Here is a 72,089-nt window from a genome sequence, read left to right as displayed (position 1 = left end):
AAGAAAATGAAACAAAGTGTGAAAAATAACGTCACCTATTTTCACAGAAATAAATTAATTTTGCATAAGGAAAAAATGAGTTTTATACCCTGTGACTTAATCCTGTGTTTATAATTTGTGAAATTATCATTCAAACACCAATTAGCCAGTGACCAAAAACCAAACCAAGATCCCAGAAGGCTTGAAGGTTATTTATAGTAGAGACAGAAATGAAGTCAAATAAAGGAATATATCTTTCCCTGGTATGGTCAATGCACTCATGGGTACTCAGTAAATCACTATTTAGCACAGTCCTTTCTGTAATCATTTAAACCACATACAATGTCTTAGTGGTAAATCAGACACATGTAGTCACACCTAACTTGAAATTAGGTGATTAATCAATCAATAAATAAAACTACCTGCCTAACAGTAAAAGTTTTAACTGCAAACAATTAAAATAGCAGCAAAAGAAGCTGAGAACTGACAAGGTACAGAATTCTGCATACTGTAAAATTAAAAGAAGAAGAGGGATTATTTCATAAAGTAGCTATAAACATCAAAAGAAGTTGGGACAATCTTTCCAAAATGTCTTCAGCCTGAATATAATAGTTCACATGAAAATAAACACATGTAAATCTCTAAGTGTCTAAGAATTTGCCTTAGTTAGCATATTTTCCCAGACTGACTCATATACTGTCACTCCAGAGGCAAATAAAAATTTATCTGTTCAGTGAGTTCCTGGATTTTCTCAAGTTTATCTAGAGACACTTATTCAGATGAAATAAAGTTAATTCCTCCAAATAAGTTAAATTCAAATTTAGTTTTCTAAATTTCTCCAGTTCCAAAGGTTTCCTTTTGTACTACATTTAGCAGAAATTTTACCTTACAAAGTCATCTCATCATCCCTTTAAAAAGATTAACACCGAGAAAAATTGGTCAGACCCAATGGCTCAAAGAGTTAGAAAGATTTGGAAATTGTGGTTTTAGATTTTGCAACATCCTTGCTCTTCCTGTTTCCTATGAATTCTTAAGCATTCAAATTGAAATAAAGTAATTTAATTTTTTTTTCAATTTTGTGAGTGCTTTTAGGGTAATTGAACAGCCATACCTCTGATCAGGGCTTCCCAGTTGGCGTTATTGGTAGAGAACCTGCCTGCCAATATAGGAGATGTAAGAGACGTGGGTTCAATCCCTGGGTTGGGAAGATCCCCTGGAGGAGGGCATGCAACCCACTCCTGAATTCTTGCCTGGAGAATTCAATGGTGAGAGGAGCCTGGCAGGCTACAGTCCATAGGGTCTCAAAGAGTCGGACATGACTGAAAGTGACAGCATGCACGCACATCTTCTGATCAAGAGATAAACAAGTATAGGAGGCCTCTCAGAACACCCTATCTGTACTTTCACAGAGATGTACACACTGTCTTGGTCTTGAGGCCAAGTTCTGCCTGATTGAAGGCCCAATACCCTGAGATTTGACTAATGTCAAAATATGAGAGCAGAAAGTAATTATCTCAGGTCTTTAAAAGATACTTAATTTATTTAGACTAAGTACAAAGGATTATGGAATATTAGACAAAAATGTAAGTGGCTCTTTAAATGTCTCACAAATTTACAGTCCATAAAAAAACATACGTGACACTAACCACTTAAGATTTGAGATGGCAATGAAAATGGGGTATTGGGAAAAGGCAAAGCAAAAACGCTCCCAAAATGCTGTAAGCACTTAAAGGGAAAAAATATGCTAATCTACAAAAATAATATTTTATAAATAAGCTTTCCAACTTAAAATAAAATGGAAATGCAATGAAGAATAAATTTGGAGGCTGAGAGTCAGTTCGAATAAAGATATTTTTAAACACCTATATTCCTTGAGTAGTTTGTTCCATGAAATAAAACTCATAAATGAAATTTTCTTTTCTGGAAAATAGTAATAGCTAATTAAAGCTCCCAATTCACACAGCTGGGGCATGAATTATTAATGAGCTCAAGGACTGACAATAAGAGAGCCCTAACAGGCAGATTAACACCATAAAATACCCTAGAAACAGGAGATTCAAGGAGGTGAAAACAAGTTCTCTCCAGAAAGAAAAATTTAGCACTTTCTACAATTTTATTTTGAATACTCATAAAGCAGGAAAACTAGAGATTTCTGGTAAAAGTAAAAATAATATAAAAATTCTATTAATGAACATTATTGTTGGAGTTAGCTACTAAACAGAGTAATAACTATTCTACAGTCAGCACAGCAGATACAGTATAGGTTTTTCTTTAAACTGGTATGGTCAACTAACTCATTATAAATATATGTTTGAAGGACGGTCTTGAAAGCACCATATGAAGATAAGCAGCAAGTGAACCAAAAATATTAAAGCTAGCTCTGGGTTACAATTTCTTAAGCCTTAAATTCCCACTTGGAACATTTGTTTAGAGATTAGCACTCCCAAAAAGAAATCAACCATTAGCAGTGCAGGAATGTGTATCCACCAAGGACAGCCAAAAGTGTAGTAAAACAGGACAACGTGGAACCACCAGGCAAAACCAAAAACAGCTGTCTTTCATCTCTGCCCCGCCTTCCAGAAAGTTCTCATTTGTATAGATTTATCAGCAGTTCCCATTCATTGACTCAGGGCTGCTATCCAAAAGACGACAAGCAATAAATGCTGGAGAGGATGTGGAAAAAAGGGAACCCTCTTACACTGTTGGTGGGAATGCAAACTAGTACAGCCACTATGGAGAATAGCGTGGAGATTCCTTAAAAAACTGGAAATAGAACTGCCATATGACCCAGCAATCCCACTCCTGGGCATACACACTGAGGAAAGCAGAACTGAAAGAGACACGTGCACCCCAATGTTCATCACAACACTATTTATAATAGCCAGGACATGGAAGCAACCTAGATGCCCATCAGCAGACGAATGAATAAGAAAGCTGTGGTACATATACACCATGGAATATTATTCAGCCATTAAAAAGAATATATTTGAATCAGTTCTAATGAGGTGGATGAAACTGGAGCCCATTATACAGAGTGAAGTAAGCCAGAAAGAAAAACACCAATACAGTATATTAACGCATATATATGGAATTTAGAAAGATGGTAATGATAACCCTATATGCAAGACAGAAAAAGAGACACAGATGTATAGAACAGGCTTTTGGACTCTGTGGAAGAAAGTGAGGGGGGGATGATCTGAGAGAACAGCATCAAAACATGTATATTATCAAGTGTGAAACAGATCACCAGTCCAGGTTGGATGCATGAGACGGGTGCTCAGGGCTGGTGCACTGGGAAGACCCAGAGGGATGGGATGGGGAGGGAGGGGGGTTCAGGATGGGGAACATATGTAAATCCATGGTTGATTCATATCAATGTATGGCAAAAACCACTACAATATTGTAAAGTAATTAGCCTCCAACTAATATAAATCAATGAAAAAAAAGAAAAAGAAGAAACCAAATTCATCAACCAGATTTGACATCTACTGTTCAAGCAGAGTGTGCCTCCATGGTTCTCTTAGTTGAAATATCTCAGAGGAGAAAACTGGAACAGTTAACAATGGTTCGAAATTCTGAGTAGTTAATTCATAGAGGTACTAGCATAAAAGAACCAGAGTTTAATACTATTGTATCTCCATGCTAAATTAGTCTTCTTGAAGAGTCTAGTATGAAAGCCCTAAACCAGTAAGTTGTTGCCCTCTGTAGCCCTATTTTTTTATCTCAACCATTCCAGGAGTGTTAGAATAAGGGATGTGCCTTTCCCTTGATTTGTGGGGTTTTGTTTACTGCTCTAATTATTGTAAGTCTTCAAACTTCATGATCTGTGGAACTGAAAAGTTCAGTTATGCTTAAAAGCAAAAGTATGTGCCCCTGTAGGAGAATTGATATTTAACTCATTTTTTAATCAGTTAACATTAAACTAATGCTTATAATGTGCCACACTCTATGTTAACAGAAAACATAATACATGAGAACACAGAAAAGTCTAATCACCGATAATTCCAAAACTTTATCATAGCCAAAGTTGCAAACTAATCACTGATGACCCAGGTCTTTTGTTGATGTTGTTGGGAGTTCTCATCTTCCCCGACCTCTTTCCCTTCTGGTCTTATTGACTGTATCAGAACTGAAAGTCAGACAAAAGAAGGGCAGCAAAACTACAAGATTCTACAGCTCACCACCTGTCATCTCTCTTTGGAAAAATCTTGTCTTGAACTTTATCCATTGGTGATAAATATTGTATTGGAGAAGACCAACCTAGCCTGAGGCAAAACTCCCAAGGTAATGGGTTGATTTTCGGAGCCCGCCACACTCCTTTCAGCATGCCATTTCACTCACAGTTGAAGGCTGGCTCTAGATTCCAGCACATAGCACAATGTTGAGCCCAGTGGAGGTGTCAATAAATATTTGTAGGATCAAAAAATTGATTAATTAATATGTATTTTCTATGCCTAGATTCCTTAGCCACCATCAGCCAAGCTAGACAGCACCAATAAAACATGGCCCCTATCATACCTCATTACAGAAAGTCATCTGAGAAAGTCATCTTAGATTCAATTAAAATGCTCACAACATGGGGAGGCACTCTAATTTGAATATTCCAGCATAGATAAATCAATTAGCAGCTTTTTACCTGACAGCTTCCATAAATACAATGAATCTCCAGAGTTAAATTTTCATATTTTATCAAAAGCTGAGGCTAGGAGGTCCCTCAGATAACACAACACCATGCCCTAACCCACAAGGCTATGCCTAGAGCAAAACATTGTGGCCTCTGCTAGAGAAAAAGAGAGGAGAATTTTTTTTCTCTATCTCTGTGTATATTTTATTATGCTTTTCATTACCACCATGTGAATCTAAAATAGATTATGACAAAATCATGTTAAAATCTATCACAAGGCTAACTCAAGAACAATGAAAATAGTCTCTCTTGTTTATCACACAGGTTATTAACAGAGAAGCACAATAGTACACTGGTTAGCAACACAGACTCCAAAAGCCTTACTAGTTGTGGCTTTGGACAACTTGTGTTAACTGCTCAATTTTCTCTTCTCTTAGGAGACAGTAATTGAAGACCTGATGTTTTTGAACTGTGGTGCTGGAGAAGACTCTTGAGAGTCCCTTGGACAGCAAGGAAATCAATCAGTCAATACTAAAGGAAATCAACCCTGAATACTCATTGGAAGGACTGATGCTGAAGTTGAAGCTCCAGTACTCTGGCCATCTGATGCAAAGAGCCGACTCACTGGAAAAAGACCCTAATGCTGGGAAAGACTGAGGGCAAGAGGAGAAGGGGGTGACAGAGGATGAGATGGTTGAATGGCATCATCAACTCAATGGACATGAGTTTGACCAAACTCCAGGAGATAGTGAGGATAGGGAAGTCTTTCAGGCTGGGGTCACAAAGAGTTGAACACAACTGAGTGACTGAACAAAAAAGGAGACAGTAAAACACCTTCCTCCTAGAGTTGCTATGAGGAAGAACACCTGCATAGCACCAAATGAACAGTTAGTAAGGGACAACTTGTATAATTTAAAGTCAAAAAAAACTGGACAATAATCAGTCAAGCTACTGGCCACTTTGGTTTTTACAACATAATTACAAACTGAGAAATGATACAAGCACTAGATTTTTGAACAAATGATCAGAGATGATAGTTGGGGTCTCAGATTAAAACATAGCTGAGGAATTCATGTTTCAGCAGTACTCAGATTTTAAGTTAGTGTGATGAGTGACTGAAAATATAAATTTTGGTATCAACCAACAAATGGGAATTATAAGAGAGAATGGTCTTCCCAATAGCCCTAAAATATGCTGCAGAGTAAGTCAGTCTCTCAACTCAGGGATGATAATTAACTAGAAAATATATTAAAATTCTTCCCTACTAATTGGTAAACGGCCGCTGCCTCACACCTGTATCCAGGCACCCTGCCAGCTTCCCAAACACCACAGTCCTGCACCAAAGGGCTAAGTCTTGACACAAGTTCAGCCATGGGCCTCTAAGACCTGACTCCAGAGCCACACCCAGCATGCACACCAATACATACCACTTATTATGGGTTGAATTAGGTTCCCAAAACAGTATGTTGAAGCCCTAACCCCCTAGTACCTCAAAATGTGACCTAATTTGGAAGTAGAGTCTTTCCAGAAGTCATCACAATGAGGTTTTTACGGCAGGCCCTAATCCAATATTAGTGTCCTCATAAGAAGAAGAAATACGGAGATTGACACAGATACTCACAGAAGAAGAATGCACGTGAAGATAAAGGCAGAGATGCGAATGATGAATCTACAGGCTAAGAACTCCAAAGATTGCCTGTAAATCACCAGAAGCTGGGAGAGAGGTATGGCCTTCAGAAAGGACCAACACCACTGACCCCTTGATCTCAGATTCCAGGCCCCCAGAACTGTAAGACAATAAACATATGTTCTTTAAGCCACTGAGCTTGTGGTATTTGGTTACAACAGCCCTAGCAAACTAATATACCACTTCAAATAATACCTTTACATGATGTGGTATCCACCTCCTGGACTTTTCATAAAACCTAAGCACAGCTTCTCAACTCTTGGGAAAGTAAAAGCAAGATTATTCTGCAGTCGCCTGAGTACATTCTCAAAACTCAATCAGAAGTCCAGAGACTTTTAGGAGCTAGAGGTGATCTGAGAATGAAGATTAAAGAAAAAAAAGCTGGATAAATATGGCCTTTCAAAGCCTGTGGCAAGTTAGATTCTCATGTTCCTCAACAGACGCCAGGTTTTACTAACAAGGGTTACTTGTAGCCCCACCTGCTCCTTAAACTTGGCCAACGGTGTTTGTGGTATGTGAAAGAGCAAGTCTCCTGAGAAACCCAGAAAACTGGATAAGGTTAAAATAGAGTCCCGTGGAATTGTTTTACCAGGCATGCCTAGAAAAAAATGATAAAAATGGCTGCTCTGAAACTTAAGTAACCTGCACATTCTTCATTTTAAAACCTCATGAGAACAACATTGCTCACTATTCAGTTCAGTTCAGTCACTCAGTCGTGTCCGACTCTTTGCGACCCCATGAATCACAGCACACCAAGCCTCCCTGTCCATCACCAACTCCCGGAGTTTACTCAAACTCACGCCCATCGAGTCGGTGATGCCATCCAGCCATCTCATCCTCTGTCATCCCCTTCTCCTCCTGCCCTCAATCCCTCCCAGCATCGGGTCTTTTCCAATGAGTCAACTCTTCACATGAGGTGGCCAAAGTCACTATTAGAGAAATATAAATCAAAACTACAATGATATTATCACCTCACACCAGTCAGAATGGCCCTCATCAAAAAGTCTACAAACAATAAATGCTGGAGAGGGTGTGGAGAAAAGGGAACGCTCTTGCACTGTTGGTGGGAATGCAAATTGATACAGCTACTATGGAAGATGGTATGGAGATTCCTTAAAAAACTAGGAATAAAACCACCATATGACCCAGCAATTCCACTCCTAGGCATATACCCTGAGGAAACCAAAATTGAAAGAGACACATGTATCCCATTGTTCACTACAGCACTATTTACAATAGCTAGAACATGGAAGCAACCTAGATGTCCATCGACAGAGGAATGGATAAAGAAGTTGTTGTATATATACATAATGGAATATTACTCAGCCATAAAAAGGAATGCATTTGAGCCAGTTCTAATGAGGTGGATGAACCTAGAACCTATTATACATAGTGGAGCGAGTCAGAAAGAGAAAGATAAATACCATATTCTAACACATATATATGGAATTTAGAAAAATGGTACTGAAGAATTCATTTACAGGGCAACAATGGAGAAACAGACATAGAGAATAGACTTATGGACATGCGGAGAAGGGAGGAGAGGGTGAGATGTATGGAAAGAGTAACATGGAAACTTACATTACCATATGTAAAAAGGACAACCAATGAGAATTTGCTGTCTGGCTCAGGAAACTCAAACAGGAACTGTGTATCAACCTAGAAAGATGAGATGGGGAGGCAGATGGGAAGGAGTTTCAAAAGGGAGGGGATATACATATACCTCTGTCTGATTCATGTTGAGGTTTGACAGAAAACAGCAAAATTCTGCAAAGCAGTTATCCTTCAATGAAAAATAAATTAATTTAAAAAACTCATAGGTAAATTAAGAACACTTGTGGTAGCCATCTTATGCTACCATGAGTTGATCTGATGTACTTGAATTCCCTCCCATTTTATAGGCAAAGAGGCCCAGAGATGCACAACCATGGGAGAGGCTACAACTAGATCCTCACCAGATTTTCCATGAAACCACTCCATTATTAAATACTAATTATATGCCAAGGATCCAGAGATGAGAGTAGTCAGGAGGGGCAAGGAGTAGGGATTCTTTTAATTTAAAGAATAAAAGTACAAAGGGCTAATATGGTGAGAACACTTGGAGTAGGAACAGATAAGAGTCTAAGGCACACAAAAAAGATGCCCTCTGAGCTGAACTTTTGAAAATAAGTCAGTGTTCACTAAGCCAATGCAGAGGCCAGGGAGAAAGGCTTTTCCAATCAGAAGAGTAAGAGAAAAGTGACAAAGCACAAAGTGGGAGGTCCCCAATGGGAAGTATCTGGAGGAGGGCAGGCTGGGTCTCAGATGTCAGAAGTTTGGGGCTTTATTTTTATTTTATAGGCAACATAGAGCTGCTGATGGGTTTATATGGGATTCAATCAACTGTTTCAGAAAATTGCTTAGTGACAATGTTTAAAATTAACTAGCGCTGAAGATAGGCTGGACGCAGGGAGACTTATTAAAAGGTTATTTCAAGAGTTCAGGAAAAATAAGAGTGGAAAATGATAAGCCATTTCAGAAAGGGAACTAACAAATCCGGGTGGCCAGCTGAACAAAGGGAAGGAAAGTGAAGCCAAAGACGACCGTGAAGGCCTCTGGTCCAAAAACGACAGTGACGATTTCACCAAGTAAGAAAGTAAATCCTGGGAAAGCTAGTAATTCCTGAAGAAATTTTGGATTGTCTCTCACAGCTTCTTTCTGACACTAACAGGATCATAAAGTTGTGTGGAGCAGACATAAACTTTGTGATTAAAAACCCTATCCACTGATTTAAGGTAAAGACAAGACACTTTTTCTTTAAGTATTCAGCATTGACAACATATTCATTTCAGATAATGCCCTAGGAAGTATCTACACTTAACCTAATTGAACAGGGGTAATGATTGTAACTTTGAAAAACAATTGACAGAGAAAACCAAATATTTCCCTTGTAAGTTATACTATAAAATACATCAATAAACCAAAGACAAAGAATTGGTTTTAATTACTTGGGATTTGCATTTTAGCACAAAGTCCAACATAACTCCAAACTAAATTTATGCTTGAGTGTGGACAGATACTCATTCAATCAATAGGAAGACACAAAATGAGATTCAGATATATAAAGACTTAGCCCCATCCTCAAAGAACCTCCACTCTTAATTTATCATGAGTTTGAACAAAATACGGAACATGCATTAGTTTATGTCCAATAGCACTTGTAAAAGTATATCAGCTTTGTAAAACCAGTCAATAATATAGACCTTGAAATTATTCACAGAAGTTGCCTCAAGTCGTCTCAATTTATCCTATCCTTAAGCTACCTCTTTTATTTCCATGGAAGGGTCGTCTTTTTATTCCAAATACAGTCCTCTCTCCTAGGCTGCAGATCTTTTTCAACTGGGTACCATGCCAGCTTAAACTCAGAACAACCAAGACTGAAGTCAAATCTTTCATCTCCCCAGATAAGTTGGCACTTCCTTCTTTATTGTCTATCTCAGCTGAGGGAATTGTCATCTATCTAGGTTCCCTAAAGCTGGAACTTCAGCATCATCCAGGATGACTCATTGAAAATACCTCAATCAGTTCCTATGTCCATTTTCTAAGTCTGCCCTCTCCCCTTCCAACCACATTGTTACCTGCCATGTTTCAGGATCCCAAAATTCTTGCATGGAAAACTGCAGTATCCTTTTTCACCTTGCCTCAAATATCTATACTTCCAACTAAGTGATCCTTGTGAAGCATGAATCTCTAAAGCACCACCATATTCTTTGGATAAATATGTCAATAGCTTCTCCTTGCATTCAGGATTAATTCAAACACCTTATGTGGTAAGCAAAATAACAACCCTCCAAAGATATCCATGTCTCACGTCCAGAGCTTGTGATGTAGCCCTGAGCCATGGACCGCAGGCAGCCTCTAGAAGCTGGGAAAGGCCAGGAATGGAGTCTCCCCTAGAACGTCCAGAAGGAATGTAGTTCTTCCAGCACCTTCATGTCAGCCTCATAGGACATCTGACAGCTGGAGATAAATTTGTGTTGTTTCAAACTCCCACACAATTGCACTCATCTCACACGCTAGTAAAGTAATACTCAAAATTCTCCAAGCCAGGCTTCAGCAATACATGAACCATGAACTTCCAGATGTTCAAGCTGGTTTTAGAAAAGGCAGAGGAACCAGAGATCAAATTGCCAACATCTGCTGGATCATTGAAAAAGCAAGAGAATTGCAGAAAAACATCTATTTCTGCTCTATTAACTATACCAAAGCCTTTGACTGTGTGGATTATAATAAACTGTGGAAAATTCTAAAAGAGATGGCCTACCAGACCTGCCTCTTGAGAAACCTGTATGCAGGTCAGGAAGCAACAGTTAGAACTGAAAATGGAACAACAGACTGGTTCCAAATAGGAAAAGGAGTACGTCAAAGCTGTATATTGTCACCCTGCTTATTTAACTTATGTGCAGAGTACATCATGAGAAATGCTGGGCTGGAAGAAGCACAAGCTGGAGTCAAGATTGCCAGGAGAAATATCAATAACCTCAGATATGCAGATGACACCACCCTTACGGCAGAAAGTGAAGAACAAAAAGCCTCTTGATGAAAGTGAAAGAGGAGAGTGAAAAAGTTGGCTGAAAGCTCAACATTCAGAAAACAAAGATCATGGCATCTGGTCCCATCACTTCATGGCAGATAGATGGTGAAACAGTGGAAACAGTGGCTGACTTTATTTTGGGGGGCTCCAAAATCACTGCAGATGGTGATTGCAGCCATGAAATTAAAAGACGCTTACTCCTTGGAAGGAAAGTTATGACCAACCTAGACAGCATATTAAAAAGCAGAGACATTACTTTGTCAACAGAGGTCCGTCTAGTCGACTATAGTTTTTCCATTGGTCATGTATGGATGTGAGAGTTGGACTGTGAAGAAAGCTCAGCACTGAAGAATTGATGCTTTTGAACTGTGGTGTTGGAGAAGACTGTTGAGAGTCCCTTGGACTGCAAGGAGATGCAACCAGTCCATCCTAAAGGAGATCAGTCCTGGGTGTTCATTGGAAGGACTGATGCTGAAGCTGCCACTCCAGTAATTTGGCCACCACATGGGAAGAGTTGACTTATTTGAAAAGATCCTGATGCTGGGACATATTGGGGGCAGGAGGAGAAGGGGATGACAGAGGATGAGATGGCTGGATGGCATCACTGACTCGATGGACATGAGTTTGAGTAAACTCCGGGAGTTGGTGATGGACAGGGAGGCCTGGCGTGCCGCAATTCATGGGATCACAAAGAGTCGGACACGACTGAGCAACTGAACTGAAACCTCTAAGTCTCTGTTAATTTGTTATGAAATAATTGGAAACTGACACTCCTCCATATGGCATGTAGGGCCATTAACAAACTAGGCCCAACCTACCACTGGTACATCTCTCCACTCAAATTCAGCACAACCAAAACTGAAGTAAAATCTCTTTTCATCCCAAACCTGCTGGTTTCCACTTCCTTATTTTCGATCTTGGCGATTAGAATCATTTTCTGTGAGTGTACCTTCCAAAGTCCCTGCTCTTCAACCAAATCAAATATCTATTTTCTCATGTTTCTATGTTTCTGTGCATGCAGGCCTTTCTACCTTCTTTGCTCATCCTTGATGAGTCCATTAAAGCAGCGCCTACTTTGAGAAAGCTTCCTGCTCATTCGGATGGAGTCACATGGCCCCACCTCCTTAGGTTCAGTCTCCTAACCTGGCTTTGTATTTATCACAATCCACTACATTGGCTCCTTTGTCAGAATCTTCCATTTGACCATCAGCTACTTGAAAACAGACACTCCATATTCATCTCTGCCTCCCCAGTGTCTAACTCATAAAGGTGAAATGAATAGCACTATTGATGATGAGAATAAAAATAGAACAGCAGACCAAAAGTAAGGGAAGGTTAACAGAAGGGGATTCTAGGAGATGAGAAAATCTTAATTTATTGTAGATAAATTGCAAAGGAGCCACTGGAGACAGGGATTAAATATGCAAATGAAAAAAAGGGAGAGAAATTTATTTTACTAGCCTGAAAGTAGTCCAAATAAATGAGATCACTGACAATAATGGAGGGACTATCCTTGAAAAGGAGGAAAGATTTTTTCCTCCAAATAAAAAAAATACAGAAGATTAATACAGATATTAATTCACTAAGAGATTAATATACAGATGGGAAAATACAAAATGCATCATTTTACAAGGTTAAAGACAATTTTAAGGCATTATGTTTATGTAGTTCCTCCATATTGTCTTTCTCCAAAATCCCTCAGCATAATTTTAACAACAGACCAAATAGCTACTGGCTCTTGGGAATTTGTTCTTCTGCATCAGGTTCTTTTCCAAATCAGGAAAGCATCTAAATATTCCCAGGTGCTTCTTTTCATATATATATTCATATATATTCATTCATATTCCTATATATTCACTTCTATTCATATATATAGCAGAACCCATAACAAATCTCTGCTAGGTCCAAGTCAAAACCAGTTTCTGTGCTTTGATCTCTAGACCACAGCGCCTCAGTTATATTCTCTTAAACGTATTTTTCACAAGCAAAGCACACCCAGGTATACTAGAAAACCCCATCCCTACTGAAGTCAGTGGTGATGAGATGACAACCAAATGCCACAGAAACAAAAGAATACCAAGAGACTTTTAGAGATACTACCTCAGATGGTGGTGCCAGACACCACTGACCCTGTACTTGACTTGAGTCAAAAAAACCCTCCAATACTGACAGACTTCCATGGTAAGATAATCTTACAGAAAAACGTGCTCCAAGGGGGTAACACGGCTCACCTGGCAAGGTACAAGTTCACGCAGAAGACTGAAGTCCATATTTCTAAGAGAGCAGTTCCTCCCTCACAACTTATGCTGCTGAATCAGCAGCTTTAGGTTCATCTGTTCAGTTTTTCTTTCCAGTCACTTTCTCCAACAATACTGACAAAGGTTTGTTTTTATTCCAAAAGATCAGACTTTAACAACTGATTTAAAAAACGTTTCTTCTCTTTTTTCCCCTTTCTCTTCTTCCCTCCCCCCACGACCCATTTATTTTTATTAGTTGGAGGCTAATTACTTTACAATATTGTAGTGGTTTCTGCCATACATTGACATGAATCAGCCATGGAGTTACATGTATTCCCCATCCCGATCCTCCCTCCCACCTCACTCTCCACCCGAGTCCTCTGGGTCTTCCCAGTGCACCAGCCCTGAGCACTTGTCTCATGCATCCCACCTGGGCTGGTGATCTGTTTCACCCTTGATAACATACATGTTTCGATGCTGTTCTCTCGAAACATCCCACCCTCACCTTCTCCCACAGAGTTCAAAAGTCTGTTCTGTACATCTGTGTCTCTTTTCCTGTTTTGCATATAGCGTTATCATTACCATCTTTCTAAATTCCATATATATGTGTTAGTATACTGTATTGGTCTTTATCTTACTGGCTTACTTCACTCTGTATAATGGGCTCCAGTTTCATCCATCTCATTAGAACTGATTCAAATGAATTCTTTTTAATGGCTGAGTAATATTTCATGGTGTGTATGTACCACAGCTTCCTTGTCCATTTGTCTGCTGATGGGCATCTAGGTTGCTCCCATGTCCTGGCTATTATAAACAGTGCTGTGATGAACATTGGGATGTACGTGTCTCCTTCAGATCTGGTTTCCTCAGTGTGTATGCCCAGAAGTGGGATTGCTGGGTCACATGGCAGTTCTATTTCCAGTTTTTTTAAGAAATCTCCACACTGCTCTCCATAACGGCTGTACTAGTTTGCATTCCCACCAACAGTGTAAGAGGGTTCCCTTTTCTCCACACCCTCTCCAGCATTTATTGCTTGTAGACTTTTGGATAGCAGCCATCCTGACTGGCGTGTAATGGTACCTCATTGTGGTTTTGATTTGCATTTTCTGATAATGAGTGATGTTGAGCATCTTTTCATGTGTTTGTTAGCCATCTGTATGTCTTCTTTGGAGAAATGTCTGTTTAGTTCTTTGGCCCATTTTTTGATTGGGTCATTTAATAAAAGCTATATATGACAAACCCACAGCAAGCATTACCCTCAATGGTGAAAAATTGAAAGCATTTCCCCTGAAATCAGGAACAAGACAAGGGTGCCCACTCTCACCACTACTATTCAACATAGTGTTGGAAGTTTTGGCCACAGCAATCAGAGCAGAAAAAGAAGTAAAAGGAATCCAGATAGGAAAAGAATAAGTGAAACTCTCTCTGTTTGCAAATGATATGATCCTCTACATAGAAAACCCTAAAGACTCTACCAGAAAATTACTAGAGCTAATCAGCAAATATAGTAAAGTTGCAGGATATAAAATTAACACACAGAAATCCCTTGCATTCCTATACATTAACAATGAGAAAACAGAAAGAGAAATTAAGGAAACAATACCATTCACCATTGCAACAAAAAGAATAAAATACTTAGGAGTATATCTACCTAAAGAAACAAAAGACCTATACATAGAAAACTATAAAACACTGATGAAAAAAATCAAAGAGGACACAAACAGATGGAGAAATACACCGTGTTCATGGATTGGAAGAATCAATATTGTCAAAATGACTATACTACCTGAAGCAATCTATAGATTCAATACAATCCCTATCAAGCTACCAACAGTATTTTTCACAGAACTAGAACAAATAATTTCACAATTTGTATGGAAATACAAAAAACCTTGAATAGCCAAAGTAATCTTGAGAAAGAAGAATGGAACTGGAGGAATCAACCTGCCTGACTTCAGACTCTACTACAAAGCCACAGTCATCAAGACAGTATGGTACTGGCACAAAGACAGAAATATAAATCAGTGGAACAGAATAGAAAGCCCAGAGATAAATCCACGAACCTATGGACACCTTATCTTCGACAAAGGAGGCAAGAATATACAATGGAAAAAAGATAGCCTCTTTAACAAGTGGTGCTGGGAAAACTGGTCAACCACTTGTAAAAGAATGAAACTAGAACACTTTCTAACACCATACACAAAAATAAACTCAAAATGGATTAAAGATCTAAATGTAAGACCAGAAACTATAAAACTCCTAGAGGAGAACATAGGCAAAACACTCTCCGACATGAATCACAGCAGGATCCTCTATGACCCACCTCCCAGAATATTGGAAACAAAAGCAAAAATAAACAAATGGGACCTAATGAAACTTAAAAGCTTTTGCACAACAAAGGAAACTATAAGCAAGGTGAAAAGACAGCCCTCAGATTGGGAGAAAATAATAACAAATGAAGCAACAGACAAAGGATTAATCTCAAAAATATACAAGCAACTCCTGAAGCTCAATTCCAGAAAAATAAATGACCCAATCAAAGAATGGGCCAAAGAACTAAACAGACATTTCTTCAAAGAAGACATACAGATGGCTAACAAACACATGAAAAGATGCTCAACATCACTCATTATCAGAGAAATGCAAATCAAAACCACAATGAGGTACCATTACACACCAGTCAGGATGGCTGCTATCCAAAAGTCTACAAGCAATAAATGCTGGAGAGGGTGTGGAGAAAAGGGAACCCTCTTACACTGTTGGTGGGAATGCAAACTAGTACAACCACTATGGAGAACAGTGTGGAGATTTCTTAAAAAACTGGAAATAGAACTGCCATATGACTCAGCAATACCACTTCTGGGCATGCACACTGAGGAAACCAGATCGGAAAGAGACACGTGCACCCCAATGTTCATCACAGCACTGTTTATAATAGCCAGGACATGGAAGCAACCTAGATGCCCATCAGCAGACGAATGGATAAGGAAGCTGTGGTACATACACACCATGGAATATTTACTCAGCCGTTAAAAAGAATTCATTTGAATCAGTTCTAATGAGATGGATGAAACTGGAGCCCATTATACGGAGTGAAGTAAGCCAGAAAGATAAAGAACATTACAGCATATTAACACATATATATGGAATTTAGAAAGATGGTAATGATAACCCTATATGCAAAACAGAAAAAGAGACACAGATGTACAGAACAGACTTTTGAACTCTGTGGGAGAAGGTGAGGGTGGGATGTTTCGAGAGAACAGCATCGAAACATGTATGTTATCAAGGGTGAAACAGATCACCAGCCCAGGTGGGATGCATGAGACAAGTGCTCGGGCCTGGTGCACTGGGAAGACCCAGAGGACTCGGGTGGAGAGGGAGGTGGGAGGGGGGATCGGGATGGGGAATACGTGTAACTCCATGGCTGATTCATGTCAATGTATGACAAAACCCACTGTAATGTTGTGAAGTAATTAGCCTCCAACTAATAAAAAAAAAAAAAAGAATGAAACTAGAACACTTTCTAACACCATACACAAAAATAAACTCAAATGGATTAAAGATCTAAATGTAAGACCAGAAACTATAAAACTCCTAGAGGAGAACATAGGCAAAACACTCTCCGACATGAATCACAGCAGGATCCTCTATGACCCACATCCCAGAATATTGGAAATAAAAGCAAAAATAAACAAATGGGACCTAATGAAACTTAAAAGCTTTTCACAACAAAGGAAACTATAAGCAAGGTGAAAAGACAGCCCTCAGATTGAGAGAAAATAATAGCAAACGAAGCAACAGACAAAGGATTAATCTCAAAAATATACAAGCAACTCTTGCAGCTCAATTCCAGAAAAATAAAAAATGTTTTTTCTAATGGTCAAGCTTCAGGTATGGGCCCAGAAAACTAAGATTCTTTTTTTTTTTAAACAGGATTTTTTTTAATGTACTTGAGTATACTTGCTTTACAATGTCATGTTAAGTTTCTACTGTGAATCAGCTGTAAGTATACATACATCCCCTTCCTCTTGAGGCCCCCTCCCACCCCACCCACCACCCACCATTCTAGATCATCTCAGAGCACCAAGCTGAGCTCCCTGAGCTATACAGCAGCTTACCTCCAACTATTTATTTTACACATGGTAGTGTATATATGTCAGTGCCATTCTCTCAGTTCATATCACCCTCTCCTTCCCCTTTTGGGCCCACAAGTACATACGTTGTCTATGTCTGCGACTCTATTCTTGACCTGTGAATTTAAGTACATCGCTACCATTTTTCTAGATTCCATAGAAAGCTGAGATTCTTAATCAGAGTGTGTATTTCCCACAGGGTATGGGTCCAAACAAGTTAGCTTATCCCTTTAAGCAGAAACTTGCTGCCATCTCACTGTTTTTCTAGTTTCCAGTGCCCTATACTGGTTGTCATCACACTTGACATGCCCCTCTGTAAGCTATTTCCAATGGAAGGTTCTATGCCATTTCTTCACCCTTCTTTAAGAGATTGTTTCACCTAATTCAACAAATTGCATCCTATTCATTGCCTCATTCATTTGTGGAATTAATACATTTTAACCTCCTTCTGCATACAGGCACTGGATCTTTTCAGAAAGGAAGTTGTCACAGACTTGAATGTTTTTATTCCCCTAAAACTTGTATGTTGGAACGTAATCCCCAATATGATGATATTTTGAAGTAGGGCATTTAGAAAGTAATTAAGTCATGAGACTGGAGCCCTCTGAATGGAATGAGTGCCCTTATAAAAAAGACTTCAATGAGATCCTTGCCCTTTCTACTATGTGTTCAGTTCAGTCACTCAGTCGTGTCTGACTCTTTGCGACCCCATGAATCGCAGCACGCCAGGCCTCCCTGTCCATCACCAACTCCCGGAGTCCACCCAAACCCATGTCCATCGAGTTGATGATGCTATCCAACCATCTCATCCTCTGTCGTCCCCTTCTCCTCCTGCCCTCAATCTCTCCCAGCATCAGGGTCTTTTCAAAGGAGTCAGTTCTTCACATCAGGTGGCCAAAGTATTGGGGTTACAGCTTCAACATCAGTCCTTCCAATGAACACCCAGGACTGATCACCTTTAGGATGGACTGGTTGCATCTCCTTGCAGTCCGAGGGACTCTCAACAGTCTTCTCCAACATCACAGTTCAAAAGCATCAACTCTTCGGCGCTCAGCTTTCTGCACAGTCCAACTCTCATATCCATACATGACTACTGGAAAAACAATAGCCTTGACTAGATGGACATTTGTTGACAAAGTAATGTCTCTGCTTTTTAATAAGCTGTCTAAGTTGGTCTAACTTTCCTTCCAAGGAGTAAGCGTCTTTTAATTTCATGGCTGCAATCACCATCTGCAGTGATTTTGGAGCCCCCCAAAATAAAGTCAGCCACTGTTTCCACTGTTTCACCATCTATCTGCCATGAAGTGATGGGACCAGATGCCATGATCTTCGTTTTCTGAATGTTGAGCTTTCAGCCAACTTTTTCACTCTCCTCTTTCACTTTCATCAAGAGGCTCTTTAGTTCTTCTTCGCTTTCTGCCATAAGGGTGGTGTCATCTGCATATCTGAGGTTATTGATATTTCTCCCAGCAATCTTGATTCCAGCTTGTACTTCAGCCAGCCCAGCATTTTGCATGATGTACCCTGCATACAAGTTAAATAAGCAGGGTGACAATATACAGCCTTGACATTCTCTTTTTCCTATTTGGAATCGGTCTGTTGTTCCATGTCCAGTTCTAACTGTTACTTCCTGACCTGCACACAAGGACACAGCAAAAAGATGAATCTATGAACCAGGAAGCAGGTCCTCACAAGAGAGAAGATTTTGGCCTTTCCAGTCTCCAAAACTATTAGAAATAAATTTCTATTCTTTATAAAGCACCCATCCACAGTATTTTTGTTGCAGCAGCCAAACTGACTAAGATAGAAGCCAAACATAGAGGACCTGATATACCACTCATACTGGGGTCCCAAATGTCACTCAGTCAAGAAAGATAATTTTCTGAATAGCTACTCTGTTCCAAGCATCACAGAGTTACAGAGGGCTTATAAAACATGGCTCTGGCTCTCACAGGGTTTACACAGCAGTCAGAAAATCAAAACACATAAACATGAAAGGACAAGAGAATGAACCAAACCAATAGCTTCTTTCAAGGTAAGTAAGGGTTAACATGAGGGGAGGGGGTACTTCAGTGTGGACTAAGATAAGATGCAGGAGATCCAGAAGGCCTGTCACTTGAGCTGAGGGTACTGTCTGGTGTGGTGAAGTGTTGGACTGCATTACTCCAGGAAAAGGAAACACAGAGCCAGTGCTGAGCTGAGAGCCTGCACGGCATTTTGAAGACCACTCAGGATAGTTCCCACTTTAATCAAAGCAGCTGTTAAACTATTCCTCTCAAACTAAGAAAATATAAAAATATCCTGGGGAGATAGGGTCTATGAGAAACTACTCATGTGGTAACACTTTGAAAGGAAATACTACTTTCCCTTTTAATGGGGGAAATATTAACATTTTCAACTCCCATCTCATTCCATTATTTCAGTAACAGAAGTGCTTTGAACTTTTAATCTACTATCCTTTTACAAACTATCATCAAGATAGAACATTTTCCCCCCATATGAAAAAAAATAAATACGCACACACTACTTTTACTGGTGTTTAAAAATTACATTGTGTAGAAACAACAATAGAAATACAGATAAGATACCCTGGTTTCTATTAGTTTGGGCCAATAAGAGGCAACAGAGACCTCAAAACTCCATTCCTCCAATTCTATAAGGCTCATTTTCATGATTTTACAAAATGTACCATTTCTAGGAACATTATATAACCTTAATAATTCAGAATATAAAAGCATCCTTGTTAGCTTGTGGTGGATATCAAACTAACAACAAAATCACTGCTATTTTCATAAATGTGTGTCAAATTTATACTTCTAATATTATCAAATAGTTTAGAAAATTCATATCAACAATCAACATCACAAAGAAAAAGAGAGGCAGGATTCATAATGTTCAAATGGTATCACATGACCAGGTGAGAAAAAGTCCAATCTCAAATCACAGCACTTTACTAGCCCAGTGAGAATTAAAGGGGAAGATAGAACATTGAAGATAAAGTCAATGGTTCTAACATTTTGTTGAAACAAGAACCACCCTTCTTTTTAGAAATGGTTTTTTCCTTTAAGGTCATTTTGGTGACCTTTTATTAATCTTCTAAACTGATCTTTACTAATCTGGAAATAGTGAATGAATACCTCTTCAGGAAGATATTATATAATAGCCAAAACAAACTGCATTTTGACAATGATCTGTTGAAAAAGAAAAATTATCTTATTCAAGGTTTGGATTCAATATACTGAAAATAAATCTGTACCACTGCAACACAGAAAGCTTGAGCTTTTTTCCCTCTGCTGAATAGAGAGGTTGGCAAGAGTTGCTAGGTTTTTAAAAGAAAACAATTATATTGCTTAGCTGACAGTGCTTTGTATATAGAAGGTGCTCAAAAATATACTTTGTAAAAGAACTAATTATTTTTTAACTGTGAAAAATTTAAACTAAAAAGCTGATTTATTGGATTAGCCCAGCCTATACAAAAAGGACAGCTTTCGGAGGGATGGAATGATTTTTCTCCATCATGTCCTGTACCACCTCTGCCCTAATTTCAGCAGGGTCTGGCAGCAATGCCTTCCACTCAGCACACAGGAGCAATGCCTTATTATACAATTACTTGTTATTGCTTTTCCTCTATAAACAAACCCAGTATTTCAAAAAATGGGAGCACTGGGTCGAGATTCTTTGTCATGTTTTTCTGCTTGGCAGAAACCTATGAAGAACAGATGGAGAAATACTGGTGGTTAAAAACAAAAACAATACACATATAATTGTTTATAGTCTTTTCATAAAATTGGAACAATTCTGCATGCAAATATTTAATCTGTCTTGGTAGACACAATGAATTTTCAATAGGCATAGTCAAGAAAAAGCCTTAATGAGGAAAAACATCAAGCAGCATTTCATACTAAACATACTAGACTCTGAATATCTGAAACTTTCCAGATCCTCAAATATACATTTTTGAAAAAAGAAACTAATTTAATGCTCTTCAGGTTATACTCATCTTCCTCCTCCTTGACATAAAAGATGAAAACAGGGCTCTTACAGAGAATTTCCCAGTCTACCAAAAAAGAACAATAAATATCTGCTAAATTTTTATGTTTTTCCCAGTGAGGTACTATCATACTGAGACCATCCTACATAATTAATTCTTCCTAAAAATTGTGAAGAATAATAATCACCTCTTACAATGTTTATAAAGGCTCATCTCAAGTCCCAAAATTTAGAATGTATTATTTAAGAAAACTTTTTAAATAAAAACCTAACTCATTATCATTACTACCATTATTATTTAAATGAAGCAAAGATATCTCCAACAGCAACAACAACCCAAAACCACTAATGAGAATAATGCAAGAAAACCAAAAATTCCAAGTAATATGTTATTTGGGAAAGATATATGTTACTTAACATACATGCTAACCATGGTAATAAAATAAACATCAAAAAAGTTAATATATCTGCTTATTTCAGCAAAACATCTGGAGTTCTTCTGTAATATTTCTTTGATGGCAAGAGATTCAATATACACTGTATGACTTAAGAGCCAAAAACCTATTGAATTCAGGGTATTGAGAAACTTCAGACATTTCCACGATATATAAATATTCAACTTAATAGTTGACAGATAAAAAATTGAAATTTTTTTACACATAAGTACAAACACACACAAATTTACTCATGGATAAGAAGGCTCAACAGGTAAAGAATCCTCTTGCAATGCAGGAAATGCAGGAGACCCAGTTCGATCCTTGGGTCAGGAAGATTCCCTGGAAGAGGGCAAGGCAACCCACTCCAGTATTCCTGCCTGGAAAATCACAGGGACAGAGGAGCCTGGTGGGCTACAGGCCACAGGGTGGCAAAGAGTCAGACACAACTGAAGCGACTGAGCAACAACTATGAAGATCTGAGGTTTTAACCTATTTGCTAGCAAATAAATTAGCCTGCCACTGCTTCATGGCCAGTGACAGAAGATAAAGAGATTTCTAGGTCAGAGACAAAGGACAAGATTGCTCACAGCACAGCAAGCATGAGCTTCACATTTACTTTTGTTCTTGCTCCTCAAGTCCCAGTGTGGTAATGTTGCACATCTCACATAGAATCTGAACACAGACTGGATTTTCACTACAGCCAAGGAATACCAAGCTAAAGGAAACCCAATCTTTTATAATAGGCAGCAAGCAAATTTGCCTTACCTTTGAACTAGGTGGAAACGTTATACTAGACAGTAAATAAACTTTCCCCTGTTCCAAAGGAAGACATCACTAGCTCCGTCTTCCAAGGCTGCTCACTACACAAATATCCTTGAAAGGATTATCTGCAGAAAAATCTGTTAGTGTTTTTTCTCACAGGAGTGAAGAAGTACAAGAGACCCACAGAGAACTGTCTCCTGGTACATAGATATTATCTGTAATATATAGAGAGAGCTTATGATTTGTATGTCCCATTTTGCCAACTTGGAGAACCTCCTATGTCTCTGAGTATTCTATTTTAATATGACTCCCACGCCCCACCTCTCTACTGTGAGAGGATTTCTGGTCTGTCAGGGTCCTGCCTTCCTTAATAACTCTGAGATACCTAGGGGTCTAGTCAATGTAAAGGCCAAATGTGATTGTTCTCATATCTTCCCTGAATCTCGAACTCAAATTCTCCCTGTTATGTGGGACAATTTCCTGCTCCCCTAGATTCTAGGTGCTCTAGACTACCTCATGTACTAGTTTTCTGTTGCTGTCATAACAAATTATCTCAAATTAAGTAATTAAACCAATACCCATTTATTACCTCATAGTTTCTATGTCTCATAACTCTGGGCACAGAATAGCTCAACTGGATTCTCTGATTAGGGTCTCATAAGACCAAAGAGGTTGGCAGGGCTCCATGCCTTACTGGATGCTTTGGAAAATAATACTCTCAAACACTTTCACAATGTTGGCAGAATTCAGCTGAGTTCCTCCTCATACTTTCACATGGCCTTTCCTTCTTCAAGCCAGAAATCATATGCCAAGTCCTTCTCATATGTGGACTCTCTCCAACATCCTCTTCTCTGCTCTATGCTTTTAAGAGCTCATGTAATTATATTGGACCCACTCAGATAATCCAGGATAATCTTCCTATTTTAAGGTCAATGGATCAGTAAAATTAATTACATCTACAAAGTTGCTTTTGCCATGTAAGGTAACATACTCAGTTCTGGGGATTAGGGCATAAATCTTCCTGGGGGTCATAAATCTTTCTACCACTCTCTGCTACACAAAGTGTGATCTTTAGGCCAGCAGTATTAATATAACCTGGGAATCTGTGAGAAATGCAGAATCAAGGTTCACCCCATATCTGGTTAATTAGAACCTACACTTTCACTAGATCCTCAGATGACTCATACATGCTGAGGTCTGATCTTCAGCGTTAAGTGATGTCCAGAGAATCCCTAGGTATCTAACAGGCTAGAATATACTGCCAGATGCTGCTCCTACCACTCATAAAATTGGAGATAGTCAAAATTTCAGTAATCAGAAAATATTCCCCCCCTTCTCTCTGCTAATTTCAATTGTTATAGAGCCTTCACTTGAAAAAAACCTAGAGAGCTGAAGCTTTGCAACTGGGTTAAGATTCCTATCCTGGTCATTACACCTCCTGCTGGCCCAGACTATGCCCAGGTACCAGGTTCCTTAGGTTACAGAAGAAGGCCATTCCTCCCATGAGCATTAAAATTTTTCATTGCAAAGAAGTACAGCCAGTTTTCTCATGGCATGCTCCCAGTAAGGTTAATTGTAAGGAAAAAAAAATCTTCATATCCTTAATTTCATATCATTCCTTCTCCTTAACCTAGTAGAGATGCCAAATCTCTAGTACAGAACTGCCTTTACATTTAAAATGAGTTTTTCCTTAAGAACTGGTACCATCTTACTGCTGACCTTAGTTGGGGCTACTTTTATCCAAAGATACTTTAATAATTTTGAATCTCTAAGTGAATATCCTTAGCCTGTATGCAATTTTGCAAAACTAAATTGATTCAAATAAATGCAAGACTTTCATTTCATGTAACTTCATGTCACTCACTATTAATGGGAACAAAAAATAAATTAGTTTAGAGTCAAGGCCCCATGTCACTTTCAGTTGAAATAAAAATGGCTTTGTTAACTAATAACATTGTAATGTTCCTCATTCTTTAATATAAAGCAAGCTAGAAGTTGCATTCAAATTAAGAAGTGATGTCATCATCATGGCAAAATAAGTTTGCTACTATCTTGGCCTGGAAGAAGACCAGTTTAGAAAACCTCTCATGGACAAGGGAGTCTTTGGGGAAATCTAGGAGCTTGGAAGAGAAGTTCTAGCACACCATTTGAGCAAAAAAAAATATGATTGGAAGTACTGAAAAAGATAAGAGGAACAGCTTCACTTTATCTGCATCACCTCTCCCCCCTAAAAAGCACAGCTAAGTGCGAAGAGTCCTCCTTGTCCCACATTTCTCCCATGGGGGAAAATGAGAATGCATCAGTAAGCACCCAGTTTTCCCAGCTGTGTAGGACACTCACTGTAAAAGAGACCAACTTCTTTCTCACCCCATCCAAATTATTGAGTCATGAATGGCAGGATCAGGGCAGGGATTGGCTGGGACAACAGCAGCCACAGGTCAGAACACAGTTTTCAAAGGTAGGTGGATCCAGGGCTTCCCTGGTAACTCAGTGGTAAAGAATCTGCCTGCAATATGGGAGACCAAAGTTCAATCCCTGGGTCAGGAAGATCCCCTGGAGAAGGAACTGGCAACCCACTCCAGTATTCTTCCCTGGGAAATCCCATGGACAGAGGAAGCTGGCAGACTACAACCGATGGGGTCGCAAAGAGTTGGACACAACTTAGCGAATAATGCACACACATACTATATAATAATTTGTTAATCAATACACAATTTAAAAAGGTAAGGCATGACAACAAAACAAAATATGGTAAGTAGAGGGTAGAGTTTTTGTATGTTGTTGTAGTTAAGTTGTTATCACTGTAAAACAGACTACTGTATCTAAAGATGTTTTAGATGTAACCACAGAGAAAACACTTACCGTGGATATACACAAAGCATATCACTATAGAAAACTATCAATTCACACAGGAAGATATAGCAAGAGAGGGAAAAAAAGAACGTGGAAACTACTGTCAGAAAACTACTAAGATGGCATTAGTAAGTACTTACCCATAAGTACTTTAATTAGATTAAAATCTCTAATCAAAAGGAAAAGAGTGAACTGATGAATTGAAAAACTAGACCTAACTATATATTGCCTACAAAAGGCTTACTTCAGTTTTAAGGCCACTTACTTCAGCTTTCAGAGAATGGATAAAGATATTACATACAGATGGAAACCAAAAGAGAGTGGGGATAGTTATATCATTCAAATTATACTTTAAATCAGAAACTGTAACAAGAGACAAAGAATGTCATTATTTTATGATAAAGAGGTTAATTTATCAAGAAGACATAACAAGGTAAATATATATTCACTCAATATTGAAACATCTAAACAGATTAAGCAAACAATAACTGGCTTAGAGGGAGAAATAGATACCAAAATAATAGTAGAAGGGACTTTAATATCTTACTTCCAACAATCGATATATCATCTAGACAGAAGCTCAATAAGGAAAGTGTGAACATGAATAACATTATAGATGAAACTAACAGATATATATAGAACATTCTATCCATCAGCAAATAAACATTTTTTTCTCCATTGTATATGGAACATTCTCCAGAAAAGATCATATGTTATTTTAAAAACAAGTCTTAGCAAATTTAATAAGATTGAAATCTTCAATTTCAGACCAGTTATATCAAACTAGAAATCAATAAGAAGAAAACTGAAAAACCCACGAGAATGTAAAAAATAAACACAACCCTGAACAAGCATTAGGTCAAAGAAGAAATTAAAAGGGAAATCTGAAAGTATCAGACAAACAAAAATACAAGATACCAAAAATCATAGAATGCCACAAAAACAGTGACACTTTTAAGAAATAAGAAGACATGGAAAGAACAATTTAACTTCACTCTTCAATTACCAGAAAAAGAAGAACCAACAAAGCCCAAAGTTAGCAGGAGGAAGAAAATAACAAAGACCAGAGTAGAAATAAAATAGACCAAAAAAAAAAAAAAAAAACAGAGAAGATCAATAAAACTAAGAGCTGCTTTTTTTCTAAGAGAAACAAAAACACAGTCTTTAGCAAGAGTAAGAGGAAAAAAAACAGGACTCAGAATCAGTAAAGATGAGACATTACAACTGATGCCACAGAAATACAAAAAATCATTAAAAATTATGAACTATGAACATCATTTTAGTTCATAAAAATTATGAACTAAAAAACTATGAACAATTATATGGCAATAAATCGGTCAACCTAGGAAAAATGGTACATTCCTAGAAACATACAACCTACCAGGGCTGAATTATTAAGAAACAGAAGTTATGAACAGACCACTAATGAGTTTTTGTTTGTTTTTTTTCCATTTATTTTTATTCGTTGGAGGCTAATTACTTTACAATATTGTAGTGGTTTTTGCCATACATTGACATGAATCAGCCATGGATTTACATGTGTTCCCCATCCCGATCCCCCCTCCCACCTCCCTCTCCATCCCATCCCTCTGGGTCTTCCCAGTGCACCAGCCCTGAGCACTTGTCTCATGCATCCAACCTGGGCTGGTGATCTGTTTCATCCTTGATAGTATACTTGTTTCAAGGCTGTTCTCTCTGAACATCCCACCCTCACCTTCTCCCACAGAGTCTAAAAGTCTGATGAACAGACCACTAATGAGTCTTAATCAGTAATTTAAAAAAAAAAAACAAAAAAAAAAACCTCCAAAAAGGGAAAGTCCAGGACTAAATGGTTGTACTGGTGAATTCTACCAAATTTTGAAGAATTAATGTCAATCCATCTAAAACTCTTCCAAAAAATACAAAAAGGAAGGAATACTCCCAAACTCATTTTCAGAGGCCAGCATTACACTGATGCCAGAGCCAGGCAAGGACACTATAAGAAATGAAAAGAAGTAGTAGAATATCACAGATATAGAGAGCAAGAGCAAACCAGTGGTTACCAGAGGGGGAAGGAGCAGTAAGGGGGTGGGGGAGGGTGAGACAGAAAGTGCTGGGTGTAAGATAGGCTCAAGGATGTATTGTACAACATGGGGAATATAAGCCAATATTTTGCAATAATTATAAATGGGAAGCAATCTCTTAAAATTGTATAAAAATTACAAATTACAAAAAAAAAAAGAAAAAGGCACCTTAGGAAGAATTCTCTAAGGTTTACCACTACAATTTAAAAAACAACAACAAAAAGAAATGAAAACTACTGAGCAGTATCTCTGATGAATATAATAGATGCAAAATTTCTCAACAGAATACTAGCAAAATGAATTCAACAGCACATTAAAGAGATTATACACCTTGATCAAACAGGATTTATCCCAGGGATGCCAAGGGTAGTTCAAAATATAAAAATCAGTAAATGTAATATGCCACATTAACAGAATAAAACATAAAAATCATATGATCATCTCAGAAAACACATTTGACAAAATTTAACATATTTTCATAATAGAAAGTCTTAACAAATTGAGTATAGAAGGAACATACCTCAGCATTATAAAGGCCATATTTGACAAGCCCACAATTAATATCATATACGCAATGAAGGTACAAAGTTTTTCCTCTAAGATCAAGAACAAGACAAAGCTGTCCAGGCCCACCGCCCCTATTCTACACAGTATGGAAATCTCAGTCAGAACATTAGGCAAGAAAATAAATAAAAAGGCATACAAATTGAAAATGAAAGAAGTGAAATTGTCTCCAAATACAGACAATATGACCTTCTACACACCTTACCTTGAACAAGATGGGTTTGAATTACACAGGTCCACTTATATATGGATTTTTTTCAATAAGTATGTACAACAGTATTACACATCCCATGGTTGGTTGAATCCAAGGATGCAACAGGCCAACTGTAAAGTTATACCTGGATTTTCAACCACATAGGAGGTTGCTGTCCCTAATTCCCACATCATTGAAGGGTCAATTATATGCAGAAAACCCTAAAGATTTCACCAAAAAACTTTTAAAACTAATAAATTCAGTAAAGTTTTAGGGTATAAAATTGACATAGAAAAATTAGTTGTGTTCTATCCACTAACAACAACATACCTAAAAAAGAAATAAAGAAAATCCTATTTACAATAGCATAAATTAAATGCTTAGGAATATATGTAACTAAGGAGCTGAAAGATTTGTATGCTGAAAACTATAAGATATTAATAGAATAAATTAAAAACACAAATAATGGAACGATATCCTGTACTCATGGATTAGAGAATTAAATGAAAATATCCATACTGCCCAAAGTAATCTATACATTCAGTGCAATCAACTATACTTCAATTTTTCAAAATAAGTAATCTTATGGTAATCATTTTGCAACAGACATATCAGATCATCACATTGTACATCTTAATGTTCAATGTCAATTATATCTCAATAAACAGGATATTTAGTTAATACAAATAATGATATCATTAATTATACCTAAATATTAATCACAGCTAAAGTTCATGCTGGCTGTGTCAAATAAATAAGAAAATGTATCATTATCCCCATTGTATAGCTTAGAAAACTGAGACGCACATAAACTAGATGATTTTCTTTGGTTAAGGCAACTAATAAGTAATAGAAGTACATTTGCAAAGAAATGTACCTAGCTCATGAATTGAGATTTTTAAATCACAATTTCCTATTAAAAAAAAAGATTTTTAAATCACAATTTCCTAAAGCAGGACATATTTTCCAAACTTCAAGAGATAGTACAGAGGAAGGGATACGTATTTGGAGTGAAATATATATAAAAAACAAGTTAGGTAGACACTATTCCATACATCCTGAATACTATGGAATAGCATTGCATAATATTAAATATTTTCCAGGGTACATGAATCTTTAAAATGTTTTGTAGTTTACAACATGTTTCAGTTAAAGAAAAAACTATTATTAGTCTTGATACATTTCTGCTGTAATACATATAAAATTATATTGGTATTCACATGATCTGTAGAGAGTACCTTTACTGGGAAATCAATGAAATATCATTAACCTTTTAGTGAAAAGTGGTTGATCTAGACAAGTAAGGCAAATTTTGTACCTTTGGAGAGGGGCTGCTGGTTTTGAACATCCTTTCAGGTGAATGTGATTTATTAGCTATTGAAGCACATTAGATGCTTTAGGAATAAACACTTTATAAAGATATATCAAAATGTCTCTCAAACAGTTCAAATTGCATATCACAAGATTCCTTAGCTTTACTCAGCAATTATTCTTCAGAATGAAGGGAAAGCAAATATTTCCAGCCATCTGCTACAATGGAATGAGAGATAATCAACCATTTATATCACAGTTTCTACAAATGAACCACAGCCAGGGAGTCATTCCATATGATGTCATCTGGGCATCTCTTATCCACATCTCACTGCTTTTCTGTGACTACAGAAATAATATCCTGGCCCTTTACATCTTGACAATATTGTTGTGTTCAGTTACATGTGCAATTAGCAAACAACATTTTTATTCACAATTCAATTCCATATCTCCAAATCTAAAAGTCACCAAAACACTGATTATACCATGTTATTTGTTAAATTGGTTTTATATTTCACATAAAATGCTACTTCATGGTTGTGATGGACTATTAAAGATTACTTGGACTATCTCCAAGAAAGCGAGAAAATCTAAACTACTCATATCACCAATTGTTTATTTTCATCTTAAATATCTCCAGGAAGATGTTCTCTAGACTCCTTAGCTAAATACTAGTGATAGGTGCTAAGACTCTTAGTCGTATCCAATTCTCTCAGACCCCATGGACTGTAGTCTGCCGGGCTCCTCTGTCTATGGGATTCTCTAGGCAAGAATACTGGAGTGGGGAGCCATTTCCTCCTCCAGGAGATCTTCCCAACCCAGGGACTGAACCTTGTCTCCTGTGGCTCCTGCATTGCAGGTGGATTCTTTACCACTGAGCCACCAGGGAAGCCCAAATAGTAGTGATAATAGTTACCATTTGTTGACCAGATAAAAGGTGACATGCAAAATACCAGGTACCAAATTAATTGTTTTACTCATCATCTCAAGCTTATAATAATCCTGCAAGAACAAATATTCACCAATGTTGCAGATGAGAAAATTTGAAAACAAAAATCCAGGGCCATAGAGAAAGTAAATGACAAATCAGAATTCCAGCCAGCACTACAGGCTTCCCAAGTGTTTCTAACCAACGAGTGTCCCTACATTTACTTCACTCAATAAATACTCAATCTCTTAAGGATCAATTATAAAGGCCCCATATTACTGTGCCCTTAGGATTTTTAATCTGCCCCTCCTGGAATTCCAAGTTATGTATTCACCAGTTACATTATCTTTCATCACTTGCTATGCCAAACATGGTCTCTAGACAGGAAACTTATCTACTCATTCAACAGCATTTATTCTATTAATACATCTACTGTGGGACCCTATCTGTTTGATCCATGATATGTCAAATCATGAATTCCATCCAGATTCAGGTGACTTTACTATGAATAAAATTAAGTGGGATTTTGTGATTGCAATTTTAGAAAGGAAAAGAATCATCTACGTGATTAAATTACATTTATTCCAGAGTCTACTTGTTGTAACCAACCTTCCCCCACACACAGATCTCCCTTCTTCCTTGCTACTTATGGAGATAATACATGCTAATGTACTTTTCTGGCAGTTTTGCAGTTTAGTTTTGTTTATAGCTCCTCACTCCATAACCACAATGTATTCCTAAGGTATTGTCTTAATTCTATTCCTCCTATACTTGCCCTTCCCATTGTTGGTAAAATATATTCTAGAGAAGAGTCTGAATATAAAGGCGGAGTTCTAACTTATATTACTAATTTCTCATAACTACAGAGTTGATAATGATCATCTAGTTTTTGGACAATTTTTGTCAAAGGCCCTCTCCCAGGAATAACAACTCTTGATTAAAGGTAACCAGACGTTACATAACTAGTCTTGTGCCATGTAGCTCTTGACCTACAGAGGTATGAAATACGGACTAAGAGGGACAGTGATGAAGAGTTGGCACTCAGTATAGAAGACCTTTAATGATCATCTCAGGGGGTTGGGCTAATTTTTTCCTACAAGAATGTCTTTTATTAGAAGGAGAGGAATTCTGGTAGTTATCCACAGCAGAGACAGTTCAGGGGAAGGACTGAGGATGGAGACCATGTAGGATACTATTGCAATAATCTCAACAATCATTGACAAGGGCTGAACTAAAGTGGTGGGGATGGCAATTCAAAGTAATGGAAAAACTGGAGACACCTGGAGAAATAACTATACTTCCCTCATTCACTCATTCAATAGATTTTTAATAAGAACTACTACGTTCCAAGCACTGTGCTAGTAGCCGGAGATATAATATTGAGTAAGGTAGGTATTGTGCCTTATCTCAAAAAATTTACTTATACAGCGATAAATATTTACAAATTGTGAAGAAAACAATAAAAAAAAAATCAGAGAGAGTGATAAGATGGCCAGGGCAGTGGATAGGTTGTGGAGAAAGACAAAGAATGGCATCAAAACTGCCACTGAGCACTCAAGCCTGGATGACTGAACAAATGGAGGCATCATTGACAGAAATAAACTGAGTTTATAGCAGGCAGAGCAGACAGTGATTTAACCTACAGTGTGTTATAGGAGATAGGAGATACTTAAATTATAGAAAAATAAAACACAGTTAGAAATGTTGGCCTGAGTTTATAGAAAAGTCAGAGCATCGGATACAAATCTGGGAGCTAGCATGAATGCAAACAACCAGAAACTTAAGACTTCTTCACCAAGCAGGAAAGTAGCAAGTCCATGCACAGGAGCATTAAAGAATTTGCACTCTTGTGAGATAAAAGGAAAATGAAGCTAGTGAAAAAGATGAAGAAGCCACCAGAGGAAAAAGAGAAGGATAACTCCCACATCCTAAGAGAAAATATATCAAAAATATCAACTACCGTATATTTCCAGAAAGAGTTCAAGCGCAATGAGAGAAAATCATTTTGGACTTGATGCTAGAAAGATATCAGGGACTACTAACCGAGTACTTTCAGTAAAATTGTGGGTAAGTTCAGTTCATAGGTAGGAATCCAGATACCCTAGATGTCCTGGAACACTCCAATTTCAATTTATTCTGTCTCAGAATGCACCATGTGTTTTGATTTTCCATATGAAATGGTGGTAACATCATGGTAAAGAGAAACAATGCAGTTAAAGCTTTCAAGATGTTTCTCAATGAAAGAAAAGTCAATAGTAATCACCAATACTTATAACTGGAAGGAGAATCAAGAGGTTTTTTAGGAGTGAGAAGTCCTCAACACATTTGGAAGCATCAGTGAACTAAGTAACTAGTGAAGCAGGAAGGTAAAGATTTGACAAATGAAAGGGCAAATATTAAAGGCACTAAGTGTTAGAGGAAGGTGGAAGAAGCTGAGATCTATAGCATAAATGGGTGGTATGTTACTTCTTTTAAATAGTAGTAAGTAAAGAATAAACATGCACAGTAATGGATGGGTTAATTAACTAGATGCAGAAGTCCTTTTACAGTATAAATGTATATAAAAATCAAATGGTAAACTTGTCAATTATATCAATAACTCTAGCAGGATGAGAGGAGAAGAGAGAAAGATGGAGGCATTTTCAAGATGAAAGTAGGAAATGAGGTAATGATGCTAGAAGCTCCATAAACTAAAATATAAACTACAGGAGATCAGGATTGATTATTTGATCATTCTGTTTGACTGGCTTTCAATAAATATCAGCAGCATAAATTCTGTGATGATAAATCCTCAATACTACCAGATAAATATGGAAGCATCCTGATCTCATAAAGCTAAGCACTTGGCAGGAGCTTAAAGAGAGGGATTTGAAAACTTCTGTAGTCTGAGAGACTGAGTTAAAAAGAGATGGATGAAATAATTGCTGCTCATTCACAGGGGTCCAGCTAAGGTTATAGCAACAATCTGGTCTCCACTTTCTCCATCTCTTTATGCATAAGCCATTTTCTCAGTAAGACTTTCAATACACATTCTATCTAAAACTGTAGATACCCATCTCTACCCACCTCTACCTCTTATTCCTGCCCCCTGCTTTCAGTCTAAATACTCCTCAATACTTATACTCTCTGTTCTGCTATATATTTTACTTTATGGTCTCATTTATAGCCCATTTCCCCTACCAGAAAGTAAGCAAGAACAAGGATTCTGTTTCTTCACCTCTCTCTCTTCAGTGCCTAGAACAAGGCAGGTTGAATGAATAGTTGCCTCTGTATGAGAGAGTTATCAAACCTACGTGACTTTTTCAATAGCTCTGAGTTATTTGGGTTGGGGGGAAGCAGAAGACAAAAATAGATGACAGATAAATTAGGAGTTTGGAATTAACATGTACATACATACATATATAAAATAGATAACCAAAAAGGACCTACTATATAGCACAAGGAACTATACTCAGTTATTTTCTAATAACCTATAAGGAAAAAGAATCAATACATATATATGTATAACTGAATCACAGTGCTCTACAGCTGAAACTAACATAACATTGTAAATCAACTGTACTTCAATTTAAAAAAAAAAAAACAGATGATGGAAATGTTCCAGGGTGAATAGTGACAGAGACTCAAAGTAAAGAGCAGCTCTAGAATGCTAACAGCTAGTGGAAAGGAGGGTCACTGGGGTCAGTGAAGTGAAATGATGAAGCACAGGGCAATGACCACCATGCCAATAGTAGCTATAAATACCCCCTCCCTCTTAAGACTGTCACAAGGCAGCGCGTAGAAGGACTGGGGGGTAGCAAGCTACAAGACCCATGTGAAAAACAATGTTGCCTGGCACATAGTTAGATGATAAGTGTTGTTGCTTAGTCGCTAAGCTGTGTCCAACTCTGCAACCCCAAGGGCTGTAGCCCAACAGGCTTCTCTGTCCACAGGATTTCCCAGGTAAGAATACTGAAGTGGGTTGCCATTTCCTTCTCCACGGGGTCTTCCTGACCCAGGGATCAAACCCACATCTCTTGTACTAGCAGGCAGATTATTTACCACTCAGCCACTGGGGAAGCCCAGGTACATGTGAGTTGGTACCATTTTTTTATATTTTTTAACCTGCTCTGGTCCAAAGACACTGAGGGCTAAGGCAACTCCATGGCTCCTAAGTCTGTATCACACTGCTATCTGGTCAGGGGCATAATCCTACAGATGAGAGGAAAATCCTGATCTCTTCACTAATAAGCAAGTCTCAAGCACAGCATATGCTTCTGTCTGGAAAATCAGAATTTGCCAAACTTGTCAAGATGTAATTAAGTCACCCAACTTTGCTGAGCCACACCGTACTGGTATTTACTCATACACACATACACACACACACACACCTTTTCTGGATCACTCATATGTACCCATTACTTGAAATTACACACTCTAAAACATGCCTGACACATGCCAAGACTCATGGAAGTAACCGTGCTATGCTGCCCTTTTATACCACAGCTCTGCTAACAGAGTCAGATAACAGCCAACTCTACCCTTGCATTCAGCCCACTTAGCCTTTCTTTGTATCATGTCTGTAGAATTGAAACCATGCCCTTTTGCCCCTGTCAATTACCTCATGGGTGGCCGGGGGTGGGGGAAATGGAATCATTTTTCCAAATAGAAGGTCATTTTTAGTACCAAGCTAACAACCTATCTCCATGTTAACTGGCTTCAAATAAAGAGCATATGTCATCATCTTCATTGTTCACTGACTTGTTCGAGTGAGTGAATGGGGGAGGTGCCAGAGAGGGACAGCTAAGCACCAACAAAGTTAAATCACTTGTCCAAGGTCACATAACCTGTATATGGTGAGACCCAGATGACTCTGACCCCAAAGCCAACATCATCTCCCAGGTTTAAGATAGCATGACTTCTGTGTTGTCCATTTCTGAGTGCTGAGAAGGAGGTCATGGCATAACAAGCTCTCAGAAAGGGACTGTAGACTTTTCCTTCCAAAATCTAAGAAAAATCCTTTTCCAAATACTAACAATATCTACTATCCTTCAATATTCTGCATTCACATTTTGAAATAAGTCATATTTGTTAGTTAAAAGAAAACATATTTCTGCAGCAAACTTTTCTGGACAGGAGTTAATTAAATCCCCTTTAGGTAAAGACCATTTTTCAATAAGTTTTCAAGAAAAAGAAAATACTAATTGATTGTAAAGCAGTTTAAATCAATTTCTGTACATGTTTTCAAGCTATGTGTATGTGATGTGAGTTTGAAAAGGCACAGTATGGTTGTTAGAGGTTCTCTTTCTCTCTCACACACACATGCAGGGTCATGTTTCTTCACTCATATGACAAATAATCTATATGATGAAACAATAGAAAAGGGGAAGGACATCTTGATATAGAAACTGCCTTCTGTCCTAGCTGGGAACTTTATCATAAAAATGTAAAACTTGTCATCATCACTTATTAGCCATTGATGGTTGGCAGGATAGTAGGCATTGAAGAATGCTATAAAAATGTAAATATATGGTCTTCTACAAAAAAAGAAACCAACTGGGAAAAAGAAGTAAAAATATGTAGGAGTAGGTGTGGGCATTTCCATTCATGCATTTTTTTCTTTACTCTCCCAGGTAACAACTGTATGACTATTTCTGGGTGACAGATTCTTCCCGATAGTAGTTGTACTGCTGCAGAACGAATTACCTCCAAACTTAGGGGCTTAACACAACAAGCATTTATGCTCTCAGTTTTGAGGGTCAGGAATTTGGAAGCTGCCTGAGCTGGGTGGTTTCTGACTCGAGATCTCTCCTGAAGTTGGAGACAAAGTACTGGCAGGGGCTGCAGGCAGCTGCTGGCTTGGCCAGAGCTGGAGGACCAGCTTCTAAGCTCAGGCCTGCGGTTATTGGCAGAAGCCTCAGCTCTTCACTATTGGCCAGAACAATGGCTCCTTGCCACCTGGGCCCCTCCACGGGCTGCTTGTGTACCTCAGGACACAGCAGGTGGCTTCCCCCAGCATGAGCAGACAGACAGTGAGTGCACCGGACAGACAGAGAACCAAGGAAACGCCACTGTGTCTCAGGCCTCAGACACAGAAGTTACACCCAGCGGTTCCGCCAGAGTCAGTGAATCAGAAGTGAGTCACTAAGGACAGCCTGCACTCAAGGGGAGGGAAACTGGGCTCCACTTTCTGGAGAGAGGAATATCGAATAGTTTGTGGGCATCTCTTTAAACAACCACACCCACTAACACACTTTTTGCCCCTCCCCCAGCTCTTTCTCCAACCCCTGCCCATGTATTAGACTTCCTGAACCAGCATTAACCCTAATCATATATAAATACACTTGATTTCAGTATTTACTATGCATCTGATACCACTTGATTGTTACACATAAATAAGTGAAGCCAAGTCCCTCCCCTTATAAAGCAGAAAGATATTAAGAGTAAACCGATGCATATATAAAATGGTAGTGATAAATGCCATATCAAAAAATAATGATAAAACAGGCTAAGGATTTAGAAAGTTATGAGCACTTAAATAACTGAAATAATTCTCAGATACATCCACATATCATACATTAAGTGGACACACTGCTTCTTGGCCTTGAAAATTCAAGTGACCTCAACCTACAAAAACCATCATCTTCGTCCTTGACCACATGCTTCTTCCTTTCTTCTCACATTCATGCAAGACCCAGCAGCTAGAGTTGCTGCTGTGTTCTTTCTCCCAGCTTTGCCAGGACCCCACAGTATATGCCAAGTCTTAAAAAACAGCCAGAAAACCTCTCAGCTCCTTCCAAAAGGGCCATTTCTTCTTTCTTTCATTGCTGGCTCTCCTCCATGAAAATCTGGCCTGTAATGCCTCCCCTTCTGGAAAACCACAGGCTGTGCTGGAACTAATGTCTGCTCTCCACCTGAGGTACATCAATAACAAAGCCCTCACTCCTACCTGGAGTTAGGAAACCGTTCTGCTTTTGGTAGGAGCCATGTTAGCTCTCATTGTCTAACAGTTTATCTATCTTTACCTAGGATCCACCTTCTCTTCACTGGGTCCCCAATGTTTCTACCACCCAATCAGGATTCCAACACACCTCTACAAACAATGTATAATAAACACAACAAACAAAGTTCCCAAAGCTCTGAATAACTCAAAGGGTCTTTACATCATATAACTTTGAGGTATTATGTTATTCCTTATTTCTAATACTTATCACCATTTGAACCTCTAACAACTCTTGTATTTGGTAAACAGTGAGCACAGGAAAGTTTCAGATTAGGACAAGATTTCATCGCTGTTGTTCAGTCACTAAGTCATGTCTAACTCTTTGTGACCCCCATGAACTGCAGCATGCCAGGCTTCCCTGTCCTTCACTAGCTCCCAGAGTTAGACTAATTACTGGTAACTGCAGATTTTAAAAACTGGGCTACAACTGAAAACGTAAAAGTTGATTTCCTTCAAAGACCAAAATCTCTTGCTTATGCTTTATTTAGAGTTATTTCTTTTCCCCATTCATCTGTGCACTAGTTGTTTATTTAACAGAATCCAAGTCATGAGATATTGATATAGCATATTTAGAAAACCAACTAGCTCTCTCTTTTGCCTGCCATATTACTCCAGACAGAAATACACATTGGCATATCACATAAGCCTTCCTGGTTACCTTCTGTTCACAGTTGCTCTGCCACTGAGGAATATGAAAATTGGAACTTTCCACCAATGGCAGACAATATAATTGAATTAGAGCGTTCCAAATTTTCTGAATGGCCCTACACTGCACGTTGATATTTTACTTTTTCCCCTCTGGCCTGAATCTGCCATATTAATGTCTTTACATTAAAAAAGCACTCAGCACACATCTTGTGGCATAAAGTACATTTCCTAGAGTATTCATCAATTTTTCCTTTTTGCATTTCTCATTAAGTATACCCTAATCTTATAAGCTGTTCTACTAGACTAGTTATAAAAGCTATTGTTTAAAATATCTCAGTATCCAGTAGATGATAGAAATAAAACCATAACTAGCACTAACTAGAAGAAAACGTAGTGATGAATCACCACAGGAGGCCCCAAGCACCTCTACCCAGAGCTCTGTCACCTGCTTTTATTGTGGCCCCTTAACCCCACACAGTCCTGCGCACAATCAGAGGAAAATTCGAGGGTGGTTCAGTCAGGCACCAATCTTTTAGCAGTCTGTCTAAGTCAGCTGGGGCTGCTGTAACAAATTATTGTAGACTAGGAGCTCAAAAACAACAAAAATTTATTTCTCATAGTCGTAGAGGCTGGGAGGTCTGAGATCAGGGTGCCAGGGTAGCTGGGTTTTGATGAGAGCTCTCCTCCCAGTTTGCAGATGACAGCCTTCCTGAGGCGTCCTCATGTGGTGGGGAGGGAGAGACAGGAGGCAAGCCCTCCACGTCTCTTCTTATGGACACTAATGCCATGAGAGCAGATTCACACTTATGACCTACCTACCTCCCAAAGGTCCTGTCTCCCAAGACCATCACATTGTCAATCGGGGTTTCAAAATGCAAAGTTGGTGGGGATACAAACATTCAATCCATAGCATACTAAAATATCACTGTAATAAATTGAAGATATTATATCAATTATCTCAAGTTTCTACATGTAATCCCTTACATAATTAATGAAATGGAAATTGGCCTACTCCTGCCAAAATAGGGACCTTAAATGAAATGTTTTAATAAAATTAGTTTAAAAAAAAACTGCTCATCAGTACTAACTGATCTCTATTGAGTATTTTTGCTGCATTGTACAAGATTCACAGGACAACCACAAGCTTTAGCAACCCTGATTCCTGCCAGCTGATGATTATTTTGGGTCAATGCTCTCAAATCATCTAAAACTGAGGAAACACTAAACAGCATAGTGTAGTTACCTGGAAAAACATCTCATTTTACTATGCAAATTTTAAACATTTTAATTGTTTCATTTTATAAGTTACAAAAGAAATCTGGAAGGTGAAAAATATTTTTTTTAAATATTTTAAAAAACACTTTCTAACACTAAATTCAGAAGAAACAATCATTTCCAATACTTTGATCACCTGATGCGAAGAACTGACTCATCAGAAAAGACCCTGATGCTGGGAAAGATTGAAGGCAGGAGGAGAAGGGGACGACACAGGATGAGACGGTTGGACGGCATCACTGACTCGAAGAACATAAGTTTGAGAAAGCTCGGGGAGTTGGTGATGGACAGGGAAGCCTGGTGTGCTACAGTCCATGGGGCCACAAAGAGTCAGACACAACTGAGTGACTGAACTGAACTGAAATTTTCAATGATTGCAATATTTTGAAAGCCATTAATGTGCTTTTTATTCTGACTTTTTGAGTATGAGACCATCATATTGATTGACATCCGGTTGGGGGAGGGATTAGAGAGAAGGATTTTTTTCACTCAAAGATGCAAATAAGGGCTTCCTGGAGGCTCAGTGGTAAGGAATCCGCCTGCCAATGCAGGAGACACGGGTTTGATCCCTGATCCCACAAGATCCCACATGCTGCAGAGCAACAAAGCCTATGTGCCACAACTATTGAGCCTGTGAGCCACAGCTACTGAAGCCTGTGCATCCTGGAGCCCGTGATCAACAAGAGAAGCCTCTGCAATGAGAAGCCTGCGCATCGCAACTAGACAGTAGCCCCTGTTTGCCACAAGTAGACCTAGCACAGCAACAAAGACTTAGCACAGCCAAAAACAAACAAATAAATTATATTTTTAAAGAGGCAAAGAGAAAGAATGAAGTGACTTCCAGCTTCTAACACGCAAAATAAGATTATGCAGCAAGAAATAACTTTGAATGTCAGGCATTCCTTTTGAGTGACTATAATCTCCAAGAGAATAGGTATTTTTGTTTTGTTTATGGCTGCATCCGCTATAAACAGAGCCCAGTAACGGACTCTCAACAAAGAGCAGACATTCAACAAATATTTAGTGGATGAAGGAACAAATGAACAAGGAAGTTTATATCTTTATCTCCTCCTTTAATATATCAACAACCAAGCCTGGCGTTGCCAATTCAACCTGGAGTTGCCAAATTCATGGAATTTTCCCCTAGAGTAGAAAATACAACTTTCTGTAATAATGAATGTCTAGTCTATCAAAGAAAGAATGTGCTGCTGGGAGAGGAGGGGGCAGGAAGGAGGTTTCACCCTTATCTCCCCAAGGAGATTATAGAGGAAGAGAAAAGGAGGAGCAAGACTACCAGAATGTGTGCCCTGATTTCTGTGCATTGAACAAGTAAAGACAACGCTGAAGGCAGAAGAAAATCTGACCCCATTTTGTTTCAGACTTCTGAAAAAGATGGTTCTTGTGTGGCCCACCAACCCAAGGAATTGCTACGTCCATCTGCCAGGGTGGTTTGGTCAGACAAAGAAAGGTACTAAAATTTAGCATTTCTGAGCAACTTTACCTGGTTCTTCTGTGGCACAGGTGAGATCAAGAAGTAGCTGCAGGATGACCAAGGAGCCTGGCAGAAGGGGCACCGTGGTGGGAAGCAAATTAGAGCTGAAGCCAGGCCTGCAGAGCCAAGGTCAGGTCCCCACTGGACGAGTCAGAACTGACGTCGAGCCCAGAACTGCTTCTGGGAGGGGCCGTCTGCCCAGGTGTATTAGTTTTCTATTGCTGTGTAACTAATGACCACAAATTGAGCAGCTTAACACAATACACATGTTTTATCTCACGGTTTCTGTGGTCAAAAGTCTAGGCGTGCACAGCAAGATCCTCTATGACCCACCTCCCAGAATATTGGAAATAAAAGCAAAACTAAACAAATGGGATCTAATGAAACTTAAAAGCTTTTGCACTACAAAGGAAACTATAAGTAAGGTGAAAAGACAGCCGTCAGATTGGGAGAAAATAATAGCAAATGAAGAAACAGACAAAGGATTAATCTCAAAAATATACAAGCAACTCCTGAAGCTCAATTCCAGAAAAATAAATGACCCAATCAAAAAATGGGCCAAAGAACTAAACAGACATTTCTCCAAAGAAGACATACAGATGGCTAACAAACACATGAAAAGGTGCTCAACATCACTCATTATTAGAGAAATGCAAATCAAAACCACAATGAGGTACCATTACACGCCAGTCAGGATGGCTGCTATCCAAAAGACTACAAGCAATAAATGCTGGAGAGGGTGTGGAGAAAAGGGAACCCTCTTACACTGTTGGTGGGAATGCAAACTAGTACAGCCACTATGGAAAACAGTGTGGAGATTCCTTAAAAAACTGGAAATAGAACTGCCATATGACCCAGCAATCCCACTTTTGGGCATACACACTGAGGAAACCAGATCTGAAAGAGACACATGCACCCCAATGTTCATCGCAGCACTGTTTATAATAGCCAGGACATGGAAGCAACCTAGATGCCCATCAGCAGATGAATGGATAAGGAAGCTGTGGTACATATACACCATGGAATATTACTCAGCTGTCAAAAAGAATTCATTTGAATCAGTCCTAATGAGATGGATGAAACTGGAGCCCATTATACAGAGTGAAGTAAGCCAGAAAGATAAAGAACATTACAGCATACTAACACATATATATGGAATTTAGAAAGATGGTAATGATAACCCTATATGCAAAACAGAAAAAGAGACACAGAAATACAGAACAGACTTTTGAACTCTGTGGGAGAATGTGAGGGTGGGATGTTTCAAAAGAACAGCATGTATACTATCTATGGTGAAACAGATCACCAGCCCAGGTGGGATGCATGAGACAAGTGCTCGGGCCTGGTGCACTGGGAAGACCCAGAGGAGTCGGGTGAAGAGGGAGGTGGGAGGGGGGATCGGGATGGGGAATAAGTGTAAATCTATGGCTGATTCATATCAATGTATGACAAAACCCACTGAAATGTTGTGAAGTAATTAGCCTCCAACTAATAAAAAAATTAAAAAAAAAAAAAAAAAAAGTCTAGGCGTGGCTTAACTGGTCGTCTGCTCAGGGGCTCACAGGCTACCATCAAGGCGTTGGTAGGCTGCATTCTCATGCAAAGGCTCACAGTCAGCTTTCAACCTCACTCAAGTTGCTGGCAGAATTCATTTCATTGTGGCTATAAAATAAAGAGCCCTGAGTGAGTTTTTCCTGACTGTTGGCTTGGGGTCACCTTCAGAGCTAAAGACCACCCACAGTGTCTTGCCCACTGGCATCCTCACTAATTGATACTTACTTCATCAGACCCACAGGAGTCTCTCCTGCTTGGGGTCTTTGACCTCCAAAAGGGGCAGTCCTTCTTTTAAGGGCTCTCACCTGATTATATTAGCCCTCACCACCCCCCATCCGTCAAGATAACTGTCCTTTCAATTTACTCAAAATCAGTTGATTTGGGACCTTAATTATACCTGTAAAATCCCTTCACCTTTGGCATATAATGTAATAGCCATGGGTATGACATCATTTTACCTTTGCTACATTCAGCTGGTTTGAAGCAATTCCTGGGTCTCACTTCAAATAAGGAGAGGGATTACACAAAGATATGAACACTGCTATTAGTTAGGGTCACCCTAGGGTCTGTTTTCCACACCAGAAAAACTAGGGTAGAGCACCTGGGTAGAGCACCCCTCTACCCAGGAGAGGGGAAAGAGCAAAGGTCATGTGAGGCAGATGGCAACCAGGGTGATGATGGTGACATCACTCCAGACACTTCAGAGGCTAAAGAACCTCCACCACCACATGGTCACTCTTCACCTTCCTCTTCCCAAAATCCAGAAACAATATCGGAAGGAGACAAGGAGGAAGAAAGGGACTCAAAACCCAAGAAATTAACCAGTTTCAGCTCTAGAAACTGAACTTCACCTAAACTGTTTATGTCTTAAAGGCAGAGGGAAATCAGAGTTAACGCTTCACTTTTTAACTCTTATGGATCAGATTAATTAGAAACAAAATAACCAGCACATATTTCACAGACATCTCAGAGAGATGTGTAGTAAAAAAATCATTTGACTTGCCACACCTATTTTTATGAAGATTTTGTAAGTCCATGAAGGGTGTCTCAGTCTACCATTTTAAATAAATTTAAGTGTTGCATAATATTCACTACAAATAATAATCCTTTTATTTTGAACATAAAGAAAAAGATACACAATTTTGCTACAAGAAAGTTAGTCTTTGCTACCAAAAAGTCAGGTTTTCCTTGTCTCTACCAAATACGTGTTGAATAAAGAATTCCACTTAAACTGTTGTAGAAATAGAAGCCAATCCAGCACATTTATGTGTCTCAAGTCAGTCTTTCACCAACTGCGTGTGCATGCAGCTTACAACAGAAGCTTCTGGTAGCTGTTTGTTAGAATTTATAATACTTTGCCACATTAATTACCATTTTAACTATTGATTATATGCTACACACTATGTTAAGTGCTTTGTATAATTTCAGGAAATCATTAAAACCTATGAAAAATTATGTAAATATGCCCATTTTACAGATGAAAAAACTGAGGCAGTGAAAGTAATTTGCCCAAGGTCACACAAGGAGTCCTACAGGAATTTAAACTCAGATCCACGTGGTTCCAACAGCCATGCTTGGAATCCTTGCACTAACCTACCTGTCAGTGCATGCAGACCGGTCTACAAAAGCCTACTGAACTCAGAATGTACCTAAATACAATATTGTAATTGTACCTATGACCTTCAGAAATGATACAACAGCAAAATATATTCCAACACAGAAAGCCTCCTTCCTCTCCCTTCTACAGCCCTGCAGAAAGTAAGGGCAGAGTCACTCTGATGTCATCGTGGCTTCCTACCTCCAGGAAAGCAAGAAGATGCCTCCAGCTCCAAGTCTGTGCTGGTTGTTGTTCTCACAAGCTGAGTTAGTGACAGACATTTTCAGGCATAGGTAAGCCTGGGAGTCCACAGCCTCCTGCACATTGAAGCCCCAGGTCACTCCTCAGTCTGGGATGGTCTCCTGTCACACTCTTACTTCTCCTCCTCAGGCCCCAGGGATGGCCTGTCTCTTCCTGCTTGTTTCTTCTAATCAAGGTTTTTGTCTTCTCTAACCTTCTATAAAACAGAAGCTGGCCTTGAGTCTTCTAAATTTTAACCTTCTTATCAGAGAAAAAAAACAAATCATAAGTTCCCTATTCTTCCTGCCCTTCCTTTACGAAGTGAAAGCTCACATTTGCATGTAATTGTCAGTGACCAGACTGAGAGATTCAGGTGAAAAAGGAGGTGACTATAACTAGTTGCTATGACAACAGGAAGATATAAAATGGCATAACAATTCATAGGACAAGCTTTTTAAATTACATAAATTTGAATTATTTCAAGAAACCATTGAAAACTACACATATATAAATGACTGGCCAGTTGAAAGAATGAAGTATATCACACAAATAAACCACCTTGAATTAATCAGACAATTAAAGATCTATACACAATTTTTATCCTCAAGAGACTGTAAGATGGAGAATTACTTACAATTCTGGAGCCTCTGTAAAGTTACTTGTCAATCAGGCTGATCCAGCCACATTAATATTAACGTGTTTCATGTCTACGGCAGCTTTAAGAATTAAGTCACAATTAGATTACACGGCCAACAGCATGAATCACAAGCATTTGCCTTCACGGTTTAACACTGTTGACTATTGCCTCTCTCTTAAAATGTTCTCTCCCTAGGTTTCCCAAACACTTCACTGATTTACAGCCTTCATTGCTCTCAGAATTCCTTTCTCTTTCTGGTGTTTCCAAGATTTTGTAGATGGTACCCATTCTTTTGTTGTCTATTAGCATGTCCTCAGTCATGACCTCTAACCTGATGTCTCCCAAACATTTACCTTCATTCCCCAACTCTCTCCAGTGAGGCAGACCTCACATTCCATCTGCATGAAGAAATCTCCACTTGCATGTCCTAATGGCATCTCGAAATTGATACTCCTCTGTTCAAGCTTAAAGATTATTTCTCCTATTTCTGGATTCCCTGATGAGATTAATGGCACCAGCATCTTCTAGGAATTCAGGCAAAAATCTTTCTAGTCATTGTCTTTCCCTTCTTTCTTATATCCAGGCACAAAAGTCTTACTAATTCTACCTCCATAGCAGCTGTTTAGCCTGTGTGCTCCAATACAGTCAATACAGGCACCACCAAGTCTAGAACTGTCTGTTACCTCTCATCTAAACTACAACCGTGGGCTCCCAGCTTCTCTCCCTGATTTCAGGCTTTTCTTACTTCACTGTTCTTCACATAATTCTGATCATAAGAATCATATGAGTGGGTTTTCTAATATAAGTTTCTAGACTTTGCACAAGGTTCCTACTGACAACAACAACCAAGCCTGGAGTTGCCAATTCAACCTGGAGTTGCCAAATTCATGGAATTTTCCCCTAGAGTAGAAAATACAACTTTCTGTAATCTTCTGAAAAAGATGGTTCTAGTGTGGCCCACCAACCCAAGGAATTGCTACGTCCATCTGCCAGGGTGGTTTGGTCAGACAAAGAAAGGTACTAAAATTTAGTACCTGGTTCCTACTGAACCAGGATTTATAGCAGAGGGGCTTGAGAACTTATGTTTTCCTAAGTATTACCAGAGATTGCTCTAATCAATGAACACAGTCTGCTTAGTACTACAGACAGAATTAATTCACGGCTCTCGACCAAAATTTTCCATGGCTTCCATTGCTGGTAAAATCAAGTCCAAATTTCTGTCTTGACATTTAAGGCCCTCCACAGTCTAGTCTATATGCATCCTTCCTGTCATCTTCCCCATTATTTCTTCTCACATACTCTATGCCAAAACCACACTATTTGTCATGCCAGAATTTTTCCTGTTTTCCCTTCACAATGATTTTGTCCACATAGTACCCTCAGCCTGGACTGTCCTATACCCATCAATCTCTGTGTTCAAACCCTATCCATCCTTCAAAGTTCATCTGAGCTCTACTCATCCCCCATTTTGTAGCATCACCACAGCAAGTCGATACATGCATTGTTGTACTCTTACATTGCTATTTTTGTGTGTATGCCTGCCTCTCTTCTATAAGATGAAGCTCTCTGAGGAAGATAACTAGCCATTTTCCCTTTTTTTTTTTTTCCTGTTATTGAAGTGCTTATAGTAAGCAGCACATAGTTGGTGCTCAAAATGTTTGTATAAATAAGTAAATGATATAGCAGCAACAATCAGAACCAGTGGCTTGGAGCAAATGTTTTATCTATTATTCCCTCGACTCACCCACAAGGCCCACCTCATTATCACTGCCTGAATGCATGGCTTTTTCTTCCTCTTTACTAGTCAAGTCCTGCAGTCTTTAAGACACTGTCTCTCAAATTATAGGCCACCAACTATTTGCATCAGAATGATACAGGTTTTCGTTAAAATGCAGATTTCCAGGTTACTGCTCTCAGACCTGAATTACAATCTCTGAGAGAAGGAACCCAATGATCCACATTTTTGACCAGCAGCAGCTCCCAAGGGATCCTTTTGCACAGGGATGTTGAAAATATTTGCTTTTAAACCTGGTTAAAGCCTCAGTCTTCCTAGAAAATTCAACAGTTTGAGTCTTTACTATGGGCTTGATGCCATGTTGCTGCCTTATGACCTTGTTTACTATTTACTTCTATTCTTATTGATAGACCAAAAACTTCATTTGGGTTTTTGTTAGATGCTATGGAAAAATCCAAGTGAACTTTTTTGCCAGCCCAACGTTTTGTAGGTCCAGATAATTATAATATTTGTAAGTTGTCAATATTAAACAGTACTATAGAAAGAATGTCATATAAAACACTTACATAGTAATAGTTTACAATGTGCCCTTAGAATCAACATGCCTCCAATCAGATCTCAGCTCTAGTACTTAGGAGGTACATAACCTTGAGTGAGTTACTTGACCCCTCCATGTCTCCACTTTCCCACTCATAAAATAGAATCATGATGCTACTTACATCATAGGACTGTTGTGAGGATGGCATGGGATAATTCATGGACAGTACAAGCAGAGTACCCCAAGAGACATTAGTCATTATTACTGCTGCATAATTATCACTATCCAAAAAGTCTTTTTATTCTACTTGGGCAGATAGGACACAAAATTAAAGGAGACTAACAAGACAGTCTTTCCCATCTGTGTGACCTATAATACAGAGTTATCCTGTACATGGTAAAACTATTAGACACAACAAAAAGGGCTCCAAATGTAGGTGATCCATCACACACAACTCTAATATCCAGGGGGCTTCCCTTGTGGCTCAGCAAAGAATCCACCTGCAATGTGGAGACTTGGGTTTGATCCCTGGGTTGGGAGGATCCCCTGGAGAAGGGATAGGCTACCTACTCCAGTATTCTGACCTGGAAAATTCTGTGGACTGTATAGTCCATGGGGTCGCAAAGAGTCAGACACGACTAAGCAACTTAAAAAAAACAAAAAAATATACAGGGCCTTATTCCAGGAAACACAATCTACCCTTTAGTTCTAGAAGCAATTGACATAGAGGCAATTTCTATCTAACCCATGACAAATGTCTATCTCTGTTTAGAAATTTCACTAGTCTATCTATGTCTCAATGGGAGCATAATAACTTCTTAGTTTGTGATTTCCAGACTAAGGTATTTTGACTGATGCTTCTCTTCAGAGGTCTAGATAGCATCACCCAGCATCCAGTTCATTGTTCTTTCCCTCTCATCACCTCAACCATAGAGAGTGTTCAAGGAAATGCATTCTCTTCAAGATCCTAATTTCAATCTTTGGATATATGTACCCAGAAGTGAGATTGCTGGATCATACGGTACTTCTATTTTTAATTTTTCAAGGAACTTCGATAATTTTCGGAAAGGCTGTACCATTTTACATTCTCACCCATAGTGTATAATAATTCCATTTCTCCACAACCTTGCCAGCACTTGTTATCTTTTGTTTTTTTAATAATAACCACCCTAAAATATGTGATGTAATATCTCATCATTTGTAGTTTTGATTTGCATTTCCTTGATGACTAGAGATGTTGAGCAACGTTTGATTTGTCTCTCAACTATGTGTATGTCTTCTCTGGAGAAATGTCTACTCAAGTCCTTTGCCCATTTTTAATCAGGTTATCTGAACTTTTTTCTATTGAGTTGTAGAAATTCCTTTTATGTTTAGGAAATTAACTTCTTAGCAGATACATGGTTTGCAAATATATATTTTCCTCATTCTTTAGGTTGCCTTTTCACTCTGTTGACTGTTTCTTTTGAATAAATTTCAAGTGTTGAACAGCTTTGCAATCCTGGGATAAATCCCACTTCATCACAGTATATCCTTTTGCATGCTATTGCTAGTATTTTGTTGAAGATTTTTACATTTATATTCATAAGCAATATTGATCTGTAGTTCTTTTACTCGTGATAGCTTTGTCTGATTTTGGTATCTGGGTAACAGTGACTTCATAGAATGAGCTGGGAAGTGATTCTCTATTTTCAGAACAGGTTGTGAAGAATTTGTATTCATTCTTCTTTAAAATTCAAGGACTTCACCAGTGAAGTCTTCTGGGTCATCCTGAGACATGTTTTATGGCCTAACATATGGTTTATCTGGAAATGTTCCTTGTGAACTCAAGAAAAATTTATACTCTGCTATTTGTGGGTAGAGGGTTCTGTAGATATCTTTTAGGTCTGGTTGGTTTATATATAGTGTTGCTGAAGTCTTCCTCAGGGACAGTTTCTACTGACTGCTTTTTCCTATAAATGGGCCATAGTTTCCTGTTTCTTGTGTGTCTCATAATATTTGGTTGAAAATTGGACATTATAAATAATATAATGCAGCAACTCTGAAAATAAGATTTACACACACACACAGAGTATTTTCTTTTTGCTGTTTACTGCTGTTGCTGAAAAAGTGAAAGCATTACTGCTATTTATTTGTGTAGTGACTTTCCTGGACTATAAATTCGGTACAGTCTGTATCCTTTGTCATATGTAACCACTGAAGTCTCTGCTTGTTTAGTTCAGTGATCAGCTGATGGCTGAACAGAAATTTCCTTGAATGCCTTGAACCAGTAAATCTCCCAACCTTTGCTGAAGGGCTGTGTGCATGTGAGTCTGTTGAAGTATGAGTCAATCTCTGGGTCAGGAAAATCCCCTGGAGAAGGAAATGGCAACCCACTCCAGTATTCTTGCCTGGGAAGTCCCATGGACAGAGGAACCTGGAGGGGTACCGTGCATGAAGCTGCAAACAGTCAGACACAACTGAGCATCTGAGCATGCACACACAGCCATATAAAAACATGTAGGTACGTGTTTTTAACAGATCTATTCGTAACTGTCAAAACCTGAAAACAACTCAATGTCCATCAACTGATGTGTAAAATAAAAAGGAACAAACTACTGGTATATGCAGCTATATGTTTGAATATCTAATAGATCATGCTACATAAAAGAAGCCAGCCTCAAAAGGCTATATACTGTATGATTCCATTTCTATGATATTCTGGAAAAGGCAAAACTATGTAATAAAATAGATTAGTGGTTGACAGGGGCTGGGGTTATGGGAAAGGAATGACTTCAAAGGGACATGAGAGAACATTCAGAATGAGGAGGAAATTAAATAAAGAGGTATTTGTGAGGCAGGAATAGAGACGCAGACATAGAAAACAGACTTGTGGACACAGCAGAGGATGGGATGAATTGAGAGAGCAGCACCGAAACATATACATTACCATACGTAAAACAGATAGCTAGTGGGAAGTTGCTGTATACACAGGGAGCCCAACCCGGGGCTCTGTGACCACCTAGAGCAGTGGGATGGGGTGGGGGTGGTTCAAGAGGAAAGGGACACATGTATACTTATGGCTGATTCATGTTTATGTATGACAGAGGCCAATACAACATTGTAAAGCAATCATCCTCCAATAAAAAATAAAAGAAGAGGTTACCTGGCTATATGCATTTATGGATAGTAAAAGAAACATACATCTAAACAAGGCAAATTTTACTATATATAGTAAATTATGCCTCAAAGGAAAAAAACTCCTTCCTGCTCTAAATATTTTTCTTGGTTTAATTAGTTTAGCCTAAGACTACCCTCTACCTCTGGCCAGTTTCTAATCATTATTTGTTTAACAGACTATCCAGAATTAAAATATCCTTCATGAACATCTAAATATGTAATAATATCATGAGCTGTCTTCCCACAAAATGTGTAAGAGAATTCAATAGGAGAAAGGAAAACAAATTAATTTGATAACATAACTACAAGGAGATTCAATGTTGTATTCTTATAATAACAAAAAGATAAAAACATGAATGCTGATCAATAGCTGATTAGCAACTGGTAATATGAAAACATGTCATAGGCTATTATGTAGCCATTAAAATAATTATGAAATTGTACATCAATATTTATTCATATGAAAAAGTATCGATATCTACAGCATTTTGTTAAGGTAAAAGCAAATGATTAAATAGTATGCTAGTGTGATTTTATTTTGAAATGCTTAGGAAAACATTCCCCAATATGTAAATGCTGGATTCTCTTAGTGGGTTAATTATAGACAGTTCATATTTATACATGCAGGATAATCCTACTAGTTGTCTCAAGACCTGCTGGCCTGAGTCTGGAGTTGCCTGGGTAACTGACCCCATCCTTGGTTTGTAGCACTCAGTTCAGAAAAGCTGGAAGCCCAGGCTATGAGAGCCTAGGGAGTCTGAAGGTGATAAATGAGCATTGTGTTCTAGCTTAAGTGTGCTTTACTGAAGCACACACAGGAGACCTTTTGTATATTTTTTAACACTGGCATGGATGAAATGCACCTGGTTCAGTGGAGCACTCCCAGCTCACTTCAAACTATGCGTGCAAAATTGCTCCTGCCTCAGGTGTAAAAGGCTGAACTTCCAGAGGTTTCAACATAACCACTGGTCACTCAGACTTCTTACCCACAGCAGGGTATCTACCTGGAAGGTCCTGTTTATCGGGAAGGACCTTCCCTGAAGGTCCTGGGAAAGTCACTGGATAATGTTGCTATGACCTCTTTCTATAACCTCTAGATTGAAAAAAGCTTGGTTGATTTACCCAAATGTGATCAGCATCTGATCAATCTGAACCTATTACAACTGACATTTGTTCATTCAGTTCATTTCCATTTGTAAAAAGAAAAGAAAACCCATTTAGTGAGTCTGTAATATTATTCATAAAAAGTAAAATGAAAAAGATAATCTGTTGGTTTTAAGACAGAAAGTCCTTATTAAATTGAAATTGACACTTCTCTTTGAACTATGGATTCTAGTTTTTTCAAAGATACGCCTCGAGCTTATTTCTGATTGGGTATAATTCATTATATTTTTCTATTATAGAATTTATTAAATGACACAAATTTTGTTTAAAAAAACTTCCACTGTATAAATAATCTCTGGAGAAAATATTTTTTAAATAATATTCTTTCTAAGCCATACTAAAAGCAAACTGACTTTTAAAGTGGATGTGGAAGATGGGTTATAAAATAAACAACACAAAAGCTATTGAAAGGAACACAATAAATCAGTTGAGAAGTAGGAGAAATCTGAGTTGCTAAAACTACTTACATCCATACCCTGAGCCATCATGGCAGAATGAAAATTATCTTCTTTTTTAGTGTCTGCTTTTACACTAAGTGTTGGAAGGAAAACTGAAAACACACAATATCTACATAAAAACACGTGCACCAAAACAAACACACAAAACCAAATTGCAGATGACTACCCAATTACATTCCCCAGTGGAACTGAAGAGCAGTCAGCTCTAATCAAATAATTAAGAACATAGGACATGAAACATGCTAAATTTGTCTTGATCTGAGACCCATCACCTTTTAAAGTGCAGACAGGATTACTGCCTCATTTCCATATTGTGAGTCATATTCCACCTGAACTTAAGCCCTGAAAAACTGGGGAATTACTGCATTGTAGTGTGAGTACATACAGTGTTGAGCAAAGGCAACACAGATACCCAATCCTTCCACACAGACTAATACTTGAGTCTTTGTCTCAATCGACAGAGTAATTTTGAGCTTGCATTTGCCCAGCATTTATTACACATAACACTGTAATCATGGCTATCACACATCCCAGATTTTCAAAACACGTCTGATTTTAAGTGTTCCATTATTACATGGTCTGTTTTTTTAAGACTGAGAAAGCAATGCAGTCCTCGAAATAGCATAAAACAAAGGGCTGTTATTGGCAAGGAGGCCTTATGGGAAGAGCAGATACAGTTGAACAGTATATGTTGGTAGAGAAGTAAAAGGTAACTGATCCAATGCCTGAAGCTCAGAGGAGCAATAATGACCCCGGTCTCATTATAGTCAAGACTTCATAACACATGTAACTTTCCCTACTAGAATTGCAAGTTGCATATCTAAGTATGTTAATAACTTTAAATAGGTGTTAGAAGATTGAAAGGCATGCTTGTATTATTCATGCTATAGAAATAATCAAGAACAGCAGTCTCTAAACTTTTTAATCACATACACATTCCCTCAGGGAAAAATTTTGAGTATTCACTCAAAATGTCTATTTATTTATATAAATATACACCATTACTATTTATTTCTATAAATACATGCATGTAATAGTAGGGAAGTACTACGGTAGTTCTTCTCTATCACTTGGCATAATATAAATTTTGAATAAGATGATCATTAACAATTGAGATTTTGTAGCTTACTTTTTGGGCTTCCCCGGTGGCGTTGGTGGTGGTGGTTTAGTCGCTAAGTCGTGTCCTACTCTTGCAACAACATGGTCTGTAGCCCTCAAGGCTCCTCTGTTCACGGGATTTCCCAGGCAAGAATCCTGGAGTGGGTTGCCATTTCCTTCCCCACCAGGTGGCGATAGTGGTAAAGATTCCACCTGCCAATGCAGGACGCACAAGGGACATGGATTGGATCCAGGGGAAGATCCCCTGGAGAAGGAAATGGCAACCTACTCCAATATTCTTGCCTAGAAAATTTCATGGACAGATGAGCCTGACGGGTTACAGTCCATGGGGTCCTCAGTCACATCTGACTGAGCCCACACACGGTTTACCTTTTAAACTCTTCTTGATGGTTTTAAACTGTGGTTGTTTTGTGATGTGACCGATAAAGGTTAAAATTAGGGTGAGGAGTGTCAGGGTGGGTATTTCTGTGTAGTTCCCAGCATTTCTAGTTTTACCTTAGCCAAAATTCTTTGATTAGAATCTTTGTAAACCACTTGTCCATTTTATGAGAGTTTTTATTTACATCTAGACTATAATCCATAGATCTACTTAACCAGAGGCAAATGAACCGCAAAATATTACAACGTACTGACAGTAAAGAGTTAGAGAACTGACCCGTGGAACCCCCAAGTTTCTCATGGCATATTTTTGTGATGTGACATACATGCTAAGGAAAGGAGCCAATATCAACCTGCATATTAAATATTTGTAAAGCTTAATTTCTTTCTTAATTTCTTAATTTGGGGGCAGGGGCTTCCTCGGTGGCTCAGCAGTAAAAAATCTGCCTGCAATGCATAAGATTCAGCAAACATGGGTTCAATCCCTGGCTCGGGAAGATCCCCTGGAGGAGGAAATGGCAACCCGCTCCAGTATTCTTGCCTGAAGAATTCCACAGAGGAGCCTGGCAGGCTACAGTCCAAAGGAACACAAAGAGTCAGACACAAATGAGCACACACACATGCAATTCCTTTTCATAGATATAATACACATGATAAATGTAAATGAAAGTTCTAATACTTTCTACATGAACCCTAACCACTCCCTCTCCCACCATGCACACAGGAATAATTCTCAACTTACGAACAGAAATAACCAATATACTATAATTAATATTATTTACCTTTGAATTGCATTTAAAAGGGACCACATTAGTATTATAAGGAAAGGGCAGGTCACAAGAATACCTCAAACCAAATAACAAGACAAAAACTTCAAGTACCTAAGAACCAACCTCTGTATGAGGTTAATCCAATGAACTTATCTCCCTGGTATCTAAACTCTATGGTATCTAAACTCTATACCTTCCAGAACTATTCTACAGAAAATAGTAATGACTCTCCATGGTATTGTCCTCAGGTACATCTCAGTATTTCCTATTTACTTTCGCTGTTTTCTATCCTTCCCATTGGTACCATCTTTTTCCTAAGTAATTGATATTTAGATAATCCATTTCTCAACTAACAGAATCTCAGCTTGGTACACTGTGGAACATTTGCCAAGATCACTCAATAGACTCTCCATCCAAGCTCTTCATCAACCTTCCCACTACATCCTCTGTCATCTGGTCTCATGCAAGAACTGTGTCCAAAGTAATTACCTATTACCATCTAAATTCAGATCCATCAAACTCCTCTGGATTTTCCCATTTCCCTTAGTCCCTCATACTTTTCAGTCTACAAGACATTTCAGACAGGCTATCTTACTGCTTAAACAAATTCAAGAAGACACAGAAAGCCACTCAACCTTACTTTTACATCCTTTTCCAGTGCCCTAAGGGCATCACCACATGCCACGGGCCTCAGAAAGGATCATTCAGCCCACATCACTGTCTGCACACATCATGCAGAGTGCAGCCAGCACCTGCTGCTGCTAACTTTGAAACAGCTGAACCTGCACCAGAGTCACTGCTGTTTCTTTTTTTCCCAACTTTATTCAAGTATGGTTGACAAATAAAAATTGTGGATATTTAAGGTATGGGCTTCCCCAGTGGCTCAGAGGTAAAGAATTCACCTGCGATGCAAGAGCCACAGGAGAAAGAGGTTCAGTCCCTGGGTCAAGAAGATCCCCTGGAGGAGGGCATGGCAACACACTCCAGTATTCTTGCTTGGAAAATCCCAGGGACAAAGGAGCCTGGTAGGCTGCAGTCCATGGGGTCACAAAGAGTCAGACACGACTGAAGTGACTTAGCACACATATTTACAGTATACAGTGGGATGGTTTGTTATATGTGCAGATTGTGAAATAATTATCATAATCAAGTTCATTAATACATGCATCACCTCACCTAGTTACAATTTTTTGTGTGTGGTAAAAACACTTATGGTATACTCTCTTAGCAGATTTCAACTATAGAATACTATGTCGTTAACTATAGTCACCATGCTGTATTAGATCCCCAGAACTTGTTCATCTTATAACTGGAAGCCTGTACACGCTGAACATCTCCCCATTTCCCCCACACCCCAACTCCTAGCAGTCACCATTCTACTTTCTGCTTCTATGAGCTCAAGTATTTCAGATTCCACATAGAAATGAGATGATACAGTATTTGTCTGTTTGTCTGATTTATTTCACCTAGCATAATGGCCTCCAGGTTTATCCCTATTGTTGCAAATGGCAGGATGTCCTCCTTTTTATGACTGAATACTATTCCATTGTTTGTATAGACCGTATTTTCTGTATCCATTCATCCATCAGTGGACATTTTTGGTATTTTCACATCTTGACTATTGTAAATGATGCTGCAGTGAAGGAGAGAGGGCAGATATCTTTTGGAGGTATTGATTTCATTTCTTTTGGATACATACCCAGGAGTAGAATTGCTGGATCATATGGAAGTGTTTTTTTTTTTCTTAAAAAACGTCTATATTGTTTTCCATAATGGCTGTACCGCTTTACATTCTTATATGTGCTATGAACTCATGTGCTTCTTGACCACTTTCACCACTGCTAAACTTCAGTCAAGCCTTTTGGAAGTTTTCTGAGGTATTCACACTCCAAAAAAATTATGGATAAATAAAGGCCATTTGACTAATGGCCAAAAGACTAATGAGTCTTTTTTTAAGTTTACCTTTACCTTAAACAGCTAAAAATAAACAGCATAAACCAAATGTCAACACATATTACATAGGAAAAATGCTGGGTATGGCCATTTTTCACAGGAGAAAAAAACTGCATTTTTAAAGCCCACACAATGTGGGTCATGAAGTAATTAAGCAATGATTTTGAGATGCTACTATTTAGAGAAGGCTTTCTGGGGCTTTAGAAAGCATAACAGAATGGTGCGTAAAGTGGGGCAAATCTATTTCTGGCCCCAGACTTAAGGAAGGAAATGACTCTACTCACCAATGAAGATACTTAATTTTCCTTCTCAGTCCCTCAACACAGAAAACTTCTATTTTCCACAAAGAGAACAAAGACCTCAGAGAGAATGCAGTCACAATTTGCTGAAACTCAGTGAGTCATCTTCATTAGCAAATAAAGGAGTTAACTTTTTCTGTAGCCTATTTGAGGGAAGTAGATTCTATAGGAATCCACTGATTAGTAACTGATTGATGAGTGTTTAAGAAAAGCCCAGGACACAGTGACAAGAGGTGGACAACCAGGACAGATATCCCAGGACACAAGCATCAGGGCACAAAGAAAAAGATCTGAACAACATAATAGAAACTATATTTTTAACTCTATGGTTTTGGATTATCACTCCCTTCTTCTTGAAGGAGTTGGAAATGTTTCTAAAACACTATCTCACCTCATATTTTGTCATATATAAATGTTTATAGTAGACTGTAGATCACATTAATTCAGTAAGTCTTCACAAATATTTCATTATCTGATTTAAAGAAACTTTTCACCAGATATGATGATCCACAGAATTGTATAGTGGCTGGGCCTTGTTCACTATTGTTCCTCAAGGCCAGGCAAACTCAGTGAAGGAGAATCCTTAATGAGCAATGTCTTAGCCAGGTTGAATTTTGTTTAAGTATGCTACAACTTACACTGAGAAAAATAGCTTTCAGCAAATAAACTGTAGGTATATGATTTTTAAAAGTACAGAAGTATTTAACACTCAGAAAAGTCTTCTGACATTGGTTCAATGTGTTGATGATATACAACAGAACTATTACACTTACACTCATGTTCTGGTAAAGGTCTGAATGCTAACTTTAAAAATGTATCTATAAATAGCAACTGTCTTCCACCCTCAGGAAATTGCAGGAAAAAATTGTCTCAGAGGTTATAAATTATATACTGTTCATCTTGATCTCAGTCAAACTGATCATGTTTGCTTCAGTTGAAATGAAGACATCTTTTGAAATTTTGGATCAGAGATGTTTTCTTTCAGAAGAAATAAAATCAAGAAACAAACCAGACATCGATTCTCCACTAGCTACTACAGGTCATTATTCATCTACCGAGAAACCCCCATCAGGAGAGTGGACCAGTCTTACCTGTGAGGTCACGAGGGTGATGAGTCCAGTCTTTCTGGAACCAGAAGTACAACCTCTTCTGGGATTCTCTTTTCTGAGGCTTTTCTTGGAAAGCATTCACCAGCTCCCCTCAGCCTCAACAACACTAGAACATTCTTCACTCTACCTGTACCAGTTGCAACAAAAAGCTTTAGGAAACAAAAACTCTCATTTCAACAGCAAAGATGGAATCAATGTGATGTGAAGACTTAGTGATTTAATGGTTTTGTGATTTAATGTCTAAATTTAATTTAATATCTAAAACCAGTCATAAAATTGGAGTTATATGAAGGAGATTTCCAATCTATGCTAGTTGGCACTGTCTACTAAATACCATACCAAAATGTACACGAGAGAATATTTGCTATAATCTGTTATGTTAGAGTGAAACAGATGAGTACCTATAACTGGAAATTACTCCCAAAGAAAGCTAAATTAGCAAGCCTTTTACTTTGATAGATAAGCAATTTGAAAGATATGCTGTCAAATCCCTACTGTCTTTTGAAAATAGCTTTAAAGACTGTGTGTGAATCAGGGCTGTCTTGATTACAAAAGGGAAAAAATAATTCAAGCCTGGTTAAGTAGACCAGCTCATGAAAGCCAAGGAGATCATCCAATCAAACAGCAGAATATGCAGGGTTAGAACCAACCCCAACAGCCTGACCACAACCTAGAGAAAATCTCTGTGTCTCTCTGTCTCTGTCTCCCTCCTTCTCTCCCTCTCTCGCCCCCAACCCCAATCCCCTCTCACTGCCTACTAACTCCTCCAAACAGCGAGTTCTGGGCTGCATTTGCGCTTTACCCCTTGTGATTTTCTATGACTTTCACCATCATGAAGAGAATACCTCACCAGCTCTCTGCAAATGTAAAAATCCCAGGAAGAAATGAATGCCCAACTTCAGGTCAAGAAGCCAACTTTGGGATTTTGAAAGCATATCGCACCTATCACAGGATTCTGCCCTGAAAAAAAGGAGTTCCCAGTAAAAGAGAGACTGATAAATCCACAAAACCACAGTCTGATTCCACTGCATCATAAAGATCAAAAGAGTTCTTGAGGGGAAGGTCAGATTATTTTTGTCAAACTCATGATGTTTTTTAATTGCTTTGTTTTAATTTTCTCAGGCCTGACTCCAAATCTTTGATATCATTTTGTCTTTTGTTTAATGGGTTTAATCAAACTAATGATTGACATTTTAAAAATAAAGTTTATTCTGTTTTTATCTACTTAAATCACAACTCCTATTTTGTTCAGGATATGAGAAAAAATTGCTTTTTTAAGAGATAAAAATAATCAAGCAAGTTACTTCCAGAAATTGACATGTTCTATTCTTTGCAAATAAAGCAGCAGAGGGAGAAAAGCACAGTGAAAATATAGGTGGGGGGAGGGTGAATAAGAAATGAGTGAACTGTTTTGTTTCAGTTTAAATTCACAATCTATTGTGAAACTGAATTCCTTTTAACTTATCTCACATGGCAATATTTGTTCTCTGTATAATTTCATTCAAATAAACTTTGAATTTGGCAAGAAAAATAATAAATAAATAAAATTAATTTGAAAATAAAATAAAATACTTGATAAACAAGTCTTAGTTCTATATAGAACACTGTAAGGCAAAATGGGTCAACAGATGCTCTAAAATTCACAGTCAACTGGCCCACAAACCAGTGGGCTTATATGCTCGCTTGAGTTATTTTCTCTCTCACTCTTCTGAGGCAGGCTAAATAAATACACATGCAAGAAAAATCTCTGCAACTAAAAATCCTTGATATACTCTCTACTACCATATTAATACCCAGAAAGTACACTAGGATAAAATCTCTTCCTCATTCACCTATACTGAATACCATTCACTTTCAATCATTCATTACATCCATTTCCTTTTTTTTTTTCAGAATCAATTCTCTATCACTCATGATATATCAATGGTAGTACACATATTCTCCCCAAACTTATTTAGCACTGTGGAGATCTTCAAAGAGAACATATACTGCACTTCAGAGCTTTAAAATGTATATATACACGTGTGTGTATATCACTTAGAATATTTTATCTTGAAGCATTTTAGAAGTTTGTAGCAAGCCATACATTTTTACTTCTATTGGAGGAAATTCATTTTTCTATGGTCATTCTTATCTCCTGAAGAGTCAGGTGCTACTTGCCTACCAACACCTCAACCTATAAAAAACTGCTACAGGCTCCCCTTCCACTCAAGACATGCAGGGCACAATAGCCCTGGTGAGTCCTACACAGGTGCTCCTGACCCCTGAAGTCTCTAGATAACCAAGCAGCATCTATCTTTTGTTATGCCCAGTGACAAGTGGGATGCTTAGCAAGGAACTTATAAGACATTTTTTCAGGTGGCTCTTTACATTGTGACAACCTAGATAAGTCAGTGTGTCTGGGACAGAACAAAAAAGGCCAGTAAACCTGAAGCCTGAGCCAGTGTCTCCCCTGAGCTCTGCTCAGGTGACATGGACTCCAGGGTAACTCTCCAGGGAAACAGCCCACTCAGTCAGAACAACACCTCCAAAGTTAAAAACATCTCAACTATTTCTCATAAATATATTACACAGAGAGCAACGGGGCTTGTAAAGGAGGTTCTTTTACACTATTTTGGGCTCAGATCAGTCCATTCTGATGGCCTCATGCTTACAACAGTCACAGGAGACAATCTGATTATGCATGCCCTGGATACTGGTCAACAGAAGACTGTAAAAGCATCCCTTCTAATAGAGCAATTAATATGGAACAAGGATGACTTTCGGATTATGGTCAGAATAAACATGCAAACATTCATGATGAACCTAATAGACGTGACTGGACACAAATACAAAGCCAGTTGAAATCCAGGTGATTTCAGTCAGTATACTTCTCTCATGTAATGCCTCCCGTCCCAGTCAAACCCTGTCTAGGATTGTCTGCAATGTCCAGACTGATAGTGTAATGAATCTGAGTGTAAATCCCTTGAAGCCAAAACAAAGCATTTCTGTTCTACTTTGTGAATGGTACATGGGGCTTCCCAGGTGATGCACCAGTAACAGATCTACCTGCCAATGCAAGAGATACAAGAGACGCAGTTTCAATCCCTGGGTCAGGGAAATCCCCCTTGAACAGGAAATGGCAACCCACTCCAGTATTCTTGCCTGAGAAATCCCATGGACAGAGGAGCTTGGCGGGCTACAGTCCATGCAGTCGCAAAGAGTCGGCCACGATGGAGCAAATGAGCACACAGCACACACACATGTATCACATATCGCATCTATGGCGTGATAGTTAAATTTATGTCAGGTTGACTGGGTTAAGGGGCGCCCAGAGAGCTGGTAAGACATTATTTCTGGGTGTGTCTATGAGGTGTTTCTGGAAGAAATTAACATTTGAGTAGGTAAACTGAGTAAAGAAGACTGTGCTCCCCAATGTAGGTGGGCATCATCCCATCTGTTGAGGGCCTTAATAGAACAAAAGAGCAGAGGAAGGGGGACTTTCCTCCCTTTGCCTGAGATGAGACATTCATCTTCTGCCCTTGGACATCAGCACTTCTAGTTCTTGGGCCTTCAGACTCAAACCAGGATGTAACACCATCAGCTCCCCTGGTTCTTCGGCCTTCAGACTCAGACACTGAACTGTATAACCAGGTTTCCTGGATTTCCAGCTTTTTAGACAACAGACTGTGGTTTTTCTCAGCCTCCATAATCACATGAGCCAATTCCCATAATAAATCTCCTCATATATATCTATGCCTATGGAGATATATCGGGCTTCCCAGGTAGCTCAGCAGGTAAAGAATCTGCCTGCAATGCAGGAGATGCAGGTTTGATCCTTGGGTCAGGAAAATCCCCTGGAGGAGGGCATGGCAACCCACTCCAGTAATCTTGTCTAGAGAATCCCATGGACAGAGGAGCCTGGCGGGCTACGGTCCATGGGGTCGCAGAGTCTCACACGGCTGAAGCAACTTAGCATAGGTTCTGTTTCTCTGGAGAACTCTGACTAATAAATATAGTGTTCAAATATAATAAATAATATTGAGGTAACAAAAAGTTACCTCAGGGAAAAGTATGCTTTTTCCCTGAAATGTTCAAATTAAGTCAATCCACTAGACATTTTCATTAAGAAAAAAACATATGGCAAATGTTCAAAATAGATCACTCACACAAATACAGCAAAGGCAAAAACAATAGGATGTGTTTAATAAATTTAAAACATCCCAACAGACAGTCTTCACATTTTTAAGGGAAAATAGAGAATAATCAAACAGATATTTCCAAATAACTTTTAACAATCTAAGCAATGGTGTGGAGGGGTGGAGGAGGGAGGGTTTATTACAGCCAAACCCATTCCTACATGGCTTCAGTGAGACTTGGAGAAAGAAACGTTTCAAGGACAAACACCACCTCTTATTTCTTACTCACATACCAATTACGTAGTCTTTAGAATTATGAGTACAGAGATCCCTTGACAAGTGGGCACTATCACTGCACCAAGGGCAAATTTTCCCTACAGTCAGTTAATAGGGGACTGCCAATTACAGATCTTTCTCGGGCACCCTTGTGACCGCAGAGAAATTAGCAACTGAGTAGGGAGGTGTAAGACAGGAACATTGATGACCCCACAAGCCAGGTAACCAAACACACTGGAATGGGAGAGAATGAGGTTGCAGAATGAACAATGCAAAAGGTTTTAAAATGGAGGCTTTTTAACATTTTAATACATGACAGCTTAAAAGCATTGATGTTCAGTTTTAGTTGCAGGTGATACTCTGTGTCGGTACTGTCCAACCAAAATACAGTGCAAGCCATGTGTGTAATTTAAATTTTCTAGAAACCCCATTTAAAAATGTAAAAAAAAAAAAAGATGAAATTAATTTTAACATTACATTTTATTTAAGCCAATATGCCCAATATATTATCATGTAAATGTGCCATAAATAGAAAAATGTATTAATGAGGAATTCTACATTTTTTTCTTATTAAAGTCTTTGAAATCTAATGTGTACATTACACTTACAGCACCTCTCATTGACCACATGTGGCCAGTGGCTACTTTATCAGACATTATAACTCTGTATGCATTCTAAGAACATTCATTCATTCACTCAGTTAATATATAACAAGTGCCTACTTTGTGCCGAATACTGTGCAATACATTAATAATTAACACATCTCTGCTCAGATAGAGGAGGCAATTGCACCCCACTCCAGTGTTCTTGCCTGGAGAATCCCAGGGACAGGGGAGCCTGGTGGGCTGTAGTCCATGGGGTCGCACAGAGTCAGACACGACTGAAGTGACTTAGCAGCAACAGCAGCAGTTCAAATAGAGCTTGGAGTTCATCATCTTTGCAGGAACACAGACATTAAGAAAATGTTTATGAAGGAGTGCTATACAGGAAATGTATAGTGTTGCAAGAGTATAAAATGTGTGTACAAATGCTTTCAGTCATGTTCAGTTCTTTGCAGCCCTATGAACTATAGCCTACCAGGCTCCTCTGTCCATGGGATTCTCCAGGCAAGAATACTGGAGTGGGTTGCCATGCCCTCCTCCAGGGGATCTCCCCTACCAAGGGATCAAACCCAAGTCTCTATGTCTTCTGCTTTGGCAGGCAGGTTCTTTACCACTAGCTCCACCTGGGAAGTATCAAGTATAGAACAAAATGGGCTATCAGCTAGGAAGGAGCAATCAAGAAAATATTCATGAAAAAAGCAACATCTGATCTGAAATTAGAAGGACAAATAGAAGTTGATTAAGTTTGGAAGCTGAGAGAAGGGTGGAAACAGGGAGAAAAGTGGTTCAGGCAGCCCTTGAGGATCAGATAAGGACAAGGAACTGAACAAGAGCCCATGAGCTGAAAGCATAGTGCATAAGGAGAAGCACAGCAAAAAAATGAAGTCAAAAAAGAGGGAGAAATCACACCCATCAAGAAGGTGTGTTTTATCATAATAGCACATGGCAGCTTGGGGATAATGTTAGAGAGGGTGTGAGATGATCAGATTGCACATGAAGAAGGTTATACAGAGTGATTTTTTTGGAGATCACACTGAGGGCTTTAGCAGCTGCTCAGGAAAAAGATGGTGGCGGTTCAAAACAGGATAGTGGAGAGAGATGCCAGAAATATCTAGGATGTAGACTAAGTAGGATATGATGCCAATGACTAAGTTGGGTGTGAGCAGTGAGAGAGAGGGATGCCAGCTGAGAAACCAGGTAAACGGTAGCACCATGTGATGAACTGGAGATATCATGGAAGAGCAAGTCTGAGGTGGAAGAACATGAGTTCTATTTTGAACATGTTCATGTTGAGGTGCCTATTGTACATCCAAGAAGGAATATCATTTAGACTTGCACCTGCAGAGAGGTTTGAGCTAAAAGTTTAACCTTAGAGGTCAGCAAAAAGATCTAAAGCCACAGAAATGAATGAAATCACCTAGAGTCCAAATGTCCAGTGCAAGAACAGAGGACTTGGTCTGAGAAGCTTCATCATGTAAAGACCAAATAAGAAGAATCCCAAGATGGCAGAGATATGTCCAGGGAAGTCAGAGGATGATAATGCAGAACCAGGACAGGACAGGGAAGCTAAGAAAAGAGTTTTCTCTAGGAAGGAGTGAATGGTGAATGTGTGAAAACCACATAAAAAAGTCAAGGAAGGTAAGAAGAAAGAATTGTCCACTGGACCTAAAAACCAGACAATATTGTAAGAGCAGCTCCCATGGAGCAGTGGGGGCCATGGAATCAGAACATGGAGATGACATGTTTCAAAAGCTGTGACAATCTGGTTATGACAGGAAGATAAGAGTCAAGGCAGTAACTTCATCTCCATTCTCTATTCTCTTGCTTCTATCTGCCAGGGACCCACCACAGACTCAGCGCTGACATACACATAGTTACAGCTACACACAGAAGGTCTGCCCACAGCTAAAGCCAAGCAAACATAATCCCCACAGTGGGGAAAGTTACTAAATATTACAAGGTGATTGCTGGCCATCAAAAGATGCTTCCTTTTCAAGGAACCCCCAAGTGTAAAAGGATCGGCACTGTGGTCAGGAGATTGTTCCAAAACATTCTTCTGTCACTGAGGGACTCCTAGGCTACAGAACTGTATATGTGTTCATCTATCTCTGGTCTGTGGTGATCATCATTATTCCCTATCTATCTTCCTACCTTCAGAACAACTGGGAAGAAAAATGTCCGTGGGCAAGCCAGTGAGACACTGAAGATGGAGAAAGAGAGAGGACATAAAACTGAATCGCCGGGTTTGAGAACCAAAGGGAACCTGTCAACTCATTTCTAAGATCCTGAGCAGACTGTCTGTAAGAGGTAGTTTCCGTAGATTGCAAAACCTTGAAAGACAGCATGGTGAAAAAAAATAAGCTGAAACCTCAGATCTGCCTGGATTCAAACCCTGATGTCCTTCCTGCTGCATTTCCTCAGGTAACTCACTTCCAAAGGGTAAGCCTCCATTTCTTCATCCACAAAAAGGGTCTGATATCCCCTTACAGTCTTGTGGCAGAAATTAAATGGGATAATGCTTAGGATGGAAAGCACTCACTCAACTGCCTGGCACTGAATAGTTATAGATAGTTAATAAATGTTCATTTCTTCCCATAAGAGGCTTCTGACCCTTCTGACTCTTTGATCAAAATGTCCCTTAAATGTGCATTAAACAGCATGAATGGGAGGTGTGTGCCAGTGGAATACTTCAGCAAGACCAATCAATGTGAAAATCAGAAGACCAAGCAATTTCATATGCCAACATATTCTGAAGGAGTTAGAGAAATCACGAAATCACACCAGTGATGATTCTCTGACAGATGGGTGACTAAAACAGCCTGCAACACTCTTGTTTCAGACTTCTCAGAAAAGAATGAAGTTACAGTGATCTCTAGTATGGTTCCCCCCAACACATATGAGGAGATTTTGTCACCAATATCCTTCCTAACACAAAAAACCAATGAGATTTTCCCACTTCTCCATGGTCAACTTCAGAACCATAGCTTAACAACCACTTTTTAAAGGATTTAACATTGCAGGAAATATCTTTTTTTAATTTCATCTCGTTCATCAATTTGGAGATTAGTGGGCCTGTATTCTGCTTCCTTATCCATTATCCCAGATTTTGAGCTATGGATCATTTCTCCAGATCTCAAGGTCAGCAGGGATGCTCTGACATCAATCTCTCTGCTCTTCAGAGGGAGCTTGTCCTAAGGCCATGCTCATCCTCTATGCTCTCTCAGCACAGTCAGTGACAGACTCTGGGCTTATCCAAGATTTCAAAATCTTCTCCTCTCTTGCCTCCAGAAAACATTCAAAACACTGTGAATTAAAAGAGCATCGTTTCAGAGTTAAATGTTTAACCAAATCTAACACAATTTTTAGAGTACATTAGTTAGTACTTTAATATTCTTCTTGACTCTCCTCACAACTGAGCCAGACTCAGTACAGAGAACAAGTGAAGACTTGCCCTTTTCAAGGGCCATTTTTGTCCAGATCCACACTAGCTGGAAACCAGGGTGATGACTACTGAATTAAGAACAAATTCTTAAATGTTGAAGCAAGGTTTCCTACAGCCCATTTTATCTTCCACATCCCCCTCCTGCAAACATTACAATCTCATTCATTAGCTTCTATGTGAGTGTGCTCAGTTGCTCAATCATGTCTGACTCTTTGAGACCCTATGGGCTGTAGCCCACCAGGCTCCTCTGTCCATGGGATTTTCCAGGCAAGAATACAGAAGTAGGATGCCATTTCCTTCTCCAAGGGATCTTCCCAACCCAGGAATTAAACTCATGTCTCTTATGTCTCCAGCAGGCGGATTCTTTACCACTGCACCATCCTGGGAAGCCCAAAGTGTTAATCACTCAGTCATGTCTGACTCTTTGTGACCCCATGGACTGTAGCCCACCAGGCTCCTCTGTCCAAAGGATTCTCCAGGCAAGAATACTGGAGTGGGCTTCGATTCCCTTCTCCAGGGGATCTTCCTGACCCAGGGATGGAACCCGGGTCTCCTGCATTGCAGGCAGTTTCTTTACCATCTGAGTCACCTTCTGGAGGCTCCATTAGCTGCTAGCTGGTTCCCAAACATGCCCATCCCTCTGTCTCATGCTGCACTTTACTGACGCAAGTCACCTTTGCCTGGACTGACTCTCTTCATCTCCACCTAGTCAAACTTACTCACCCTTTAAGGTCCAATTCAAATGTCACCTCCTCTATGAAATTTTCAGGTCAACACAGACTGTGATGAGTTCTCACTCTACCAAACAGCCACAGCACTCAGACTATACCCACCCCATGGTGCTTTGCACAAATCAAATTTAACTCTGCTTATGTGGAGGTATAATTTATCTCTCCTACTAGTCTGTAAGTTTTCTGAAAAGAAAAATCATATGTAAACATCATAATAACTTGTATAAATAATAAGTGCTTACAAATAATCAGTGTTCAATAAATAATAATCTGCTTTTTAAAAGTCTTACCAAATGCTCAAAATCACTAATCACATAATTCTCCATTCGCCTAACACACAAGGGCTGTGTGACAGGATGGGCAGAGCCAAGGTTCTTAAGTAGTTTGCAAATTCTCACCACTTACCACATCCTAGTTTTCCTTCCAGTCATCACAACATATTCATTATGGCTTTCATTCTAAACCCAGATGAGTTCTTCAGAGAAGTCAATCCTCCTTGGAAACAGACTATATTTCATAATAAGGATTTTCAATTGGCATGGAAATTTGGTTTTCAGCCTATGGGCTGGTCCTTTAGGTTTTGACATTTCTATTGTGACAAGATAGTAAACATATTCATCATGGAAGAAAACATCCTTCCTTCTATGCAAAAGATTGAGAAGTCAGAGAGCCTACCTGCCTGCTGTTCGCCATCTCTTCAGAAAGGCAGAGTTCACTATTGGGAAGGTGGGAGCTTTCCATGACCCTATCAAAAGAGGAGCTCTAGAAAACTCACCTGTTGAGGACAGCAGGGTTTTAGTAGCTTGAAGACTGACATAATTTATAATCATTTTGTTTGAACCTATGTCATGCTCATCATGTAAGAGATTATTTTTTTCCTAAGATACACATTCCTCAATCACTTTTGAAGGTTACCAAAGCAAAATGCTCTCCTTCTACACTTTTTTCGGTGGGGGGGAGGGGGACAGGTGATGCTTTTAGGAGAGAAGGCCCTGTGCCCCTCTCCGAAGAATTAAAGCCAATCAGATCATTTTCTGGGTCTTTTCTGAAACTCACCCTCTACCTTAGAGGCAGAGTCCCAGCTGCATTGTGCAAAAGCAAACGATATGCAGAAGGAGACAGCTTGGGCCTCTCCTAAGGAGATTTGCTACAGAAAAACCCAGCTGCTGCTACAGCTGGACAGATCCTAGGGAAAGGTGGCCAGCTCTGGAGAGGTCATGGTTCAGAAATAGCTGCTTGAAGTTAATGAAATTCTACAATATGGGAAATCTGTGCTTCCAAGTTAAAAAAAAAAAATAGATGACAGACTAAAAAGCTAGGTCCTTTAAGTGGGGGAAGAGAATTAGAAGATTGGGATTGACACATATATGTAAAATAAATAACTAATGAGAACATAACTGTATAGCACAGGGAACTCTAAGTGAGTTCTGGTGACCTGACTGGTAAGGAAGTCCAGAAGGGAGGAGATAAATGTATATGCGGGGCTTTCCCGGTGACTTGGTGGTTAAGAATCTGCCTTCAATGAAGGAGATGCAGCAGGAGCCATGTGTTTGACCCCAGAGTCGAGACGAACCCCTGGAGAAAGGAAAGGCAACCCACAACAGTATTCTTGCCTGGGAAATGCCATGGACAGAGGAGCCTGGAGGGCTACAGTTCATAGAGTCACAAAGAATCAGATATGACTTAGCAACTAAACAACAGATGGCCGATTCATTTTGCTGTACAGTAGAAACCATCACAACATTGTCAAGCAAATACATTTCAATAAAAATTAATTTTAAAAAAATTTTAAAGGGACATAAAATATTGACAAAGCATAAGTAACCTTCAAGTCCCAGTTTTAATCATGTAGTGAAGCCAAGAGAACTGTGTTTATGGTAAAACAGCATCCACATGACCGTGTGAGTAACAGCCCAACTAGCTGATGCCAAAGCAGAAAAACCATCCTGGGTGGAAGATGGGCCACTGGCTAGGAGGCAGGCTGCACAGAGACAAACATGTCCCTTCCTCCTGCCACTTGTCCTAAAGAGACCCTCAGAGCAGTCCAGCTTGGAGTGCTGCAAAGCATCACTACCCCTTTTCAACTTCTAGCTGTTCAATTAGTCTTCAGTAAATTGAAAGAGGGCAGAGTTTGGTCAAGGTTTTATGCCCACACCTCTAGAAAAATTCACAGAGCTTGACCAGAAAGCAGTGTTGCTGCCTAAATGATAAAGGGATAATTCTAATTTAAAAGGGCAAACTGTCAGGGGACTGAACACCTCAGGGCTTATCCACAAGAGCTAAGGCCTTTTATTACTAGATTTATATATCCCCATACCACCCAGATCAAAAGTGAGTGAAAGTCATTTCCACATAATGACTCTCTAGTAGTCTATGGATAATGAGTTTGTTTTCTTCATCCATCTCTCATTAGAAAGGGATTGACCCCTTTACAAACACAGGACGGAGTGACTAAACCTTACATAAAGGTTTTAAGAAGAAAGAGCTGGGCAGAATTTCCCAGAGCTACCAGGAAAGCAGATTCTATCCTCATCTTCACTGGCTGGGTCTGGTAAACTTAACCTTGACACGCCTCCATTTCTGAAAATGTAAAACGGAGACTCCCTAACAGCCCAACTACAACCAAGAGTCTTTGTCAGGTTAATGATGTTGGTATCCACTGTAAGAAAAATGTACAAAGAAAGAATCTACAGCTAAATTTTTCTCTTGTTCTCTGGCCATTGCCAAGTCTGTTAAAAACAATGATTCAGTAAGAAAAAGAAAGCAAAAGTTTGTTTCCAAGGGTCAGCAATAGTATCCTTATATGTTCAGTGGACTTTCAGTGTTGAGGTGGCTATTAATCCACCCTTATGGTACCCAAGTGGCTAACCCACAACTCTAAACTCTTCTGATGAGGTGAGTCCACCAGGGCCAAATAACCTTGTCTAGATGCCTCCCAAGAGGAGCAGATGAGGAGGTTGATGAACTATATCCATTCTTCTGTCTCCTTATTTAGAGTATAGCTTCGGATTGCTTGTTTGTTACTTCAGTACTAAGTAGCAGCAGAAGTCAAGGCAAGATTTAACAAAGTACAAGTCATCATTCTCCCCAACCTGAAACCCAAACCAAAGTTCGTCATTAGGCCTAGCTCACCAAGTCCAAACAACATGTACAGTGCCAAAGCTATGAGAACAGGTTTGTTCCATACTAAGACCCGCCTGACACAGCAGATCTCCTACACATTAAGATCACCCGGGGAGCTCTTAAAATCTAGATGCCTAGGCAACATCCTAATTAAGTCACAATGCCAAGTGCGTGCTTGCATGCTAACTTGCTTTAGTTGTATCCAACTCTGTGTAACTCTATGAACTGTAGTCCGCCAGGCTCCTCTGTCCATGGGGATTCTCCAAGCAACTAGTGTAGGTTGCCATGCCCTCCTCCAGGTGATCTTCCTGATCCAGGGATCGAACCCGTATCCCCTGCACTGCAGGCAATTCTTTACCACTGAGCCACTCGGGAAGCCCCCAGAATTCCAAGAGAGTGTCATTATTTTTTTGTTTGGTTTGGTTTGGTTTGGTTTTTTTTGTTGTTGTTGTTTTTATCATTATTTTTCAAGTCTCATTAGGTGATTCCAAAGTGCATTCAAGGTTGAGAACTACTGCAGAATACCTTTCCATCCCCCTCGATGAGTTTAGTCCTGAAAAGTGAAAGTGAAACTGTTAAGTCACTCAGTTGTTCTGATTCTCTGCAATCCCATGTAGCTCACTAGCCTTTTCTGTCCATGGAATTCTCCAGGCAAGGGTACTGAAGTGAGTTGCCACTGGAATGAATTTCCTACTCCGGGGATCTTCCCAATCCAGGGATTGAATCCAGTCTCCTATATTACAGGCAGATTCTTTATCAACTGTGCCTCTAGGTAAGACTAGTTTAATCCTTGGATGACCAATTTATTCACAGCTTTCTCAGTTTTAGCAATAAAAGTGCCACATCCCAGAATCCCTTCAGTCCCAAACAAACCAAGACAGTTGATCATTCCAATGCTGAATGCAATTTTTCAACACTTACCTTTTAGCCTTATCAAAAAGAAGTCATTTTTTTATGCTTCTTACACTTGCTACTGAGGAATCATCTCAAAACAAAATCCACTATTTCTCATTTTCTCCATATATGCTCTTTATTCTACATCTCATTTCCTATCCAAAGTATTCTGAATAAAATATCTAAGACCCAGGGGACATTGACTCACAAGCAACAGAAATTACCTGAAAAAGTTAAAAATGGATTTCAGTAAAATTTATTAAAAGTCTACTATATGCCATGCAGTTTCAAAGTTGTGGATCAAAGATGAATAAGAGAAGTTGACATTCAAAGAGTTCACAATCCACTAGCACTGTAACAGCCTAGGGAGAAAAAGGAGAGAGTCAAGGGAACAGAAAGAATATAAAGGAGTAGATCGAAAAGTAGGCCAGAAGAAGAAACTTGTAGATTTTGTAGGTTTGTAGATTTTAACTTTGAACTTTAACCTTTATAGGAAAACATAATGCATATCTGCTCAAAATAAAAATGTAATGCCAGAAGAACAAAGACACTTCTAGATGTAATTTTAAAGAGCTATTTCTTCATGTGTCATTTCAAAAAACATTTTAGTTCCAAATTTTAAAAATCAGGGCAGATGAGCTGATTCAAAACCACTTAAAGTTCCTAGAAAATCCAAGGTCAATGACCATAATAAAGCCCAGAATTCGTCCAACTAAAGGAAGCTATTTGGCTAGCAGCTTGCCTCCCTTTTGAAATTTGACCTCATTATACTATTAATAACCCTGTCTTAAGAAAAGCAAAAATTAAAAATGGTGCATATGGTGCAAGGCACATTGAATAAGACATGAAAACAGTGAAGAGAAAAGGTAGTCATAGAACTGTATAAGAAAATAAAATACAGACCTCTCTAAATAAGATCAAAAATCAAAAAGAATTGGATAAGAATTTCAACATTCTTTCAAAACATTTTCAGCCACCAGACAGACTTCATATGGTTGATTTTGGATAGGTTCAAATCTTATTTTTATAAATCTCCAGAAAAGGCAATTATTTTATTCTATTTTAAAATCTAATCAGAAAGTCTAGTCTAAACAGCTCTCTCTTTTCCCTATTTTCATTTCACTTCAGAAAAAGAAAAATGAATAATTAATCATCACATCAGGCTTAAAAGATACCTAAGAATATTTAAGCTCTATTTCTTTTTTTATTTTTTACTGAGAAGTGTGTAAAAGTGGATAAAAGTGAAATTAGCTCAGCTTAAACAAAAAGCATTTCTGGGGAAGGGTTCTAGGAGTGTGGGGAGCTGGCCTATACCAACATGCAATGGCAGAGTGCTGAATTTTATGAGCTGCATGTGTCACATCGGTAGCTTGAAAACAGCCACATGGAAGTATTTACACCACAGAAACTGGCATTAGAAAACAGGACTGGTTAGTTAGTTAGGTAGCTGGTTGTTAAATAT

The sequence above is a fragment of the Cervus elaphus genome, chromosome 12, assembly GCF_910594005.1.
Source record: "Cervus elaphus chromosome 12, mCerEla1.1, whole genome shotgun sequence".
Taxonomy (NCBI): Eukaryota; Metazoa; Chordata; class Mammalia; order Artiodactyla; family Cervidae; genus Cervus; species Cervus elaphus.
Note: the sequence above shows the minus strand (reverse complement) of the source record.